At 40.9% G+C, this 62,452-nt stretch overlaps 8 protein-coding genes and 1 long non-coding RNA gene across 16 annotated transcripts in view; 4 read left to right on the forward strand and 5 right to left on the reverse strand.

Annotated features, from left to right (window-relative positions):
* Window positions 1-355: 355 nt before the first annotated feature.
* On the forward strand, window positions 356-2,258 carry LOC107267700 (dynein regulatory complex protein 9). 3 transcript variants are annotated; one of them, XM_015739693.1, is made up of 5 exons: window positions 356-551; window positions 749-1,125; window positions 1,187-1,470; window positions 1,528-1,775; window positions 1,849-2,222. In XM_015739693.1, the coding sequence occupies exons 2-5, from the start codon at window positions 824-826 to the stop codon at window positions 2,179-2,181; spliced, it is 1,167 nt and encodes a 388-aa protein (XP_015595179.1). In that variant the 5' UTR covers window positions 356-551; window positions 749-823; the 3' UTR covers window positions 2,182-2,222. The 3 variants fall into 3 exon arrangements, with proteins under 3 accessions (XP_015595179.1, XP_015595180.1, XP_024940792.1); XM_015739694.2 differs by having other exon boundaries at window positions 412-551; window positions 773-1,125; window positions 1,849-2,258; XM_025085024.1 differs by lacking the exon at window positions 356-551 and adding an exon at window positions 591-719 and having other exon boundaries at window positions 773-1,125.
* Window positions 2,228-5,391, reverse strand: LOC107267699 (dnaJ homolog subfamily C member 3). Of its 2 annotated transcripts, none has more exons than XM_015739692.2 (6): window positions 4,951-5,391; window positions 4,744-4,851; window positions 4,456-4,655; window positions 4,062-4,387; window positions 3,623-3,966; window positions 2,228-3,540 (listed from the first exon to the last, which is right to left on the reverse strand). In XM_015739692.2, the coding sequence occupies exons 1-6, from the start codon at window positions 4,997-4,999 to the stop codon at window positions 3,122-3,124; spliced, it is 1,446 nt and encodes a 481-aa protein (XP_015595178.1). In that variant the 5' UTR covers window positions 5,000-5,391; the 3' UTR covers window positions 2,228-3,121. The 2 variants fall into 2 exon arrangements, with proteins under 2 accessions (XP_015595178.1, XP_015595176.1); XM_015739690.2 differs by having other exon boundaries at window positions 4,744-4,854.
* Window positions 5,392-10,269: 4,878 nt separating this feature from the next.
* LOC107267697 (ATP-dependent RNA helicase bel) lies at window positions 10,270-17,003 on the reverse strand. The gene is made up of 7 exons (XM_015739687.2): window positions 16,250-17,003; window positions 15,238-15,319; window positions 13,871-14,951; window positions 13,486-13,790; window positions 12,986-13,303; window positions 12,628-12,891; window positions 10,270-12,482 (listed from the first exon to the last, which is right to left on the reverse strand). Exons 1-7 carry the CDS (start codon window positions 16,292-16,294, stop codon window positions 12,373-12,375), a joined length of 2,205 nt encoding a protein of 734 aa, XP_015595173.1. The 5' UTR covers window positions 16,295-17,003; the 3' UTR covers window positions 10,270-12,372.
* Window positions 17,004-17,129: 126 nt separating this feature from the next.
* Window positions 17,130-19,073, reverse strand: LOC107267701 (60S ribosomal protein L8). Of its 2 annotated transcripts, none has more exons than XM_015739695.2 (5): window positions 18,986-19,073; window positions 18,570-18,717; window positions 18,092-18,233; window positions 17,583-17,896; window positions 17,130-17,395 (listed from the first exon to the last, which is right to left on the reverse strand). In XM_015739695.2, the coding sequence occupies exons 2-5, from the start codon at window positions 18,705-18,707 to the stop codon at window positions 17,216-17,218; spliced, it is 774 nt and encodes a 257-aa protein (XP_015595181.1). In that variant the 5' UTR covers window positions 18,708-18,717; window positions 18,986-19,073; the 3' UTR covers window positions 17,130-17,215. The 2 variants fall into 2 exon arrangements, with proteins under 2 accessions (XP_015595181.1, XP_024940793.1); XM_025085025.1 differs by lacking the exon at window positions 18,986-19,073 and adding an exon at window positions 18,938-18,959.
* A 204-nt stretch (window positions 19,074-19,277) lies between these two features.
* LOC107267698 (carboxylesterase 1D) lies at window positions 19,278-23,489 on the forward strand. Of its 2 annotated transcripts, XM_015739689.2 has the most exons (7): window positions 19,278-19,712; window positions 19,970-20,255; window positions 20,319-20,504; window positions 20,578-20,857; window positions 20,922-21,671; window positions 21,732-22,029; window positions 23,361-23,489. In XM_015739689.2, exons 1-6 carry the CDS (start codon window positions 19,341-19,343, stop codon window positions 21,994-21,996), a joined length of 2,139 nt encoding a protein of 712 aa, XP_015595175.2. In that variant the 5' UTR covers window positions 19,278-19,340; the 3' UTR covers window positions 21,997-22,029; window positions 23,361-23,489. The 2 variants fall into 2 exon arrangements, with proteins under 2 accessions (XP_015595175.2, XP_015595174.2); XM_015739688.2 differs by lacking the exon at window positions 23,361-23,489 and having other exon boundaries at window positions 19,279-19,712; window positions 21,732-22,123.
* Window positions 22,040-25,525, reverse strand: LOC107267696 (proline-, glutamic acid- and leucine-rich protein 1). 2 transcript variants are annotated; one of them, XM_015739685.2, is made up of 8 exons: window positions 25,388-25,525; window positions 25,133-25,281; window positions 24,424-24,822; window positions 23,991-24,337; window positions 23,731-23,910; window positions 23,391-23,655; window positions 23,118-23,318; window positions 22,040-23,036 (listed from the first exon to the last, which is right to left on the reverse strand). In XM_015739685.2, exons 2-8 carry the CDS (start codon window positions 25,244-25,246, stop codon window positions 22,080-22,082), a joined length of 2,463 nt encoding a protein of 820 aa, XP_015595171.1. In that variant the 5' UTR covers window positions 25,247-25,281; window positions 25,388-25,525; the 3' UTR covers window positions 22,040-22,079. The 2 variants fall into 2 exon arrangements, with proteins under 2 accessions (XP_015595171.1, XP_015595172.1); XM_015739686.2 differs by lacking the exon at window positions 25,388-25,525 and having other exon boundaries at window positions 24,424-24,718; window positions 25,133-25,268.
* A 1,754-nt stretch (window positions 25,526-27,279) lies between these two features.
* On the forward strand, window positions 27,280-50,479 carry LOC107267706. 2 transcript variants are annotated; one of them, XM_015739706.2, is made up of 4 exons: window positions 27,280-27,683; window positions 41,889-42,690; window positions 47,472-47,835; window positions 47,933-50,479. In XM_015739706.2, exons 2-4 carry the CDS (start codon window positions 42,468-42,470, stop codon window positions 49,245-49,247), a joined length of 1,902 nt encoding a protein of 633 aa, XP_015595192.1. In that variant the 5' UTR covers window positions 27,280-27,683; window positions 41,889-42,467; the 3' UTR covers window positions 49,248-50,479. The 2 variants fall into 2 exon arrangements, with proteins under 2 accessions (XP_015595192.1, XP_015595191.1); XM_015739705.2 differs by lacking the exon at window positions 27,280-27,683 and adding an exon at window positions 33,668-34,026.
* A 778-nt stretch (window positions 50,480-51,257) lies between these two features.
* LOC112494355 lies at window positions 51,258-54,016 on the forward strand. Its single transcript, XR_003059679.1, has 5 exons — window positions 51,258-51,286; window positions 51,737-52,123; window positions 52,252-52,477; window positions 52,620-52,841; window positions 52,927-54,016. It is a non-coding gene; the product is annotated as an uncharacterized LOC112494355 (long non-coding RNA).
* A 3,982-nt stretch (window positions 54,017-57,998) lies between these two features.
* Window positions 57,999-62,452, reverse strand: part of LOC107267673 (uncharacterized protein PB18E9.04c) — a 13,154-nt gene continuing 8,700 nt past the window's right edge. Inside the window, exon 3 of the mRNA XM_015739652.2 lies at window positions 57,999-61,362. Coding sequence (XP_015595138.1) covers window positions 59,063-61,362 — 2,300 coding nt within the window. The 3' untranslated portion in view covers window positions 57,999-59,062. The remainder of the gene's footprint in view (window positions 61,363-62,452) is intronic.

Genomic DNA, 62,452 nt, shown 5'->3' on the forward strand with positions numbered 1-62,452 from the left:
CTCGCCGCTACGATTTAGCGCCATGATTTTGGTATCGCCTAAAACCGTAACGTTGTGCATCTCCCTACTCATCGCTGTTGTGCATCTCTATACTCATCTCTGTCAAAACTTCCTTTATTTGTCTCCACTGTCATTCTATTAGCATTTGACACTTCGAAAGAAAACATATTTAAGATTATTGATTATGGACGATGAAATTCCTAATAGTTTACTCTCTCAGGAAGCTACGCAGGAACAGAATTTAAACTATGAACAACAATATCGAATATCAGGTGTAGCCTTAGGTGAAATATCCGTAGTCACCGAACAACAGGTAAAAGCGAACGCGGTGGATGTCCCGGAAACAATACAAGATGAAGACACGATAAAAGAGACGTTAAGAAAGAGTGCAGAGATGTTGGTAAAAAATCTGGAAAAAATGTCCCTGATGGAACTTAGAAAAAAAACGGTAACTCGTCACAGGATAAAAAAAGACAACATTTTTATAAAGCATACCTAATGAAATATCGCAGCAAGAAGACATCAATGTAGCAATAAAATCTACGAAAAAGGTTAGTTTAGCCGTAGAAGAACCGATTCAGATAGAAGCACCGTTGAAGGGTGAAGATTTGATAAGAGGAAAGCAACGTGGTAGTATAGTGACAGGTCGCAGTAGTATTTTTACCTTTTCACATATAACCGATACAACTCATAATTCAGGAATAGAATCTCCAGAAAAAGTAATTAGTTGAATGAACACATTTTTCAGATGGCTAATTAATTCTTTATGTAGGTACGAGGTTCGGGAGTTGGTATAAATTCGTACCGTAAAATAGTCTCAAAGATGTTAAGCACTGGTCAGTCTGGCAACATCGGTGTTCAAAGTATGTCCTTTTGTACTCCGAGTTCAAATCCTCTTCCTAGATTTGAAGCCAACGCAGTAGTCTGCGTCCTACAGGAATGCCTGGACTATTTATCTTTATTGAAATACGTCATCCCGGCGGAAGTGGATCCACGCTGGAATGAAAATTACAAAACTATTAAGGAATTGTATGGAGGTCCTGGTGAACTTAAGATTATCTTCAGGGCAGACTTAGGTCTGTTACCGTTGATACCTTCTGTAGCAGAGAAACTGCAACGTGATAGGTTTGTATATTAAAAATTTGAAATATGCATATTATGATATTATTGTATAATTATTAATTAGGTATTACGCTTATTGTGTTGTTTCTGATACCACTGAAGAATTAATGAAAAATGGAACGTATAACTCTCTGCAGAATACTGTGGACGAATGTGTTAGAACTGAGGAAGGTGAACATATACTTCAAGTCAATTGTCAGATATGGGCTGAGCAGGTAAAACAGCTGTACGACTTGATTTGCTTGAAGAATATTGAAAATCAAGAAAATTTTGCAAAATGTGCTGAAGCTGCTGTAAAATTGAATGCGGAGGTGGACAATACAATATTTTTAAATGGCTCTAAGTTAGGTGAGAATCGCTGAACTGGATAGAAATTCAATATAAATTTTTTATATTTTGCTTCAGCCTACCTGGAACGATGGGAAGCTGCAAGGTTAGAACTGCATTACTGTCGCATGAAAATGAAAGAGCAGGAATTGGATAACAAGTTGACTGAATGTGCACTTATGGAAAGGATGGACGCAATTGTTGCTGGTGAAGTCTGTACGTACCTGCAAGCCAGTATGAAAGATATGGAGGATGAAATAATGGTCTGGACTAGCCAATACAATGAGGAAATCGAGCGTCGCGAGCAGGAAATCAATGAATTTAAAGTATAAAATTATTTTCTTAATCATTCGACTCGAGTAAAATAAAAAATAGCTCAATATTGTTCTATGTTTTTAGGAACAGATATCAGAACAAAAAATGATTCTTGAGCAACTCTACTTCGTCAGGGATGAACGACAACAATTGATTGACGAATGTGAAGCAGAGACATTACGTGCGAAAGAGAAGGCAGAATACTGGAAAATCGTTCACAGATCAGCAACAATCATTCAGTCATTATGGAGAGGATACATAGTGAGGAATCAATTAGGTGCATTTAAAGGACTTTGGAATGTTCTTAGCAAAAGGAAAAAGCAGGCAGCTAGGGCACGTAAGAAACGCGCGGCTCAGCAAAGAAAGATTGCTGAAAATAAGGCAAAGACGAATTCAAAGAATCCGAAGAATCGCTGACGAAAGTGACGAGTGATTTTTTGAAATAAGTTATCTTGGCGGCCTGTATAAATTATTCAAATATATTTTTAAACAAACATCAGTGATACAATATGTACAAGAAATTCTGACTCACACTCATGCGAACACAACACGCGCACATCCTCTGCCTTAATTTCTATAAGGGTGGCATCGAGCTACCTTCACAGCGCCTTGAACGCCGAGTGTCGTCCCCATGGCCCCCGTGTATTTCGTCTAAGTCGCGCAACCACGAGCTAACAAATCATATACGACCGTAAGGGTCGATAATTACGAGCCAACTGTCAAACCATCGGCTTTCAACGTGTCTCCAAAATTTGGATGACGCGATATAATGGTGGGAGATGGTTTTTTTCCCGTGGTTGAGAGAAACGAAATGGAACGAGCGAATGACTTTGAAGCAAGTCGCGCGATTCATGCAGTCCAGTGCTACGATAATAGCGTCGCTAATAAAGACTTCGAAAAGGCGAGTTTTTAAAGCTCGTCCATCATTTTTGAAATTATTGGTGCTTTTAATCCGGAATTCTTTAAACAAAAAATGTTTATGAGGTTAATGATATACGAGGTCTGCGCTAAAGCGCCACTCGAATGGCATTCCGTAAAAGCGTGTTTCAATTAAAGAAATTCGATCTGTTCCCTTAATTTTTTGTTTTCTTCCACACATTGGCTAAATCACGGTCGACGCGTCGAAGTTCTCCAGGAACTTACGTGTAGCGTTTCGATATCCATTTCTATTTTTTTGTTATTTTTAATTGCCAATGGTGAAGAGTGACTACCGTGGAAGTAGAATCGAGGAACAAATTCGATTAGTAGATGATTGAAGTCAAAAATCGTAGACGCGTCACAGTGGGCGTCTCGACCACGGCGACGAGGGAAAATATTCGACTTCGCGCTAATGCGCTAGGAAATTATGTGAAAATAGCTAGTTGAAGTGAAATTTAAATTGGAAGGGTGAACCGTGGAAGTGATTGAACTCCTGGAAGGGATTAAAACCGTGTTGATGTTTCCCGGATTCAGGATCCAGAGGATCCTCACCCCGGTCGAATTTTGCTCTTTTCTCATCGTCCGTTAGTACTTCCTTTGCGGCGGCAATGTCAATAAACTTTTTCTGGGCATGTTTCTTCTCTTCCCCTTCTTGGAAGTTATCCGGGTGCCACTTCTGAGCAGCCTTCCTGTACGCTTTGGTAATGTCTTTCTTGGTAGCTGTTCTTGGGACTCCCAAGATCTTGTAATAATCTCTCGTTTCTGAAACTTTCTGTCGCTGTTGAGCCTTTTGTAGACCCTCCTTAGCTCGTTGTAACCCAGGATCTTGTTCCAAGGCTTCTTTGTAGTCCCGAATTGCTGTAGAAAATACAATAAGACGATGCAACAAATTCTCCAAATGTTTGTATTTCAGCTGAACATAACACTGATCAATTCTTACCATCGTCATACATTTCAGCTGCTAAATACGCTTCAGCACTATCACAAAGTATTCCTGGTTCCCGTCGTATTTTCATCGCATCCTGACAGCTCTTGATAGCTTCCTCCAATTTCGCTGTGCCTGCGTAGCACTTACAGAGTAACTGGAATGCTAAGAAACGCACGTTCAATACTGCAGGCTCGTTGTTCAGAGCTTTCCGTGCCGCATCTATGCATCCCTTGTTATCCCCAGTCTGATCAGAGGTTTCCGCATCACTCAAAAACTTTGCCACCTTCTTAACCTTTTTATAGAAAGGGAAACACTCCTTATGCTCCGGATCGAGCTTCAGACATTCACGGATCTCCCTTAAGGATTCAGAATATTCTGTTAGCTACCATCTTGGTAGACCGCGTCTTATAGTATAATGCACTTTCATGCATATTCAAAATGCAAAACTTACTTCAATGACTCGTCAACTTGTCCCAGTCGATACAATAATGAAGAAAGTTTGAAATATCCTCGAGTATTATCAGAAACTAACTTTGTTGTGGAACGTATGTCAGAAACAGCACTCACGTAATCACCAAGAGCTACATGACATTCTGCCCTGAGTTCCCTAAGCTCAGGAGCCCATGGACAGACTTCGATTATCCTAGTAATTAGTGATACAGCTTCTGCATGGTCACCTTTTCTGACAAGAAATTCTGCTTTGTGCATGTCCTCCTGCACTGGCGCTATTTTATACAAAGAATTCAACGCATCCTCGTTGTGTGGATCTATGGCCAACTGTGTGGAGTTCATAATTAGTACCAATAAAATCTTATTGCCTAATAATCTAAATAATATTAACGTACCACGTCTCTAAAATCAGTCTCAGCTTCTTCAAACTTTGCTTGCTTGAGCAACACGTTACCTCGCTGCAAACGCGCAGAGGTAAAGTCTGGCTTTAACTCAAGGACTTTATCCAAGTCGAGCAAAGCAAACTTAGCCTTCCCCAAGGCTAGATACACCGTACCCCTTTTATAATATGTCAAATAATTATTTGGATCACCCTCTAAAAATAATAATACATTAAGTATTACACGTTGCAGAATGGAGCAACCACTACATCACTACTGGATGATCCTGTCGCGGTTCCTTACCAACTGCAGCATGGTAATGTGACAATGCATCCTGGAATTGTCCCTTCGCAAGGAAGTCTCTACCCAAATCTAAGTGTCTTTCGATTTCTGTCTGTGAAACACTTGCGGCTACTAAAAGAAGGAAAAATAAGTGATCGTTAACCTTTCCTCACAGTAGTATTACTTCAACTTAGATATTTAGTTATCAAAGGTTAGGAATTTACATACCCTCCAAAGACAGATCCAACAATACCAGTAACAGACAGGAATGGTACATGACTGAAGATTAAATCGCCCGAGGATCTTCCAATTGACGTTACAATACGAAAAAACTGGGAGCACTGTTAAAACTAGCACCTATCTCACGTATATCATAAACTGGGAAGCCAACCCGCCATTGCGATCGTGGTTTCACGCTATTGGTCCAACACACTGTCCATGCTCGTACATTCCCCCCACTGACAATAATATTAGATACCAGTCTCACTTCATTCTCAATTGTCTAACAAGAAAGTGTACTAAAGTCATAGCAACAAAAATTAGTATCGGAAAAACTGCTCTCGCCAAACGAATTCAACTTGGCAAATTTACCTAGACGCTAGAGGAATCCGTTAGAATTACAGATAAAAAGTCATCGGAAAACTTTAGCTCCCGTTATCAAAAAATAAATAAAAAGCATATGGCTCATGATAAGACCACCTCATTGAGTCATATTGATTAGTGGATGATTATTAACTAGCTTGAAAGGATAATAAGGAAATGGTACAATGCAATTCTTTCTAGAATAAATCATCGGTATACATTGATATAAGATTGCGTAATCCTTTGTTTTTTGTCCACCTTTATTATACGATTTCATTTTGTAGAATTCTCCTGTCACTCTTTCACGCCAGATGTTGTGTCTCGCGTAATACTAAAAAATAAAAGGAAACTAAATCGTCTTATGAATAAGAAAAGAATCGATGCTCCTGATCGGGGACGCCTCGTCTCTTCTGATATTCAGTATATCCAGTGCAAACAGCTGAGTGATCACTGTGCCTACGTCACTCCTGAGAGACGATGATAACCGGAGAGATAAGAAGAAAATGAAAGAAACAGTATTCATATACATGTCAAGAAAAAAAAATGTAATTGAACTCTCTACCTATCCGATACTCATACTTTGTACCCTATTAGTATGCTACCGTACACACGAATCTCTAGATACGTTTTTTTTTGTTTTTACTTAATAATGGTAAATGCAATTACTCTTTTTCTCGCATGCTCCGTACCAGCAGGTCAAGTATTTTCTTCTTGTTCTCCCTCTCCCCCTCTATTTAATAAACTCACAAGTTTTCTGTCTACTTCTTCCCCTTCCTCTTTATTACACACGAATTACTTCTTCGTCCTCCATCGTTAATCATTAATATTAATATTATTATTTCATCCGATACCCGTACGACGTACAGTGATTTGTTGTAGACGTATTTTTTTTCTTTTTTTTTTCAGTACTAAATTTTCGTCACGGTTCTCGACTAATGTAGCATGTAAATGTCTGACTACTAGAGTAAAAGAGATTGACAGAATGATCAATTATTATGTTCCCCCTTCCGTCAAGTATTTCGTCTTTTCCGATTTCTCACGAGGAAATCCTTGCGCCATCCATAACTTCAATTAGGTATTTAGTGTTATTACGTTACAAATAGGGTAATGCGACCCGCGCGCCGCTCGGCGGTCAAATCGTTAAACGCGAACTTCCTTTTCCTCTCTAAATACTTCGAGAAAGATTAGAGTGAAACACAAAACATTGACAGCAAGTGAAATGCTAGTGGTACAAAATTTTACAATTTTTTCTTCCGTTAATCCATTGAACGCCGAGCAACGTCTACGGTTAATTGAAACATTCTTAATAGTAAGAAGACATTTTTTTTGCCATCCCGTCTTATACAAAATTTTTCGCCCGCTTCCAATCGTTCGTTACTTTCTTTTCCGTTCTTCCTTATTCCACGCATCCGGCGACCAGTTTTCCTTTCCTTCTTTCATTCGCACTCGCGTGTGCCAGCTTGCGTGACTCTCCCTGTATCGTGTCCAACGCGTACGCAACAAATATCAATTACATCGAAATTCATACCCTCGTTCCTGAAAGCATTCGTTACTTCAGTGGCAGAGGCGACAATCGGTGATTACAATTTTCATTCGACGAGGAACGAGAGTACGTTCCCAAATGGCACGCACGCAGTGAAATCCGAAAAAAAGCAAGTTTTTCTTTTCAAAATCGAAAAGCACAGTGCGTCTATAAAATAACGAGAGACAGTATGCGCACAGATGATGCACTCTATGATTCGGTATTACCATTACTCGCTTATTTATCGTTCACTAATCTGCTTCATTTTTGTTCATGCGACATGTGTGAATGCACGTGTAGGTATTAATGTATATCGTATCCATGCAATTTTGTATTCTCTTAGTAATGATTGCAGTCACAGTCAACATCGTCCTTCTCCATATATATATATTTATAACGTGATAATATTCATAGCCCACCCCCTACCCACCCACGTTCGTCCCCCCCTCCCTCCATTAAATTCCCAGCCAAATTCAAGACACAAATTGTATCAGTCCCATCCCCAATTATTTGTTCACCTCTCTCATCGATTTCTTCCCATCCCCATTAATTACCAAACTCTAAGTTTTATTTAATTCTTACATTTCGTTTCGTCAGTGATTTTTATATTCATTGTCGTTCATTTATTTATTTCTTTGTTTCATTTTGTCCAAGGCTGCTCGTCCGATAAACCTCAGAGGACCAAACATCCACGTAAATAGGTACTCTCTCTCAAGAGGGGTAGTACAACGAAAAAGTTTACGGAAGGAAAAATGAGACAAACAAATTATTACAAGTTTCGAGTATCGCTATCGTCGTCATTCGGACAAGAAGAACAAAAACGACGTCTCCCAATAGAGAGAGAGAGAGAGCGCGCGAGAGAGAGAGAGAAAAGAGAAAAAAAATTAATAAATAACTAAATAGAGGTTTGTCAATAAATATAATCGTTTTAATTAGATTACCATTCGTTTCCTATTCTCACCACGCATAAGACATATTCCCAGGAATCCTAAATCATAATACAAAACGCGTACATAATTCAGTCGCAGGTTTTTTCTAGTGGGGGGAAAAGAAAAGAAAAAAAAAACTCCTTTGTCTAATTGCGATTCGGTGGACAGCTGGCAGTTTTTGACAATTTCCACCCCCTCACTACTTGAGCCACTAAAAACTTCACTCACTCGAACCACCATTACAGCCAAATTGAACTAAGCCCTTTAAGTGACACTCCCCCCTCTCGCCCCGCCAAGGAGGAGGTAGAGGAAAAATCTAATAGATGATTGATGATCATTGCATTGCCAAATCGAATTGGATGATTAGAATATATATATATATTGTAGAATGAAATTCTTTTTTTTAACCTTTACAAGAGACCAAATGAAATTGAGTAGACTAAATTATCGTAAGAAATATATCGATGCGCTCGCCTCTTATATCTTTGAACAATTAATAACGCACAATTAACCGTCTCCTCGACGTGAGATTAATTTAATCGCTCGATGATCGGACATCGCGAAACTTAAATCTATCGCTGCTACGTCACGGCAGACGAATGAGAATACAGAGTACGATATATGAACGGTTAGTCGTTTTCGATAGTATTTAATTCGAGGATAGTACGAATAAGACTTGTTCACGTACCGACGGAGTCGATTCGTATCAGGAGCAAACTGTCCACCTAATTTTCATTACGTACCCGAAATGGCTTTAAGGTGAATCCAAATGAAAAAGCCGTTTACAATGTATATGGGTATCGCGTCGAAAGATTGCTTTTCCTTCTTCTCGTCGTTTTGTACACTCGCGTCCAAAATAGATGGCTCGACAGGCGGATCGAAATTATTGAAAAGATTAAATGTCAGACTCGACGGCAAAAGTGCCGAAGCGATATATCGCTGCCGGAAAATTTTTCAAATACTTTTTAATCAATCTATGACGCAGACAAGAAAAATTGGTGCTACGGGAAAATTTTCGAAAATTTTCCAATCGTTCACAATAGTTCTGAGAAATAGATCGGCGAGGATAAAACGAGTGACGCAGTTGTGAACGCGGCATAAATTCGAAATTGTATGCTCTCGATGTACGAAAGTAAAGAAGGTAGTCGGATCGTAAAGGCAATTACGAAAGAGAATGATCGATAGCGCGATTTCGCGTACATTTAAATAATGCTGGAAAGTCTATGAACCGCGCATAAGCTTGGCGCTTCCTCTCGTCGTTGAACGGCCGAGAAGAAATGTGATGAAAAAAAGAAAAAAAAAAAAAAAAAAATATCAATTTTCAATAATCGTCGCGTTAAAATTTTTAAAGCCGCAAAACTTACGAGACGGCCAAGGAAGTCAACAATATTAATCGTTATTAATGCTACCTGAAAGTTACTAGTTTCAAATAATTATTCGTTCCTCTGTCCTAAAGAGGCATTCACACACCTTGGTCCACGGTCACACGGCATACGACGCACCACGCACGCGATTGCACTATTAATCTATTAATATAACAGGTATTAGGTTTTATGACATGTCTAAAGAGTCCTGTCAATGTCGTCACGCAAATCGAATTTGTACTTTATCTCGCAATTAGATTAGGTAAGAATCCTGACGCCTCCGCACAAAAAGGATACCCATCAATATTTTCCTAGTCCCATTTATTTTCCTTTTCCTCGAGTCCACGACGCATTGAACGACGCCAATGAAATAATCTTCAAAAGCTACGGACGAACCAATGAAACGGCCATAACACGAGAGCCCCGGGGATTCCCCGGATTTCATCAACCGTCGTTAAATACGAGCGCAGCCACGTTCTCGTACCCGCGTTTTTTTTTCACTTCCTTTAATTTTTTCCACATCGTTTTCATTTCATTCCCCTCTTTAAGTAGAAACAATGCTCCCAAAAAAGAAAAAAAACCGTCTTTTCAGGAGCGCAAGAGCTTTAGCGTTCAGCCCTCCCCGATCGGACAACAGCCAACTTTGTTCTTGTTCTCTGTTATATTGTAACGACTTAATATCCCCCATCGTTTTAGCTCGGTGTCGAGCGAGCTAAAAAAATCTTACCCGACATTCAATATCGATAAATTAATTAATTAATTTAATATTTTGTATCTTGTTAATCGTTCATTTATCAATTCGCGTGGAAATTGAATGTCCCAAGATCGTTCGATATCACAGTCGTTTTTCATTTTTTTTTTTCTTCATCATCTTTAATTACTTTAAATGTTATGTATTTATGAATATTACTTAATATGTTTATTTATAATATATATATATATATGTCTATATATATATATAGCGTAGCGTACTGATAAATACAGTTATAAAATATTATATGAATGCACCCCTTCATCCTCTCTATGCCTCCCCAGCCAAGGGCTCGCATCTTTAACAACTTGAGCCGCTATTAATCGGCGAGTACTTCCTGCCTGACGGAGCAACGGTGACGGCGGCGGTGACGGTGAGGCGTCATTCTGTTTGCTTGTTACCTATTTCCCTCTGCTTCCCACCTCCCCGCCACAATTCACCCTCAGCACGTACTACCTTTAACCCTCTTATCTCCCCTGTAACTGCAACCGTATCTTCATTTAATTTCTTGCTTCGGCTAACCTTCATTTATTTCATTTATCTCGTTATTTTGGTATTACACTCTCTTCAGTCGCGTGTCTCGTCGTTCACGGTTAGTATTTTCTTTTTTTTTTTTTTTTTTAACGTCGCCTATAATTTTCTTGTTCGATTCGTGTCGGTTTTCTCTTTTTTTTCCCTCTTTATCAATATCTTCCCACTTCGCTATGCGGAATCAACGTCTTCGAGTTACTATTTAGAACCGTTACTCGTCGATGTACAACGTAAACGACTCTCGCCACCGGATGCGCATCGCGCAAGCTTTCAGAGTTTATCGTGTACTCGAGATTTGAAAAAAAAAACCGACGTCCTTAAATCCCAATTTTCGTTCATAGTTTACACAGTCTCCCCTCCATTCCGTCTGTCGAACGCGTTGGCGTGTCCTCGTTTACGGCGGCACGAGAAATTTCTAAAGGTACCTAAAAGACGCATTCCTTAAGAAAAAATTAACCCCCCCTCCCTACCCACCCCATACATTATCTAAATTAGAGCAGCTATAGCGGCCGTAGCCGGTCACGCTGCGTAAAAGTGTCTCTTAGCTAATTTCAGGTAGACCGTGACGTTACCTGCGCAACGACAATTTGTTCTCTTCGGGACGGCAAAGCAACAGAATACCATTCGTCGTTGGGTAATGCGATTATACAAAAAAAAAAGTATATATATATATATATGTATAGAAAGGAGAAAAACGAAAGGGAAAGAAAACAAAAAAAAATATTACAAGACAGACAAATGGAGAAAGCAACAACGAATGAGACGATTGAAGGAGAGAAGAAGAATAATCGAAAAACTAGTTATGCGATGTACATCGCGCGGATTCTCAATTATCAATCCGATACCATCGATCGTTATGACGGCCCCTTCAGCCTCTTAAGGGATCTTATATCGTGCCTTCATTTACTTTCTTTTTTCTTCTTCCTTACGTTTCTCTAAATTATACACTCCTTTCTCTGTCTTCGTTTGTTTTTCATTCTCTTGTTTTCTTTTATTACTATTTCGATTTTCTCTCCCACTACGCGTATCTGTCGCGCGACTGTCGAAAGAGGACGGCGCCCCCCCAACGGAGACGTCGCACCGACTGCGCATGCGCCACACTCGACGGCGACAAAGGACACTCGCAGAATTTTCACGCCAGTAAATTGAATCACAATAAATCCACAACGTGGCCGCGTAATCCCGACAGATCTTTAAAAAAGAAATTGTTTCGCCACACTCCTTCCACCTACAATTGAGTGTGTTGCGGTGTCTGTATACAGTGTTAGAGTGGCGCTAGTGTTCCCACGTGTGTAAAGTTATCTCGCATACCTAGCTGTTATTTCGCGTTAATGGCAATAACGATTGTTCAATTTCATTTGCGCGTTATTTAGTCTACAACGTGTTCGCGCACGTCCACCTCAACGTAAACGCCACGAGAAATCTACCAAACCGACAGACGGGTAGCACGAATTAAAAGAAAGAAAAAAAAAAATCAGCCAACACACGGCCAATCGCTCGCCAAATAATTTCGTTTGACTTAACGCACCGACACACCTCGCGTAAATCGCCAAACAATTTAAATCACCCGTCGTAAGCGTCGTCGCGCGTACGAATTAACGTATTGACATGGGAATCATGAGTCTAACGTCTCTTCGTCTTTAATTGAAAAGAAACTGGAGTGCAGAGTTGATGGGCGGCGCGTCATCTGTAAGTTTGCAGTACTGTCCCGTCCCGTGGCGTAAACGTGGTTATACTCCGTGTGTCTTTGGCATTCGAGCATGCACGTGTCAAGTAAAAACACGTCAGTGTGACAATGTGACGTCAGACGCAAGTAGAGTATACCGTATTTCGTGTTCTGTATGTGCGCGCGCGTTTTTCTGTGGATGTGGATGTGTGGAATCGTACGTGTCTCTTACATATAATTGAATTTGCGTGTAGAGTAGTAGTAATAATGGTAGTAATAGTGGCGATGGAGTTCATGTTAATGATCTACTTGTCCCATCCTCCCCACCAGTCGGGGCCGTTGCTGCTGCCGTTGTTGGAGGAATTGTTGTACGACGAATTGTTATAGTTGCCTCCGTAACCACCCCCGTAGCCACCTGAAGCAAAACACAGCCAGATATACGATCTGTACCCAGTGGTGAGCAACCTCGAGTAATCGAGGCAGTGCACGACGCGTGTAAACAGGCCGGAGGAGGATCTGTAAGAAACGAAGGGGAAAAGAGAGCTGCGACGAAGACTCACCACCGTAGCTACCGGGTCTTCCGGATGAGCCGTTGTTACGTGCTGAGCCAGCGCTGGCCTGCTGACGATAATCTCTCGCACCGAAGCCGCCGCTGAAGCGACCACCCTTGGTGGTTCCGGAACGTCTACCGCCTCCGTTGTGTCTTGCATCTGCGAACATATTGTCGAGCCAAGTTGGCAGCTCCTGGTTAGCCTCGACCAGCAAGGAGACCAAATCACGTACTAGACCGTGATTCTTGTTATTGAAGAACGACGTTGCCAGACCTGGAGAATGTCAGAAAACGAATTTTTAGGTGAGTCACGAAGAGGTAATGGCTATTTATGTCTGTATATGTATTTATTTTAAATCGGTACTAACCTAGATTTCCCATACGACCGGTACGACCTATACGATGAACGTATTCCTCGACATCGCCGGGTAAATCGAAATTGATAACGTGCTTCACGTGGGGAATATCGAGACCACGAGCGGCGACAGCTGTTGCGACGAGAATCGGCGCCTTTCCGGCACGGAAACGACGCAACGCGTCCTCGCGCTCGCGCTGGCTTCTGTCGCCGTGGATACTTGTCACCGGATAATTCATCTGATGGAGGAACTCCTCGAGCATGTCAGCGCCCTTTTTCGTCTCCACGAATACGAGCGTCAATGACTCTGCCGATACGCCATCTTCTCCCACTTTATTGTGAACAAATAAAAGTATTTTTCTCACGTGACGATCGAGTGAAATTGAAGAAACGAGCAGGTGGCTACCACGAGGGAGATAATATGCGAGCTCGGCAAATGATCGAATGAGTTCGAAGAGGTTACGTGAACTTAGCGTTTGCCAATGGGAAGAAGATATAAAAGCTAATACTTACAGGATTCCCTGAAATCGCTTGCTTGCAGTAGATCGAGCAGGTAGGAACGCTTATCGTGTTCCTCGACCCACACGATCTTCTGTGTAATATTCTCAGACGTGGAGCCGACGCGACCAACAGCAAGGAATATGTAATTGCTCAGGAAGTCGCGTGCCAGAATCTGGATCTCCTTCGGGAAGGTAGCTGAGAACATGAGAGTTTGACGTTCTCCTGTTGGGGGCATCGTATCCTCTTCGACGATGCGTCTGATTTGTGGTTCGAAACCCATGTCCAACATCCGGTCGGCCTCATCAAGCACAAGATACCTAAAGGAAGTGAGGTCACGTTAGTTTATTGCCCGTAGCTTTAAACGAATAAATGTCAGATATTACAATCGATAACTTACCGGCAATTATGTAAACCGATCTTGCCGCGGCTGAGCATGTCTACCAGACGACCTGGAGTGGCGACCAGCAAATGGCAGCCACGATCCAATTCGCGCATCTGATCGACGATATTAGCACCGCCGTAGACGACGGCTGGTCGCATACGGGATCTGTAGGCGAACTTGCGCGCCTCGTCGTAGATTTGAGTGGCCAATTCTCTAGTGGGAGCCAGGACGAGTCCCAGGGGATACTGCTTGCGCCTCCCTGAGGCGCCAGCCTGGGGCGGTGGGGCACGAGGTCCACACTCGTAAATCTGATTCAAAATTGGCACTAGGAAGGCCGCAGTTTTACCGGAGCCCGTCTGAGCGCAGGCCATCACGTCACGGTGTCCCATGATGATCGGAATCGCGTACTTCTGGACCGGAGTAGGCTTGTCATAACCTGCCAAGGTGATACTGTTCTGTACTATCTCGGTCAGCTTAACCTCGTCGAAGGATGTGATATGGGGTGGTATATTGTCTCCGGTAGCCTCAACTGGGATGTCCTCGTATTTGCTAAAGTTGATTCCGGTATTCCCAGTACCAAATAATTCCAACTCGAGTCTCTCGTCGCGAGAGGTGAGATTTGTCCAATCGACATCGCCTCTTCCACGTCCGCCGCCTCCTCCTCCGCCGCCACCTCCACCGCCGCCCTCCCTCTCATCCTTCCACCTGCCGCCGGAACTTCCCATTCTCTGGTCATTCCTGTTCTCGTTCCAGCGGTCGTTTCTAGGCTGTTCCTGCCAACGATCGTTACCGGAAGTAACCGGGCGATCGCGTTCCCCAGCATTGGCATACCGGTAGTCTCTACCATTTTCCTGATTACCACCGCGTCGGTTGCGGCTTCCGAAGTTGCCGAAGTCAATGTCACGGCCTCCACGAGAATCCCTGTAACCGCCGCCGCCGCCACCACCACCTCCTCCTCCTCCGCCGCCTCCTGCACCTCCACCACCACCTCCACGACCACGGTCCCTTTCCCTGTCGCGATCTCCGCCCCTATCCCTCTCCGAGAATGGTCTCGGATTGTTTGAGGAATGTTGATCACCGCCGGAAGATCCGTTACCTAAACACAAACTCTGGCCTTATTACAAGATCCAAAACGAGCGGAGACGTCATTCCTTAGGAAGAACGACGACTGTCATCCAAGACTCGTGAATTACATGTTCCGAGATGGATCATTATAATTACTTTTACAGAAATCATAAGGTGACCTACTTCTTTCTTTTTTTTTTATAATACTAATTACGCAACGACGTCTCTAAGTTACTCGATAAGACAACAAAGAAAAGCACTCGGCGAGCGTAATGAAGAACTGCATAAAAATTTATAACATCACCGAAGATACTTACTTCCAGATTTATTACGTAGATGCGGTGGTACGTAACGACCCCCACTCGGTTGGCGGGAGTCCTGCAAGTCCAGACCAGCTAACTGTAACAAGGGAAATAAAGGGTGAATTTCGTGAAAACAAAAAATCTAATAAGTACAGTGGCGCCAATATATTATTGAAAACACTGCAGGGTTCAAACGTCATGAAAGAATCCCCAGGAGAACAGCCTAAACGAAATGGCTGTCTTTAAGAAATTGCGATAATGCCATTTCTTGCAATAGCCCCCCCCCCTCCCCACTGAAGAGAAAAAAAATTGCACCATCAACAGAGACGAATAAGACTATTGCATAAAGCGGACCGTGCCATTTTGCCTAGCGTGGAATCGCAAACTCCTAATTGCACGAGTATCGAGAGACGCTACAAATTAAATCCCTGATCGAAACGCCAACATATTTCTTTCATACAATTTTATGAGAGGCCGAGAGAAGATTGCGTAAATCCCGTTTCGCGTCCGCATTTTGAAAGAGTACCCATGGTTCAGTCCCATTTTCATTTGACTATGCTCTAAAGAAAACGTGGCTACGCCAGAGACCAGTAGCCGAGGTCTGAGTACATTTCTACGATAAGTACTGCAAATGCCTCTGCAATAACATCCGCCACGACTACGATACGTGAAACGTGCTTCACGTGTCGCGAGAAGGCAGCTATGTATGACGAATAGAGAATGGCAATGCGCGAGGCGTGCTGTTCCCGGAATTAGCAGCCGCCATTACGAGAAACGTACGTACGTCACGAAATTTTCGAGCTAGGTATCGCACTAGTTGAGACGAGAATCAAGGGCACATGAATATTGGGGTCGATCCGAGGAGACATAAAAGTGATAGAGGGAATTAGACTAGAGTTCGATGTACGTAAAAGGAGAAGCGGTTGTAGATGAAAATAATAAAGGAAGTCGAAAAGGGTAAAGGAACTATGGCGGCCTGGCGGTTGTCAGAGAAATCGAATTCAGGATGTATTAAAATGGTAGTTACCTGCTGCTCTAGACCTGATCCATTCTGGTTGGCTGCATTACTCATATTACTCCGCCTCGGTGCGTAGTTTTCGTAGCTCTTTCGCAGAAACTCGCTTTTCTCGTTGTATCAGCGATAATACAATAATCCCTCGTACTTCCGTTAAAAGAATACTCGCTTCAATTGAGAAGGTTGATCGCACGCCTCGGCCGTCCGCCGCTGTTCTGACACAAAGGAAACTCGAGGACTGGCTTCGATGAGGAAGAGAGAGAAAGAGAGGCCCCTGGCCGCACTTGACGTCGTCGACGCAACAAAAATGGCCGAGAGCCGAAATATCGCCCGCAAGATGGCCTCACTATTACTTCCGGTTCGTTCCGAAATCCACTGGAGATACCCTAGTTGAGGAATAATTGTTCTACGTCTATGCCAAAGAACTTTCCTCGACTTTTCTTATTGTTTCCACCTCGATTAACGAGACCTGACTTCGACGTTACTTTAATGCGACTGAATAACGCTTTAACGCGTACGTTAACGCACTCACGCACGCCGGGAATGATTGGAAAAAACGCGCGAGAGTCACTCACTAGTCCTTTCACTGTGATTCACCAATGTATCCCTCCCACGGTCGTTTCGCCACTCGCAACGCGACACTAACGCGAGAATCGTTTGCTTCTTTTCTACAGACAACGTACGCCCTCTGGAGAATGATTTAAGAAAACGTAGCTAACGTTATTCTCCACCAGTGTTTAATGGCGCTGATATACACATTGAGTGCCGATAGTGGCGTTGATACCACTTCCGGTTTATAATCATAAACTATACAACTTCTTGAAAGAAAATTCCCTAGCACGTATAAGGTTTGGCGAACAAGAGCCAAAGACATGAAATTGTAACAGATATCTTGTCATTTGGATGAAACATTTGTTGGGCATTGGGTTTTTTTGTGTTTTTATTGTAGAATATGTACCAAGACAATTAACGTGTGGCCTAATCGTCCTTCTTGGTATCGGTCTTTCCTCCTCTGATTCTTCCGGTACGACGGGCAGCAATAAGACCAATCTTACGACCAGCGCTGGTTCCTCGCTTGACGGTAGATGCCTTACCGATATGTTGGTGGTTACCACCTCCGTGAGGATGCTCCACAGGATTCATAGCAACACCACGAACCTGAAATATAGAAGGATATATTAAAAATAGTAATTGCAGTCTCTTAAGTAAATCAATATGTTCTAAGATATATCTCAGTAAAAATCTATCCACACAACGATTCAGGTTTCAAATGTCATACCATCATTGAAATAAACAAAAGAATTTTGTTGATGATTTGTAAAAATGATATAAAAAGATATTTTACCTTAGGCCAGCAGTTCCTCTTAGCCTTATATTTGTGGTAGGCACGACCTGCCTTCAGGATGGGTTTGTCGATACGTCCACCACCAGCAACAATGCCAACCATGGCTCTGTTGTTGGATGGAATGACTTTCTTGGCACCTGAAGGAAGCTTGACTCTGGTCTTCTTACTGTCAGGGTTGTGAGCAATAACTGTAGCATAGTTTCCAGATGCACGAGCTAACCGACCCCTGTCACCAGTCTTCTCTTCCAGATTGCACACGATGGTACCCTCAGGCATTTGACCAACAGGCATAACATTGCCAATTTGAAGGTTCGCTGCAAAAAGTAAAATAGAAACATGGTTCACTATCTACTCAGAAGTGTCAATCACCAAAGTCATATGCAACAAGCAAAATTCAGAAAGAGCCTCTAGATATTTGATCTTCATAACCTCTCAGTATGTAGGTATTCTAGAAATCATCATATCAATTTTCAAACAAAAGTGACTATAATAACAGAAGACACGCTTACCCTTCTTTCCACAGTATAAGAATTGTCCAGTGTACATGCCTTCTGGAGCAATGAACAATTCCTTACGAGTCTTGAACTTGTATGGATCACGGAAGTGAACCATGGCCAGAGGTGCACCACGACCAGGGTCATGGATTATATCCTATTATAAAAAATTCAAAATGTATTAAGATCTTGTATAATTACTGTCATTCCATAGTATACACAAGGTAATTTTTCAGAAAGAGCCTCTAGTTCTTAATCTTCATATACTCTCAGAAGTAGGTATACTAGAAATCATCATTTGATACTAAACACTTTTCAATACTTCACTATTATACTTGAAAAGGTAAGTAAAACACTAAACCATGACGTAAATATGGGAATAACCTCAATCCAGATGTGTCCAACATGCTTCTTCTATACAAAGCCGTATTTGTAAAATAGGCAACAGTGAAATACAATTAAAAAATTGAAATTTAAAATAAATTAATCATACCTTCACAACACCCTTGATGTATCCATGCCTCTCTGAGAAATCCAAAGAGCGAAGCTTTGGTGCTCCCTTCCTCCTTTTAGTATGGGAGCGGAAAACTGATCCAGCTCCCTTACGCTGAGCGCGAATTACACGACCCATGGCTCAAAAACTGTAAAATAAATAACAATATCAATAAATACACAAACTTTGTATAACACTGTGACATGTCAAGATTCTCGAACTACTCCTGGAGGAACGTAACCTCGAGAGACACAGGCATGAAATTTCGATAATTCTTACAAATCATAAGAAATATGTGATTTTTTAAGAACCATAATACTCCTATAAGACCGTGAAATAATTTTGAGTATTGGATGTCTCATATTTACGATTGTTTTTCATGGATTTTACACGCAAGTAAAATAGAAGACACGTACCGAACGAGCCGATAGCAAACAGAGGAAGTTACAGGCGGAAGCAGACCGATGAAGCTTCAGTTATGTTGGCAGTACCAAAATAACTGAAAAAAATAACTAGATACGTATCTATAACAGATTCAAATTCAAAATTCAAATAATGAGAACATCGAAACCAAGCAATCGAATAGAGAATAATTAATATATGGAACAGTGTTTAAAATTTTTATTTTATTCATCCGTAAAGCCCTTTTATTCCAAAACGGACTTACAGTGAGTTAATAGTATTGTTATCTTCGCCAATTAATTGTTCGCAGAATTCATGATTAAAATATGATATTTCATACTAATTTAAAGAGATTCTTATAGAATAAAAATGTCACGGGCTTCCTGTATTATTATCTGTACCACTGCTATCTCATTCCTACTTCATATCAAATTATTTGAATTATCTGTAACACCATTTAGTCCACTATCGGCCCTCGCAATGCTACGACCGGCTTTCACATTTTTATTAGTCTTCCTCACACTAATTGTAAATTCGAAATGTTTAACTTTGCTCAAAAGGCAAAAGAGAATAGTAGGAGGAATAACAGCCGCACAGCCTCCCGAGGATGATCCTGTGGTTTTTGTGAATAAAAATAATCACGATGCTCGAGTCTACGGGATGCGCGATCCTAAGAAAGGATTTTATGTGTTTCGGGGAATTAGATTTGGCGAGCCACCAGTTGGACGTTCACGATTTCAAGTAAGTCTCTTAAATTTTTAATGAACATATTATAGACATATTAATTTGCCAATAGTAAAAACTACCACCAACCATCCTCCAAGAAGTCTTATCATGTCACATCCTGCAAGTATTATCAAATTACTCAACCTGATACAAAATTATCTTATGACACTGATGTAGCATGAATACCAAAATTTTTGGTCTATTGTATTTAAACGTAAATCTATCAGAAAGGAAGATATATTTGATTTTTATTTTATTGCATATACTATCAGAGACCAAAAGCTGCTAACTTAGAGGGAGAGTTCAATGCTACAAGATGGGCTGCTCCATGTCCTCAGCCAAATAAGGACAAAAATGGAAAAATCATTGGATCAGAAGATTGTTTGTTTTTAAATGTATTCACCCCAATGTTACCAGATTCTGGCGACGGATATCCTGTCTTAATTTGGATACATGGGGGTGGCTTCAGAAGGGGTGCTGCATGCCAATATGAAATGAGAAATCTTATTAAGAAGAAAATGGTTGTTGTATCCATTCAGTTCAGATTAGGATCATTAGGTATGTAGTAAGTGTTATCAGGAATTAATTAATCTTTTATACCCAATAAACCTTTTCTTTTAGGATTCTTGAGTACAGGCACCAAAGAATTACCAGGCAATAACGCAATGTTTGATATGACATTGGCAATAAATTGGGTCAGAAATTATATAGAGTACTTTGGTGGAAATCCAAAAAAAATTATTGCCTTTGGTCATGGTACCGGTGCCAGTTCAGCTATCATGCTTTCCTTATCTAAACTTACTAAAAGTAAGAATTTGTTATTGTTTTATATCATAACAACTGTTTATTTAAGTTACTCACTAGTATTATATATTTTCAGATTTTTTCACCGGACTGATTGCTATGTCTGGTTCGATTCTTTCCAATTTTGCAATTGACAAGGATCCAATGCGTACTGCAAAATACATAGCATCTCAACATGACTGTCCTACTGATTATATTCCAGATATGGTACAGTGTCTTCGAGAATTATCAGTAGAGCAATTGTTGCAAGTTGATTCAAAACTCGAAACTGCACGAATGGTGGCCCAAGGATTTCTTTCAGGATTGTCTACGTTATTGGGACCTGGTCCAGTTATAGAAGGCAGTGACGATGAGAGGTATAATATTGAAAATCTATTTAGTAATACCAGAATTAATAGTTTTTATTTACATTATGTGTAGGTCATTACCAAATTTTATGACAGAAACACCGGAAGTCGCTTTGAAAATGGGAAATTTCCCAGAGATTCCATTACTGACTGGAGTAATGAAGGATGAAACGGGTGGTGCTATTTTTGGCAGTTACAAGAGTGAAATTGAGAAAAAATTAAAAATTCCAAACTTCTTGAACAAAGATTTAGTTCAAAATCTTCAGAGTACTATACCGATTTTTGGAAATGTATCAAATCCCTTTTCCTTCGAAGCTTTCAGAAATTATTTTAATGTCTTTAATGGGAATCAAGGATATAATGAAATTGCAAAAGTGTCAGAGGCAGTAGGGGACGCTCTCTATAATGTTCCTGCATTTTTAACAAGTGAACATTGGAGCAAGAAAGCTAAAACATTTCTCTACAGTTTTGATCACAAAGGACAAAATAATTATGCTAAAGATTTTCTTGCTGGTCTACCTATAGTGGATGCTAAGACTTCAAAAGAGAGTACTGCTCATGGTGATGAGCTAGGATACATTTTTGGACGAAATTCCATTACCGGTCAGGAAATACCTGATGAAAATAATCTATCGGAAGACGATAAGCACGTTACAGATGTATTCACAGATATGATAGCTACTTTTGCATGGAATGGAAAACCAGTACTTTCTCACAAATCAAATAATGGTACCCAAATGTTTAGTACCATTCCACAATTTTCAGATGATAAAAATCGATTCATTAGTATCAGTTCAAAGTCTGAACTTAAAGAAAACTTCAGGTAACTCAGCAAACCTCAAACAAGTCTTAGTGATATTAAAACAGTTTCTCTTTCATGTAGATATTGCCAAATGGCTTTATGGGCCGGAATTACTAATAGACTGGGATCAGTCTATTGCAATTTATTCAATGGCACAGTAGAGTTCGCACGTAATATTGGTAATATAAAAAATATAGTTCCTAATGTTATATTAGGAACAAAGATACTTAATACCAAATCAGAGAAACAAATTGAACCAGAAGCGAGTAAAGTCATAAAAGAGACTACAAGTCAAAAAAACATACAGAACGCTGTACGAAATCTTAACTTGAGATACTTTGGTTAAGGAATTACGGAAAAGTATCGATATGAAAGTTGAGTAAGACAAATTTTAATTAATGTAAAGATTATTATTGTCATATCTATATATTAATCCATTGTCGTATCACAAAATAAACTGAGCATGTCTTCGACATTTTCTCCGTCTTTCACTTCTTCGTGTTTCTCTTTTGTTTCCTTAACTGTTTTATTTTCGGTAGACTCTATATCCACTTCTTGAGGTGAAGGTCTCCTATTTGAATCTTCTTTTTCTGTAGCAAACAACATCTCATCCATCTGTATTTCTTTTAACGTAAGATAGGAGGACACATCCGCTTTGCTAGATCTATAGTTCTGATCCTTCTCAATCTCTTCAGAGACTTTAGTTTTATCATTGGATTCTACGGAAGCAGTAGAATCGAAAGAGCCATCGTCAATTTTATCTTCTTGCTGTGCACTGGACTCATCATTGTTCATTAACAAAGCTACAGGATCACTTTTGCTAGTTACCACTGTTACATGCGACACAGTATTGTTGGATTTTTTCTGTTTAGTAGGTGTAGGGCCGCCGTTTGTTATTGAACCTTGTTTAGTTGAAAGTCCGGAATCCTTCCATGAATTATCAGTAGTCTGATTCGTGCTATTTTCATTTTGGGACTCCTTAAATTGAGTCCAAATATTTTTACGCGTACTTTTGGAAGTATTTGTTACCGACTCATTTAGTTTTTCAAGCACTGAGCTGATCTCTTCTGAATCTTTATTTTCAATATTCCCATTCCTAATAGGAAATTCCAATGCTGGTGCAATGGGATGTGCTACTTTTTCAAGTTCAGCCAATGCCAGTTTAGACTCTTGAATGATACTTAAATTAGAATCATTAAGAGCCATTTCAAAAATTTCAATGGAATATTGCGTAGGTGCTGGCGTGAAAGGATTCTGATTGATTTGAAGTGACTTCAAACTTCTAATAAGATTTAAACGACATTCAGAATTTTCTTTATAGAAATTCTGTTCCGTACTTCCCAAATAAAAATCGTACAATAATGGTACGATTACATTTTGGACGCTCTGTGAAAAGAATTGTAAAATTATAAAGGAATAATTTATTTCATATGCATATGTTTGAAATATGTGCAACTTCATTCTCACCTTGTAGAAGGACGGCTTTAGCCAACATCCTCCACTGGAAAACAGGTTTTGTAAAACAAGAAGAGCTACATTGCATAATTCGGCATTCAAGCACGGTTCTTTTGTAGTCTCCATTGCACTACCTAAATTTGTGCTATTCTCATATTGAGATTCTCGAAGCCGTTTCAAAGCTCTTTTCGACAAATTATGTGTTTTCTGAACCTGCAAATTAATCATAAGATCAATAAGGTTCTTTTTTTTCAGCAATATCTTGTGAATACACCAAGAACTCACCGTGAGCACAACACGATCTTTTTCTGGTGTAATGTCCTTCAAAATATGAGGTAGAAGTTCATCTCCCACCATCTCAATGCCTGACAAAGTCCCCAGATACATTAGCCAATTCTGTAAACTTTTGTAAACTGCGATTCTCACATTTTTGAAAGGTTTGCCTTCACTGAAAGTAGTCAAATTTTCTGGAACGCTTGCACTCCACTTTAAAGTCTGCTGATACAGCTGTAATATCGTTAGAGCAAACGGAACGAGATCTTGTCGAAATCTGTTTTTAAATAAATGAAAGAGTTATATATGATTATTATATATCAGAGTTACTATTAAACAAACAAATACCTACCCATCGATAAATGAATCGAGAACACTAAAAAGACTTATATGCAACTTTGGTAAAATAAAATGCAATATTTGCTTTCTGAAAGAGTCATCGATTCCCAAATTACAAGGTGTGACAGCTAAACCCCTGCACAGAACTTGCAAAATATCATTTGGTGATACGGAATTTTTTCCCCTGTATCCCCTAAAATAATTTGAAAAAAATTGTTATAACCATTAGGATTTCAGAATCGTACAAAAGAATGTTCTACCTATGAGGTTTACCTGAGCATTGTTGATAAATAGATGCACAGATTGAAAAATCTATGCTCTAATCCATAGTAATACTCAATTATATTGTCTTGTGATATTTCAGGAAGAACTAATTTGTCCCAAATATCTATACTTTCTAATTCAATTAAACCAGTAAATAGTCTATCCATTATTTCATGCAAGCTGTTACAGATCAGAGCCTGACTGTAGATCCAGCCAGTGTACGTAGATCTCTCCTGTGGCGGTTTAAATGTTTTCTCCGTAGCTTTAGAGAGTAACGTGTAACAATTTGCACCAGCCTTGACCAAACCATTGTTTTTTAAGTCTAATATAGGTAGTATAATCCTACGAATGGCTGTCTAAAATAACAATAAATATTTCTTTAATTATTATTACAAAACATAATGTAGGAACATTTAAGGTATACATTATCATTTATTTTTACCTGCAATTTTTCACAAGCTTCTGGATAATTATGTAGCAAAATGGCTATCAGATATAAAGTTGCCCCACACCTTCTGTCTTGTTCTAAGTTTGTAACAACTGTTATTAGTTGCTTCACATTTTGCGTAGATATTTGTTTCTGTAGTTCTGGGATTTCTTTACATTGTGTAATTAGAGATCCTAGTACTTTACAAGCTAAATTCAATTCAGCTATACTACTCTGAATGCTTTCTATGGTTTGAGTACTTTTTGTGATCCATAAAATACCATATTTCAATAATATCTGCTTAGAACATCTGGGTAGAAAACGAAACAAGATGTCTAATCCAGAATTTCTTGTACTTGCCTGATTTATCCTTGTATTAACAGTCGTTATAATGATATTCTGAATTGTGTTTACCTAGAAAGAATTGCTGTACAGTTGTTTTATTTCTAAATTTTACAACATCGTTAGAAAATAATCTTAACACACTCACAACAGGCAATTTTTCCTAAAACGTTCCTATAAAACAGGAGAATTTTAATGACAGAAACATTACTTCTGTAGATAATATATTTCATTAAAATTTTCAGGAGTTGTGCGCAAGGAGTATTAAAATTGTTTTTTAGTAAGATAATTGATGAAACTGCTTATTTTTAAAAAACGAGAATTCTCGTTTCTCGTTGGGAATGTGTTAAGATTATACCGCTAAACATGAATTTTGTCTTACCTCATCTTTATCGAAGGGGATGTCTGAGTTCGAGGACAATAATTCGCGAATAAAGTCATCGTGATCCCTTTCATTTTGATCAAGAGATCTTAATAATTCCAACGCTGTAGCCATTCTTTCTAACCTTCAGTATAACACTCCACGTGGATCTAAGTGTATAATTCAAACGCACATAAAAAAACAGATCAAAGAAACAGTAATACAAAACTTATCAACGTCATCAAAATGAATTAAATAAAAGATATTATAACTTACATTTTCATAAATGATATGAATTATTACAAAGATTCGGAAAAAAAACACGAAATAACCGGTAATCACTGAAAATTACCACGGATTCCACGCGACGACCATCGATCGGTAAAATGAAAAAGATACACAAACAATATATTTTTTACCGACAGAGAAACGTCAAAGTATTAAACTACTAAGCAGTTTCCAGGCTCACATACTAGATGGCAACACTGAAGAATGTAATAAATCGTGAAAGCGGGAATTATTTCAAGTATTCGAACCAGCATAAATAACGAGTTCTATACGCAACACGATCGCGACCTCAATCGCAAAAGGAATTATGTAATTCACACTGCATCTATCATCGACTCAGCCCATCGAGTTTCCTCCCAGTGTTGGGTTCTCAGTATAGCAACGACGTAACGAGAGGCCATTGAAATTCTTCGCGTTCGATCGACGAAGAGTGTGCACACATCCTCCTACATCAGACTTCTCTTTTAAATGCGCGCTGCCAAGCAGCGAGAAGCGCAATCAGTATTTCCGTGGGTGACACAAGCACACTTTAAAGTACATACATTAAAAAAGTATCCATTCAATATTCGACTACACATTAATATTATTACTGAAAGTCATGAAATCGATAGTCAAATTAGAGGTTTGCGTGCTGCGGCATAATGCTACTCGATTTAGTCGTATGTATATATACACGCTACAGCTACGGGTATGATTAGCATACATTGTATAATAATTATTTCTGAAACGTTCATTTGGAAAATCCCTTCAGTGATCACGCCATAAGAGTACAGTAAATTCCTCGATCATCCAAGAGAAATGCAAATCAGTTATGAATTTCCAAATCCTTGAGACAAAGAAAAAAGAGGAAGAAGCAAAATAAATGGAAGGTAGAAGTTTAAAAAGGAAAAGAGTAACAATAATCAAGTACGAAAAGACAGACAAAAACATCTTAAATTATTACACGTTTCTTGTTCATTAAATCCTATGTATCTTTCTCAGAAGACTCCAACTATATATCATTGACATCCAACAAATCGGTCTGTCTAGAAAATTCCGAAAGACTCGTCTGCCGCGATATAAAAACTGCACGAGTCGCCGAAGTGACCCACGTAGGTCGCGACTACCCTTCTTTTTTTGCTTTTTCATATTTTTCCATACCAAGTGACCGGGCGCACAGCAGTTACCGATAATTAACGACAATTATTCAACGTGCGATTATGATTACCGCTTTGGATCTTATACAGTAACGCAAGGAGAATTATAAAAAAAAAAATAATACAATACAATTCACCGCCGTTAAATATCCATTGACTCAGCGATGCAGAATGACAGTTACTTGAACGTTCCTATTTCACAGAAATAATTATTCGTACTATTCATAACGACTGCGATCTTCCCTGCAACAACGTTAAATTCATAATTAAGAGTCACCTAAATCCAAGAGAACAAAGTATTCGTCGTGTGTCAATTGAAAAGAAAGAAAAAATAAATAAAGAATCCTAAGCGCGAAGGTACTGTTGTAAAAGACGGTAGAACTAAATTCTAAAGTCTCCCTGTTGGGTCTGAACGGTACTCAGTGAAGTATCGAGAGTCCGTAGGGCCCCGTAGCAAATATTCTGAACCTAAAAGTGGGTGGTGCATCCCACATATTTTAATCGAGAAAGGTAAAGGACGTTACGAAAAATCTTCCAAGGATAAAGGGGAGCCATAAGAAGAAAGAGACAGAGGGGTCCCAGTGTCAGGTATAAGTCGAGGTATGCCCATCGAGGGGCAACAGTGGGGCCCATGGGGATCCACCTACGCCTACTTTTCGTTCTCCTCTCGGGGCATGAAGCCCTCTCCTGCACCTCCTCCCTTCTCGCACTCGTTCGGTTCAGTTCCCCTTCCAACCGGTGTCCAGTTATGTTGCTGTGGCGAATGCTGTTGGCTACGCCGCCGTCCGTGCCGAGTCCGACGCACGATTTCAGTCAGTTGCACGCATCTCCAGGTCGTTCCCGAGAGCCCTGGAGAGTTCTAGTGACATCCTGACTAGTGTCCAAGTGGGTAGTGTTAGCAGTGAACGTGAGAATATTGGGTATCTTCACGTGCAGAGACAGAACGTAGCCTCCTTACGAATTCGGTGTGCTTCCACCAGGTGATCGTGAAAACACGCCGTTTGAACAGTGAGCCGGACTTACGAATGATTTTTAATCGAGAAGGAAAATCTTGAGAGAACGACAAGTTCTTCACTTTCAAAATCAAAGATGTCTGCTATATCTGGCTAGAAAACTTTATGGGAGAGTACCAGAGAATGAGGATCACGGTGAGTCTACTTGTTGCGATGTTCTGCCACCGGGATGGCCGCACCTGCCATATTGAATCGGTATTTTCGTTTCACCTCGCGTACGGACACTCCTACTGCGCGACGAGTTCACGAAGTTCTGCGGTCCACTGAAAATGCAGCGGAAGAGAAAAAGCATGGCGTGTCTTAAAGTGACAATGTTGTATGTTAGTTTCGTGGGAATAAAACGTAACCCTAACCTTTTTTCGAAATTGATACTCTAGTGACTTTTTCGAACCTGGGGAAAAATACTCGGCTTCTTTCGCCTCGTTTATTGGTTTATTTATTATCTCTCGCAACTGACTCTCCGTTGTCAATCCACCCCTCAAGCCATTTTCTCACGTTTTCATCAATTTCATCAGAGCAGTACTTTGTAATATCGTATTTTTAGATTTCATTCCGATTATCGTTCCACATCGAGCCCAGTTGGCTCCAGGTAGCACTGTACTCGATAACGACCCACGCCCCAAGGTATAAGGCGCTATCTCTTTTCTCTCTCTCTATCTCTTCCCTTCCCTTCTCTTTCTCTGTCCCTCTCTCTCTTACTCTAGTGTATTCTTCCCGCAATAAAGTACTGTACTCTATCTGCCAGAACGATCACTGTTACTTTAAATCAAGACACCGCAATATCGAGATAGGACCATCGCGGCTCTTTAAATGGACATTATCTCAATATATACATATATATACACATACATAAAGTGCATAACACTTGTTAAAAAAAAAAAGAAAGGAAGAGCATTAAAGTCAAGGACAAAGTTTGCCGACAATCTAAAAAGGGACATTTTAGATCGTCCTCTTGGACAGATGGACATGAAAAAACGAAAATGACACCGGCAATTTCCAAGTCTGCACGTTTAACGAGACTCGCTTCTTAAAATATGTACATGGACAACGAGGTTGGACTTTCAGGTAAACAGATGAGAATTGCAGCAGATATATATCCAAACTGCAAAAACGCTAGCCATAAGTTACGAAACATAACCTAAAAAAATTTTATTCAAACCCGTTCGACGACTAACGCCGCGGTGTTTCGATCCGTCAAAAATGCCTTGTACGATACCGGAGACGCAATTTCGGAGGAAAATAAATGTTTAACAAAACGATACTGGGTTCACGGAGATTTCAATGCCGGCAACATACTCTCTGAAGATTGTGCCGGTACCGAATGACGTATCGACATTGAACAACCGTAATTTCACCCACCAGTGTAGCAACCTCCAAAGACCTCGATTCAATTCGACATCATTAGGAATCCGTCATCCTTGAAGGCATCCATACGGAAATAAATAATTTTCTTCCGCATTAAGTAATACTCGGGGCAATTTATTATGCGGATGACTTGTTTGCCTCATACTATGCCGGGGAATCATCGAATCTCGGGGTCAATTATTTCCGTTGTTACGACCTTTTATAATTAAGCGAAATATTCAGTAACTATTTTTTTTTTAATTCAAATAATTTATACCCGCACTACAGGCTACTCAGTCTGAACGATCTGAACGTAGTTTTACTGTAAGAATCGAATAGGCTAACTTCAGGGCTGAATACAGTTATCTAAGAATATATATATCTTTATCCCATAAGAAAGTACATATTAAATGCCTTCAGGCAGTGAACTGCCACTTTCATTTTCTCATTACTCGAAAACGAGGGCGAAAAATAGGAAAAATCTGAAAAATCATTACAATATGGAATAGATGTTTGCTCGAGGAAATTTCCGTGTTTATTCGGACTGACTACGGAATTTTAATATTATTTACGGTATCTGCTTTGAAAAAATTACGGAATTCATTGCTATTTGAAAACATGTATTTTAAGTGGAAAAACTTATGCACTTTATACGAAGACTTTACCTTCGATTATATTATCGTGTGTCGTAACGTAATTGCTCGATCTAACAGGTCGAGGAAAATTTTTTCCAATATTTCGAAAATCTCGTAATTTCAAATGCCTCCCGGCATCCATCTGGTCAAGCTCAAAATAGAATTACCGTCTGATCACGTAAAATCGTATACGCAGATGATTCGCTACAATGATAAATGGCAAAATTCCAGTTAAAGGCATTTCATTGATCATTTCAACGATTAATTAACATCGTTCGTATAAAGCATCGATAATGGCTGCCGTAAACAATCTTTTTATCATCATTTATAAACTTTCAATTTTTTACTCACATGTCAGTCCGTCTGCTGCTGGAGGCATTAGTAAGATAGGATTATTGATTTTGAGGTTAGGTGAGGGGTAGAATCAATGCTTTCCACCCTTCTTTAATATTTTCCATCTTTTTTTACCAACCCACCCTCTTTTACCCCTTGGATACCTTTCGACAGTTCCATTTCAAGAAAATTGTCAGAGTTGACTTTTTCCCCCCTTTTTTCCCAAAAATTCGTTAAGTCACGCAAATTTTTGTCTAAAGAGGACAAAAAGCACGTCTGGAATCAACAGTAAAAACTGGTTTTCTTAATTACAATTAAATTCATTTGATATCCGTTCGACGCGTAAACAACACTCGAATTCGTCCCAGTCGTCCCAGTCGTCCTAGGAGTTAAATATCCACGGAACAACATATATCAATTTTCCACTTCACGATTACTTTTTTTTTTCCCCTGATAAATATTTAACACTCAATTTCGACGTGACAATCTGTAAACAAATTTTTAATCAAGGACCATGCACAGATTCGATGATAAATTATTTTACCCAGCGATTCGCTCGTGGTTGAAATTATCCAAAAAGACGGAAAAATACCGAGGATATACATGACACGGAAAATCGTAGCAGGATTGCGTAAGAGCACCGACGATTGCCCGACGATAACCATCACGTGCAATTTATCATTGTTAATGGGAGGTTGCATTGTAACTCATAGGATAACGATTCCCAGGATGAAATAACACATAAACAACGAATCGTTATGTCATTTCGGTATTGGATATAATTTTCTGGTAATAAGAGTGAAACAAAAGAAAATGGAAAAATATTGACGCGATATTCGAGTTACGTTAAAAATTTTTCACTCCAAAACTCGTTTCACTCCAATAAGCTCCACCTTGACCGATGAACGATTAATATTCCATTGCCTGAAATTCCAACGAGAAATCAATTAGCCTTTCTATGCAGAAAGTTGATATCTCGTCAGGACAACGACGTTATCCTTGAAGTCAACCTTACGTAAGACTCGAAGATTCTCTCTTTCTTTTTTTTTAAATGAAATATATTGCCTGTCGTTCTGTTACCTGAGTGCAGTGAATTTTTACAGTGAGTTTGTGACGTATTAAGGAAATATTTAAAGAGCCTGGCCCATCATTAAGGTTAATCCGCCTTGGAGATAAACCTTAAAGGTATGTCTATATACATTAATGAGATTAAAGAGCCACAGAAGTATATTCGATTGAAAGAATTATGAAAAAAAAAAATAATTTTTTTTATGGGGAAATAAAAAAACGATTTTTCGAAATGTCAACAACAAAAATTATCACAACTACGAAATCCGGCATATAATTATTTCTTTGAACTTTATCGAATTCTCGAGATATGTCAATTTTTTTTTTTTTTACAAATAAAAAAACCTCATACGAAGCTCCTAAAGACTTGCGCAATTCGACCGTTTCTAATAGGATTGACGTTGCCAAAATTTTCTTGTCTCGCTTGTGTCTTTATTTATTTTTTTTTTCCTCTTTCTCTTTATCCACCTCGGCTCAATTCGATACCCGATTAGAACTTGCAAACACGAAATTCCAATGGTCGTTACGTAACATCGCCAAACGTCCAGCATTCGCAAACAGTCGAAAGGAGAAACCTGCGTTTCTCTCTGTTTGTCCTTAGTTTCCATAATTTTCGTCCCAGAAAAACCAAAGGAAAACAACAAAAAAATCCATCTCGTCGTTCACCACCGCAAGACTATTGTTACCTTTAACGGCAGTAAAGAATGACATGTTTTTCAAAGCGTTTGATATATTACCTCGTTAACCAAAAAAAAAAATTCTAAAACTGTTTTTTAAACTGGAATTTTGCATACGGCAATTTACATATCTCAATTTATTCCCGTAAATATTCAAAGGCTGGCGATCTTATGATGGCCTAAAAGCATGTAGAGGCGACAAAAATATTTAAAAAAAAAAAAAAAATTACACAATATTCATTTTCATGACAAGTGCATATATTTTCACTGATAAGTCCTCTGATCGCTCAGTATCCGGCTATGAACTTCCTTGCACATTCTTATAGCTCCTAGAAGATCTATTAACCCACTCCCCCCCCCGCCCCTCCACTCCCCCCTCCTCACATGAGGGGGATTCACCAATTTGCCTGATTGTCAGCTCGGGTCAATTTCATCAGGAAAGGTTAGCAGAGTCAGAGCTCACTTGGTTTTCTCACATATGTGACATACGTGTATCCTCCGTTACGTGTTCCACATATGTGAACTAAATATATATACAGTATATTAAAACACATACCAATGCTTGATTGTTAAATTTAAAAAAAGTCAATCGCACGTTCTTCAAAGATTTATGGATCAGATCGAACGTCACGTATGTATATTTTAGCGAAGTTAGTCTAATCGATAGGTGGATTTAAAAAAATTAATATCGGATCATCATACGACACAGATATGTCTAACGGTGACATTGATAACTCGTATAGGTTTACATATCAGCGGAAATATATAGACTTTCCACCTAAAGCCGATCCCTGAAATAGCTAATTACGTAAATCGGATCGATATATCCCATTGTCATTGGATTCCATCGCTAAAGAATAATTAATAATGGATTTCCCAGAATAGCTTGCCAGCGCGTTGAGAAACTGGTACTGATGGCTCCAGGTACCCTAGTGGATTCGATTTGCAAGCTTACTCGAACCTCTCAAGGAAATCGTAGTCTACTTCGTTGTCAGTATATGGTATACGTATAGCACGAAATTACGGTACACGAAGAGTTATAGTGCATGGGATATATTATTATCCATTATTACGAGGAGGTATCGGCTATAGAGTGTAAAGTTTTCTGCACTGCCGTAAAATAATTTTTCTCGATTATTGCGCATAATTTAATCTGCATTTCCCGGTCGGTTATCCAAGGAGCTACTGATGAACCAAACCTAACCTCACGTGACTACATCCTCAGCACGTTTCAGAGCTTTCGCAACGTTTTCACGCAATCCTGAGATATGTGTATATACGCCGGCATGCGTGGTTACGCATGGCCGAGTATATATATATAATGTCAAATATAGGATGGTGCAAAAATATAGTGTTGACCGTGTGACCGAATCGTGAAATAATTTTTTTTTTCTATTTTTCTAAATATACTTTTTGAGGTATTAAAAAAAAAATGATTAATGTACTTTTACTTGTTATTGGACCATAAGGTATTTGTATGCTGTATGTGTGATTTGTACGGTAGACTGAACTGACCCAAAAGTATCTATTTCGTGGCAAATTAAAGAGGCCCCTTTCGAAAATGAGAGATAGGGAGTGGAAAGTGAGTTGAAAATTTTAAGAAAAATATCGAATTTACGAACGATGATTAGCGGTCCGTATCTAATAAAAGTATTACGGTGAATTAATTCAAAAATTTTTTTTCTCAACGAGCGCGACCACGCGAAGGCTCTTCTGCCGTAAGTCAGAGTCGTTTAGTATGTGGAGTATTGATAAAAAAGTGCATCGGATGCAATTTTTGTTATCGACATAGATAACAAACGGGGAAAAAGGATGATTGAAGAATGTGAAATATTAAAATAATTTTGATAAAAATTAATTCTTCCCGGTATTTTATGATTTTATTTATCTCCGTGCCGCAGTGCTGTTCGTTTGAAAAACCCTGTAGGCCTTCAGTTACTTTCGAATCACCGTGTAGAAAGTATCTGCGTAGGTACAGGTGTCGACGGCCATGCGTCCCAGGCCGTCTCCACTCTCCTGAGTCCAGTAGTTAATGCCCGACGGTAGCCAGACGGCACTAGCACTGGTAACTCAGTAGTCAGTAGTCAGTTGCTGCACAGACACGGCGTGCGCAGGATCGTTCGTTTAGACTACAGACTGTTTCATACAGAGTTGTGTTTCTTATGCAGAGCATTTACAAAAAATAAAATGTTTAAACAATCTACTCGATTTGAAATCGTTTCGAGTGTCTGGTGATGGTGAAGAATTGTTGCAATTTTTTTTCTATGAAAACGAAAATACATTTTCTGCGCTGACTTCGTCCCGTTTGTGTACCTTAGCTTGTGCCTCGAATAGTTTCACAAGAATTTTGAGTTTTTTTTTTGATCGAAAATAGATTTTTTTATGTCCCGAATGAAACTCGGACCTTATCTCAAAGACAAGGTAGGTAATATGGATTTTTCAACGTAAATAATTCCAATGTCATATCGGTAAGAAAAAAATTAATAGCATTTTTTATATGAAATGATAATAAATTTTTTTTTTTTTTTTTCAAAAAAACATCATGTAAACAAACTTTTTTTGAGTACGTGACTTTGCTCGCGTTCATTCTTTAATTCCTATTTAATGCGTGTCTACTGATAACAGCTAGTATTTCCCCGCAAGAAAAAAAAAAAAAGAACAAGACTGACATCTACATTCCAATGATTAGACACTCGTAAATGATGCCGGAAGCCGACGTGAGCATATGCATAGGTCGGCATAAGATCGCGGAATTCCCATTTGGCCTTGTCGCAAGTTGCAAAATAATGGCGTGAAAAAAAAAACCGTAAAAAATGACAACTGGTAGATAAAAATTTTGAAAAATGCAAAAAAAATTTTAAAATTCTCACAATCAAAAAAGACGCGCCCAGACGCCGTACTAGGTTTTGAATACGAGTTTTACAAGTCTCGGGTCCCTTGATACTCAGCATAAAGAAATCCACGCGTTAGAATAGTCCAGGATACATGAATATGTAATAGAACCAAAAATAATGTTTACATTCTCCCGGACCAATCACAAATCTCCAGTCTGCCGTGTCAGCCGTAATGCTCGTCTGTCAGAGAATCTTAGCACCGTGTATAAATCAACCCGACTTCACACGATTCTCATTGTGATTTGCCATATATACAAAGCTTTCAATTCCCGCTGTACAATATTTCGACGTTTCAGGATCTCTTTAAATTTCCATCGCACGTTAAAGCGTTACGGGTTGTCGTGGACAACAGCAAGATAAAAAAAAAAATCACCATAGCTCGAGATCGTGATAAGTTCCGACAATCCGAGGATAAGAAATATTTTGAAAACTTAATAAAAAAAAAAAAAAAAAGAAAAAAAAATTCACGTCCATACACCATTTTCCTAATCGGACTCGTGGTTAACGGTTCTCTACTAATTTTATATGTAAACCACGTGACGTCAAATTTTTTATTTGACGAACTTATTCGACCTGTTATTATGATTATTTGCAATTTTAAACATACGTAACGTCCCGCACGTACGTAAAAAGCTTCTTATTGATTTTTAAATTAATAACTGTGTCGGACTCTTTTACAAATTCACATTTTTTCTGTTTTCTTTTTTCAATTACTTCGTAACCAGTCCTAAGCGGGCATATGTTGGTTTCGATTATTTAACCAACTCCCACCTTGTTATTATTTTGGCCAAGTGTCTTACGTCAATTCTCCTACGTCGGTCCAGACGCACTCTTACTCCTATCAGTCTTAACGTTAAGTAACAGGCAGTGGATTTCACAGTGGGGATGTATGATCCCCATGTAAAACGTACAGAATAGTTGGGAATGTCTCGTACAGAATATCTGACTGAAGTAATTGTGGCGATTGGTCGATATAGATTTTAATTTTTTTTTACCGGCTTTGGACACCGGTTGGACGAGATGTAAAAGTGAGGTAAAAAAAGGTTATATATGATATTTTTAGAGTTTCGAAGAAATCTGATAAATTTCCATACCGGACGACTTTATCCGCCGGTATAATCTCGATGAATTATACCAGCTCTCTGTATCTCGCTACTCGGCCAAAGTTCGGTATACCTATACTGGAGTGAAATAAGACAGCTGGAATATGCAAATATATATTGGGTTGTAACATAATGAACCTCAGTTATAACCATAATAGCTTTTTACATAGAACCCAAATTATTTATCTCACGACCCACTATCCTCGTCCAAAATCATTCGTTTACCCTAATTAATTTCTTTTTGGAATTTCACTCGAATGCAAATTTTTTGTCGATTCTCTTGGGCGCTAAAATTGTATAGCTATACAGGAATGTAACGTGTGTTCTTGTATTAAATTTTTTTTTTTTTTTTACAATGGCAAAATACCGAGGCGGTCGAGTATCGTGTCGTATATGAATCAGCGATGACTAAGTCGCAGAAACGCTCGAGAGGCTTTGAGTTGGTTTCGACCTCCCGTGCACCGGATAAGATTTATGGAGTTGAAACTTCAGCGAAGATACACCGAGTCGGGTTGATACAGTTTTTGAGGAAAATTTTGAAAAAAAAAAATTATATATTGGGAAACGGAGGGGTAGAAAAATTTGTGGAGTGTCCGACAATAATGTTTGGATATTTGCATATCGTAAAATCGGTGAAAGCAGCCACCCGTAATTGTTTCCCTGAATGCCTGTGCAGTTGTGGAAATAAAGTGGCAAAAAGGTAGCAGCGATATCCTGCGATAACTATCCATTCGTTTTCCGGTGTGAAAGAGCCTTTACGGATATACAAGTATGATGTTGGTTGCGAATAAGAAAAGAAAAGAAAAAAATTAAACTTCCCCAGGAAGTCGTTGCTTCCATCCACAGTCGGTTCTGCACTTTCTAACTTACTCGAAGTCTCCTTCCGTGCCAAGTAGGTAGTCCGGATAGTCAGACATTTCGCAAAGGGTGCAGGCGTCACGACGCGTGACGTCGCCTTTGGCTAAGTACACTGAATAACGATTTACTCTGCGAAAGAAATACGGAGGACGCGAGGAACATCCCTAATGACAAGACGTTCCTGTCAGGTGTACATGGCCTGGTATAACCGAGTCCACTAACGTGCTAGAAGGGACAGGATAAAGGAAGAAGAAAAAAGAAGAGAAGAAAAAAGAAATTTACTTTTCCTGTCAGGTGTCGAGTAGAGAAAAAAAAAATAAAAAAAAATAGACGTCGACCGTAATCTTAAGATCCTTGGAAAAAAAAAAAAAAAAATTACAAATTACAAATCAGTTCGCTAAGTTCTGTGAATGTACTTATTTGCATATATATATAAAAAAAAAAAAAAAAAAAATTCCCGGGTCGAGTCCGATTTAACGAGAATATCCACAGAGTGCGATTGGATTGATAAAAGGAAGAAAAAAGAAAAAATATTTTCTAATCTACGGAGTCCGTATTAGAAAGTGATCGAGCCGATGTGTCTAAGCGACCGTGAAATTAGACTTTTGAATGCGAAGAAATGCGACGGTGCATTAGAGCGCTTGAAGTCTCAACGGGCTACCGAGACCCATGACCGCAGAGACTAGAGTCCCGTCCGTGAAGCTTAATGACACGAATTCAACGAGAGTTAGCGTGAATGCGGTATGGCAATTATAATGGGGCACAAGATCCCAGATAGACGTATTCGTGAGAACGTCTTCTCGTCTACGGTTTCCGTACTTCCTTCCTTGAGAAAGACGCGACACCCCATTCGAGTTGGACTTGACGCGAACCTCTGGTTGATGCGCCGGGACGAAGTAACGGCCGTTGTTATCTCCATAGCTACGCGCCAGGTATAGGAGACCTCGTACGAGCGAAGTATAAAACGACCAGGAACGAAAAGTAATCTTGACACGCGCTTAAATTGGCGAATTATTCAATGAACGGCGGATTAAAATAGATCGGTCGACGGGTAGGCCTTGCAAAGTCCGTCGTATGGTTACCCGTGCATAAAGTGGTTTAAAAATAGTCCTCGAAAACAGCAACGGCCAGCTGTCACGGCTAAGGGAAATATATCTATAAACATTCATCCTTCTAATAAAATCATCTTGTTTATACGGACTCCGACGTTCTCGAGCTTCGTATACGTATATGTATGGCTGATACGAAGTCAGTGATAAAAAAACTTATACCGGTAAATAAAGGAACCACATCCTGAGATCTTGACGACTTTCTACCAGTACGTGTAACTGGGCCGTAACCGCCAAACTTTTTTTCGCGTTGAGCCGCAACTTGTTGCTTCTGGGTATTGGCGCGAAATTTGAAAAAAAAAAAAAAAAGAAAAAAAATCTAAATAGTCCAATTCACAGAAATTTGACAATATACCTTTGTCCGGGGTATTGGGGGTAACTTTGGGATATATAGCAATTTGATAATGGGGCTGAGATAAATGCCGAGAAAAATGGCGGCATTAACGAGCCACGGACACAGTTGGTGTAGCAGGCCATTGACTTCTGGAAACTTTCGCCGCTTTCATATGGAGCAGCCGTGTTATGCCGTGCTAGCCTATATAGACGTGAAGGCTGCCCGCAACGAGCGAAATTGTCTCGGAGGAAAATTCTTACAATAAAGGCAGGACGTGTCAAGAGTGGCTCGACGCCATTTTTCTCAGGCAGCACGTCATCAGGAATGGCTGCCGACAACGGAACGTTTTAGCATACAATCCTGAGAGAAAACACATGCACGTTGCAATATATGTATATATATATAGACCTCAAATTTTTTCATATTATTTAAGACATCTTCTTTTTTATATTCCATATATTGTATATATTAATTTGCAACAAGAAAATTTTTATTTCTCGAACTTAATTTCGCTGTCAAAAAAAAGCCACTGTTACTCGATATACACAGACAGACTGACAGACATCCAGAAAGACATATACTAGACTTTCAGTAACGGGAGCAGCTGACATGGACTACCTCTACGGTACTTGTTCTGCATTTCAATATGCAACACGCCCATTACTTATACGTAGTTGCAATATACCTATAGATAGCTAGATATGTGGTATTTACCTATACGAACCTGACCGTCCGTATTTACGTGACGCGCGTGTACGACTGTCCTCACGTATCTCGTACCGTTTGCACGAATACCTATCGGAAAATATGGGTCGTTCGCAATGCTATAAAATCGTTCGTTGCGCGCTCCGTTATTGCAGAGCAGCAAAGAGTTCGAAAGGCTCCGTAGAATAACGAATGATAAACATAGAAATTTGACAGTTCCTAAACGCGCAGATCTCAAGTGGTAGATTTAAACGGTTGTCATGCGAACATGCGATGATAATCGTACGTAAATAAAGGCAATAACGAAAAGTGTTAATACATATGATATACGCTATATCTATAATACCCCGTAAATTCAAATTCACTAGACGGCACTGCGTGTCGGTATTAAAGGTGGGAAGAATTAAAAAAAAAAAAAAAAAGAGACTAACCTACCCAGACGCTTGAACCTCTTTCCCATATCTATATATACGGATATTCGATAAAAAAAATTGTATCAAATTTTTGTCGCGAAATTTTGCAAAACGAAATTTTTTTATATGGTCCGCGTACGGTAATTTTGAAACACCCTGTATGTTCCGTGTCCTCTCTTCGCGCAATAGCGAGCTCCTTATGCACGCTTGTAATTATAAATGTGCGTCTATAAGCAGTGGAATTAAATCGCAAAGGTGAGGAATGTAGTTCGCTCTTATGCGATAGAGCCTTGAACCTGCCTACATAAAAGAGGAGGACGAAGACAAATAAACATACGAGTCGCTATCGGAATAGAGATATAAGAGTCATGCGGTGGCCTTGTTTATAAAAATGGTGGTTTATCGGGGGGGAAAAAAAATATACTGGGACCCTTGGGTCCTGTTGTATTCTTAGGAAAAAAAAAGAAGTATAGAAATCCCTTGTCCCCCTGTATCCCTATCTACATACCTCTTATTGCGTATACAGAGATATCGAAATACACAACAGTCGGCTGCCGCATCTTTTCTCTATACTTTATCTGGGATAAGCAGGTCCCTCAGGGTAAAGCGCACGACGACACGGAGTGCCGCTAATTAAACAACCGGTACTTGTTTACGAGTCTTTAATTAATACCTATATGTATAATCGAGGGGTCAAATCGTTAAGGTCTGAAACATTAAGGCGCTTTCCAACTAACGATTTCGTATGGAACGAAGAGGATGGTATTGGTATAAAATATAATATATAGGTTGTGACGTGTTATCTCACGATACGAAAATCCGAGAACTAACCTACGTCACCTTTGGCCGTCCACCCTTTCGGTCCATGCATGCCAGGCGGTCGCCAGCCAATTCTTTTTTCATCGGGAACTGACGAGTCTGTACGGCCCTGGGAGTTGAGGTGGAAGAGTCTGAACCTCGCAGAAACGAGAGGTCTGACTGAGCCTATCAGAAAAGACGGTAGCTTAAGGGAGCCTTTTGAATTTTGAGGTCGTCCGATATCAGCAAATGCAACTGGACGCGCGGACGGGAGCGAACGGTTACGGAAATGCGCGACCGGTCAGGCCGCCAGGTTGAAGTATAGAGGGTCGGACTAAGCGCCAGGCAAATAGTGCCGGAAACAGAGAGCAACTGGTCGAGAACGTAGCAGACCGAACAGGAGCTATAAAATCGAAATCCCTTCACCAATTATTATATTGGGAGAGTACTCACCGGAGCTGGTTCGGCTGATCCCCGAAGCCCGAGAACTGCATCCAGGGGACACTCAGTTGCACAACACTGCACCTCAACACTGCACCTCCGAAACACACGCAGAAAATCGATAGGATTTCCTGGATATAGCGAGAGCAACGCGAGAACTACGCAAGCGAGAACTTCCTGTACCGTATAGGAAACGCGGCTAGAAAAACTGTCAACAAACAGCCCGAGAGCGCGAGGCAGATCGAGGCACCCCGATCGGTGTCCCAAGACGAACTGCTTTGACAATAGGCAAATTCGAGAACTAATAATTCTTATTGGTCGGGATCCTTATAGCCGATAACTCTCATCCTTTTCCTTGACTCGTCCCTTTAAACCGAGATCGTTCCTCAGTTAATCGGCACGTAACAACTGGAGATCCTCCACGGCCACTTCCCCAGGTCATCGCACCCTTAACTCGGGTCAGGGGGTTCCTCCCCTGCCCTTAATCATATACAAACTATATGTATAAACTACATATAACTTGGATTAATTTTTTTTAATATGAAAAAAATCTTATGTACCGGGTGATCATTTAATACCAACGAATTCGTAGTACCAACGATCTACTTCCACCGATGTGGATTATCGCGTTTACCGAGAATCCACCAGGCAGTCGCAGAATTCCCATAGAGCCACGAAGGTTATGCCGGACTTCTATGTTACCCACGGACCACAAGGCTTCCGGTAGAAACCGAGATTTCCGCTCGGCGTGAACCGGCGATAAAGACTTGTGCCTTTGTAGGTATATACACCAGTCCGTGGTTTTCCTTGTACTCGAAATCTATGGTTGCGTGCGATTTTAAATGTATTCACTGCGTATGTCTTTGTTTTAATTCTTGATATGCCTATCGCGAGCGGACCATCTTGCTTTGCGCAAGAGGACGGGACGAGTAGTCGGTGAATTTATGACGAAGATGATGTACGTAAAATTTATTTATTAAGATGCGAGATTGTTGTTTAACGGCGGCGGATTGCGTGGAGAGAATGAAAAATTTTGCAAAAGTTCTCGAGGTTACGGATGCATTGGAATAAAGAAAATTTGTGTATCCAACGTCTTTACGTCCGTCCTTGTCTCGCGCAGGCGAACGCCCATAAGGCCCTCTCTCTCGCTCTAACGGCGGGTATAGGGAAAAGGACAATTTGAGGCATTTGTTTCTCGCAAGCCACTTCGCTAACGCGATACTCTCACTCGTTTGACAGCTGTCAGATTTGACATATGCTCTCTCGGTTTTTCCGACGGTGATGACATTTACGTTTTTTCCGTCGCTGCTACGTGCGAATCAGCTGTATCGTTTATCGCCCGATTTTTATGTGCGTCCTTCGTTGGCGTAGGAATTGATAAAAAATTAAAATGTTCGGAAAAACGTATTTTCGACCGAATGGCTTTCACCGAACAGGTGCCTCTTTATCAATGTCTGTCGATACGAACACGATTAGGCTATTAGGTGCGAAATAAATTTACGGGGACTCGGGGAGGAAGTATATAGAGTGACGAGAGAGACGATGAAAAAAGAATTAAAGTGGAATTATGAAATTTAAAATTTTTCGATATATCGGATTGAGTATTAAAAGAGAATTTTTTTTTTCAGAATCTTCGATCGGAGGAGTAGCGGCAAACAAGAGGATATAATATATTGAAGCAAACAGGCTGATGCATTTATTGGAGATGCTCACACTGTTGTGTACTCTGACGAATTAGTAAAACCGTTTACCAGAGTGCCGAGTTACTAAGAGTAAACAAAGTACTGATAAGTGTCATCGTCACGTGATAACGTTTCTCCTTCTCTATCTCCGCCCTCACGTTGGGAGTAAATGATACTGGAAGGTGTGCAGAGTCAACGGCCAGTAGGCGAGTCGTTTACGCAGTTGTCAGTGTGAACGGAGCTTAACTTGGCGTGACCACCAGTTCGGCCATTCAGTTTCCCGCGACTGACGATGTAGAACGTTCGCGGATCTCGCGATGGCAAGATAGCCCAAGAGGACATGGAGGATTAGCCTGAGGAAAGGAGAAGGAAAGAAAAGCGGCTGATAGAGGAAGATATAAGATAGTGAAAAAAAGTTGGGAAAAAGAATTTTGAAAATTGACTGTCTATCAAAAAAAAAATATTTTGAATTTCGCGGCATAGTCGAGCTTCGAGTATATAAGTAATACAGCAGGGCAGTGAATTATGAAAATGATGGGAGACGTGGTAGCAGCCCCGGTCGATGATGGGACTACTTCCGGTCAGCCTGGTTCTACCAGTAAAGAATTTGGACACAAGACCCTCAGGTCCTTGAAGAGGGGATTGGGGAGACTCTGGAGGAGACACAGGGGAAACGCATCCATTACCGAATACGATCCTTGCTACAAGGTTGCCTATCTTGGAAACGTGCTCACTGGTTGGGCCAAAGGTAAGGAGACTGTCAACTCTCTTTTTTTTTTCATCCCATATCAATTGATACCAACTATCAGATGGTCGTGCGAAGTTGGGATCTCTTTGATTAAATTTAAAAAAACAGAGTTCCAGTTTTTCGAAATAGTTCTTTGAGTTATAGCTGATGGCCATTTCAGTGCTAACTGAGTACCCTGATGAAAATTTTAGAGCTCTGCCCCACTTAGTCCAAACCTATGGCAGCGCTAGGTTAAAAAATAGGTGGAACCGCCACAGTGTTACTTTCCGATGAGTTCCGAACAGGTTCCAGGATTGTTCTCTCTGGTGCTCAATGTTGGAACCATAGTTCCGGTCGGAACTATTTTTTAGACAATGCTGGAAGCTGGAACCGCAGCGCTGCACACCTCAGTGCAGACAGGCAGGGGGTGCTGGATTCCAGTATTGTTCTGCCTCGAGTTCCGAACAGGTCCGAGACAGTTCTAGAACCGATAATTCTGACCAAGTCTGTGATGTATTTTTCTCCATGAAAAAATTGGTTCGTGCTAATGGGGAACACAAAAAAAATGTAGATACCAGTCACCAGTTGGTTCTTCCCGAGACGAGTGATTGGATCATGGTATTTTTTGGTTTTGGGCCCAAAAAAATAAAGGCGCAAGCAGAGTATAATGGCGCAGGGACGCTCCTAGTCGATAATTCAGCCTGGGGACAAACCGGTAATTAAAGCCATTAATCAAACGCTTACGTCGTATGGAGCCAATCTAGAGTCGAGGCACACGAGCAGCGAATCCCGTCCCGGGGGGACCGGAAGTGCGCAGGAATATTTAGCGGGACGATTGAAAAATTCCAACGCGTAACGCAGCACGCTCGTACGGCCGTTCAACCGTATTTTGAATTTCGAATGAAAAACGTGCCGAGTTACGTACTGAGAACAACGAGAAGTTCAGGTCGCCCGTAAGCTTCACCTGGACTTCTTCTGGTACCCAGGATGTAAAATTTATTCGGTGCATTGACCGGACATAGGCGTATCCAGGGTCTACCGGACCTCCTACTTTCTCTGCATACCATAGCCATCGAGACTGGGTCGAGAGCATGTAATCCTCGGACACGACATTACCGACTGAACTTCTTTTTCCTGGCGAACCGATACCGTAACCCTGGGACCAAGAGTATCATGACCCTGATGCACCTAGACACTGGAAATTCGAGAAGGGGGTTACTCCTTGGGTCAGCTGTCCATATCGGTGCTTCTTTTAATTCTGTGTAAACAAGTGCAAGATTTTTTTTGAAAAAAAAAAAAATTGAAATTTTTATATTACCTGGATCTTTTTTTTCAAATTAAACTAATCATTAGTTTTCATTTTTTTTTTGAGGGGGGGGGTCTGAAATCTCCTCTTCCGTGTCGACCCTCTATCAGACCTTAATACTCGGAGGCTTAGCTTTCTCGTGGAGATCAAGTAGAAAGTACTTGCCAGTGTGAACCAGCGACAACTGTAACAAACCGTTTTACATTATTTCCCAGATCCAAAGTACTCGGAAACTTCGTGACGTATGTTCCTTTATCACTGATAATTTATAAAGGGATATTAAAAGTATGAAAATACGAATGGGTCACTTCACGATAAGATTCAGTTTACGGAACTTCTATTATTAGATCGAACATATTTTTAATTACGATTTCTTTTTTATTTTGAGATCGTTCAAGTGTTTTCATAGTAATCGAATTGTTTTCTTGATCGTGATTCTTGTTTATGTCGGGACGTTATCGGGACTGCCCCTTCTTCCTTCTCCATCAGGCAATCAGATATTACTAATGTGAACATTTTAATCGAAAATTTTTTCAAACGTATTCGAGCTCACGTAGTTATTGATTGTATCGATAATTATTTTACGCAGAAATAAAACCGGATGGGACAATGTAAAAATTATCACGTCTTTATCACCGATAACGATCGCTTTGTGGAAAATGAACGTATTGATATTGATAAAGAAATTTAATTAATTCATAACCGGACTGTACCGACTAGACTAAAATCCGGGGATTAGACAAACTTATATATGAATTTACGTAATATGTGATAAAAGTAGAATCGTCTTTGCGAGAGGTAACCGTAAGTCGGATGTTCGCAAAATAAGCCTCTTATCGGCTTACGCCGATTCTAATCAATCCATACGTTATTTCTAGCGATCAATAACGTAGCCAGAAGAGGATTCAATTAGTTGAAGCCGTTTATTACGTAATAGTTACTTTCGACGAATGCAAAAATACTCATATTAAATAATATGAGCTTGTAGTTTTGCAAAAAAAATTTCTTTGATATTTGTATTTCGCGAGAACGTGAATCGTGAAGAAAGAGCAATGCCAAAATTAGCAAGAGGATCGGAGCTCGTAAATAAAATTGACTGAAAAAGGAAAAAGCAAAGAAAAATTTGTAATACGTACAAACATATACAATAATGTTAGCTAACCTGAAAACATCTTCGTGACTCGCCAACTTGTGCAAATATACCGGGTGACCGGTTGACAAAGCACAATTTTTTTGTATAAATTAAAAAAAAATAATTTCCGCATGCGTTCCGCCGACAAAGATAATTAACGGGTCGCTCGAAGATCAGATATACCGTAGAAATACACTGGGTAATTATCAGTGGGATTTTCTTGGTAAAAAAGAAAAAAGAGAGGAAAAATAAAAGAGAAGGATTAAAATAGAATTTCTCAGTAGATTCTCACAAGCAAACACGTGGCTGGATCTTTGCCAATAAAAATACGAATACTGGTCTTTGATGATATATTGAAAAATTTCGCAATTTTTTTTTTTTTCTAATCTGCATTTACCATACTCATGCGCAGGTCTAATCCACGTGAATAAATCCGATATTAATTTAATTCTATTGGCACCTGGGATGTGACACCCTTTAGATAGGCAGGTGCCAATTATTTGAATGACCTAAAATAGACACTTACGTGAAAACTCCGTCGAGGTGATATGACAAATTTTTCCGATGGATACAGAATTCAAGAAGCTTGTCATACTTTGGTAATACGCGGACGGTATGATTCTAGGGGACTTTGTGAAAAGGAGCAAAGTTCTTTATCACTAGAAAAAATTTCAATGGAAACGTACGAGAAGTAAGATTCGTGGAAAAAAAATTATCTTTAACTCTAACTTAAAGTATCGTTACGACGTGACAGACGATATATTTTTCTATTATCCAGTTGCCGACATCACAGTCTGTTATTTTCTTTATTACCGACTGTCGATACTTCCAGTAACTTTCCAGATGGGAAAAAAAAAAACAAGTTTTCTTCCGCGTCCATAACCTGACTTCTTCCTGGTTTCGAATTGCCTTCGGTAAGGGCGGCGAAGTTCTTGCTTTTTCACAATAAATTCATCTCGTCATATGGACACCATTTATCGTGAGATTGCCGTCACGAGTGCTCCAGTTAATTTTTATCTCCAATAAAAATAATCTTTGTGGCTTCTGACAAACGCAGATGTAACTCTACATTATTTATTCACCTGTAATTATTCACCTGTAAATCAGTGACGGCTGATAGATATGAATTTTGATTTAAAAAATCGCAAAATCTTAAGATTCGTATCGTCCGTCAATGTCGCGAGTGACTTTAAAAAATTACAAGTGCCCGGATTAATATGATTTCCGGTACAGGAATCCCGTACGTCCATATATAGTGTAGCTTGGAAAAATAAATTTGACGATATCAACAAAAACACTTGATATCAGCTAATCTCTCAATACATCAGGAACCGCAGTACGAATAACAGGTGCAATATCGAGCATTTTTAAATATATAAATATGTATAGTATTTCCCTGCCAATCCATCAGCCAAACGACGCAGTGGTGAAATAACAAATTGCTGATAGTAATTCAAGCGTAGGCGGCATTTTTAGATACGCAGACCTTCAGCCATTGTTTTTACGAGTCGCCAGAAGATTTCTATAGTTTCAACAAAGTTGCTAGATCCATAACTAAGCCTAGAAGGTACAGTCCGAGAAAGAATTCCTCAAGGATAAAATCTATCGCCAAACGTGTCATAGGTTACAAAGTAAACGTTTGTTTTCGAGTAAAACATTTTTCCACGGCGCTTATACGTATATACATTCTCGCTCGAGAATGTTCAGGAAACTTTTTTGTACGCGAGAATCGCGTTCTCTTGTCGCGCACTTGCGTGTTAGAATTCAAAGCAGTCCTCCCGCTGACGTCAGAGCATCGACATTCGTTTATCAAATCTGAACTCTTGCTGTACCTCATAAACTTTTGTCCCATTGCTATTCCGTTTTGAAATTGCGTCTCGCACGTTGCAATATGGTCGTCGAGGAGCGCCGGCAGCCTTAAGGCGTCGCCTTCGCCTTAAGGGTGGTCGACGTCGACCGACCAACACTGTCTGTAGCTACTTCTGTACCTGCGCCTTCTTCGTGTCTCTAACTAACTGTACTATCACTTCCTGTATCTCTAAATTGGTAAGGCGATCCCTGCCTGACGGAATGGGACTTGCGGAATCGAATTCCAGAACGGAGCGTTATGCGGCACCGAAGAGTCGTGACGCCGATAGTTTTGGACGCTTAATATATAAATGACGTAGTGAGGTTATATAAAGTCAAACGAGAGAAGGAGAAGCTTGATGATGCTCCTTTGGGTAAAACACTTTGGTCGGCGCTATGAACGAAGTTATTGCGCATTTTAATTAATGATTAACGTTTATGAAAGCGTTAAAAATTAATTAATTAATTTAATTGACAAGACGGAATATTGATGTTGGATGATTGTTGTCGTTCCAGGAGATGGATGCGTGGAGAAGCCTGTGTCCACTTTATGGAGGAATTATGTGAGCAGCAGTCGACCTGACGTCACTATGAGACTCACTATCACAAATGGCGGACTCACTGCCACCACCAAGGATCATGGCCTGACTGAATATTGGGCACACAGAGTGACGTATTGCACGGCTCCTGCTTCACATCCTAGACTATTCGTCTGGGTTTACAGACACGAGGGACGTAGGTTGAGACCGGAACTGAGGTGCCACGCTGCGCTTTGCTTCAAGGAGTCGACTGCCAGGAGACTGGCGTCCATCTTGAACACCAGGTTACAGCAGGCGTTGTTGGAATTCAGACGTGACAAAGTCTCTAGACAGAATGCCAGGTATTAATATATTTGTTTGGTAGATGATTTTTCATATAATTTTTCATGATCTTTTTTATTACCTTTTCTTTTCTCTTCTTTGATTGGCTTCCGTTAGACTCTCGCTGGCCAATGCCGTGTATGAGAATCCGTCGCTGCCAAGGAGAAAGATCCTGTTGAGTACCGGAGGGCAGAATTACAGACCACCCTTGGAAAGGTCGAAGAGTGCACCAAAACTGTCGGCCATCGAGGAGGACTCTGTGGCTGAAGAGATAGAGCAGCAACGTCTTCTGGAGGAACTGCGTACCCTGGAGAACGTCGCTCGCAGCTGGCAGGAGCAGGAAGACTGGAGGATAGCTCGTCTAGTGGATGCGTTGAATCGTACCTCTGGAGAGTCTTCTGATGAGAATGGTAGCATATCGAGCGGTTGTGAAACGGCCAGTACAGCCAATAGCGAGGAGAGGGCGCCAGGAGCTGAGGATGCTCATCCTGTCAGGGAGTCAGAGGTCAGGAGTCCTAGGAGAGTCTTCTTCTCGGACGAGGTACTGCGTCCTGGTGCTACGGGACTTAGGAGGAATTCTGAAGGTTCGCCGAACTTTATGACCTGCACCGGAAGTCCGAAGTTTCTGAGTAGCTCGACAAACCGTAAAAGGTTCTTGATCAGGACCGACGAGGAGGAAGAGGAAGAAGAATTGGAAGAGGAGGAAGAGGAGGTCAGGTCGAATGTCTTCGACTTCGAAGAGGGAGAAGACTTCGGCGTTGACGAGGTCGTTGATTATAGACCGAGGGGTGAGAGTCCTAGAAGATTAGAGAACAGTCAGGAAAGAAGATTAGAAGGCGCCAGGTGTGAAAAATATATTTCGAAGAAGGCCGAGGCAGAGATCCTAGAGGAGGATGAGTTCTTCCGGTTGGATTCCCTTGATGAGGAAGCCGACAGCGACGAGAGCGGCTACGTCGAGGCACCACCCAAGTCCTTACTCAGTCAAGAGGAACCTAAGGATCCTTTGGAGAAGGTTGAGAGTATTGAGACAAAAAGTTTAAGGACGAGAGAGAAAGTGGAGAACATGCTGGGCAATTCGAAGACTCCGGACCGGAAGGCCCTGGACCAGAAAGAGTTACAGGACATACAGGAAGCTTTGTGTGAACTCGATTCTGCTGTTGCCTCCGAAGACAATCGCAGGAGACGCGATAAGGATAAGGATTTCATAATGTGCCCAATTTCGGAAACTATTAGGAAACTTGCTAACGCTTCTCTAAAGAGTTCCAAGTCCTTGGAGATATCCACGAGCACCTGTCTCAAGGCACTGAACAATCTTAAGACATCAAAGTCCTTTGACTCATCCATAACCAAGTCCACCTTAGAAGTTCACGAGGAGTCGCCAAGTCTTCATCAGAGAAAGCAGCTATTAGCCCAACAAGGTGTCACCGTGTAACCCTCTAAAGCGTCTAAAACGGGAAAAGAAGCAAATGGAATTGTATACAAAAGAAATAGATCAATCGATCGATAAATCAATAGGTCAATACGAATGGAGGATGAGACAATATACTATGTAGGTACTAGCATAGGAAAAACTCACCTCTCTAGAATCACGCAGGTGCGTAGATCGTTCAAAACGTGAAAAATAAAGAAAAAAAGAAAAGGTGCCGAACTCTGGGAGTTCACATCGCGTGTTATCCACACTGTAAATATGGCGGCCCTTTGTCAGGCGGATGTCGAATAGAAACACGGGGCCTTTAAGCATAAAATTAATATCAGACAAACACTGTATAGAATCTTCTTGAAGTGAACTTTTAAGACTTCTGTATAGTCTATAAAAATAAAACTGTGGAGCGTGAAAAGAGACTTTATACGCAGTCTATAAAGTTGAGGATACTCTGAAAGCGTCGAGTATATTTGAAACGTCCATTATTAGTCGATACATACAAATCTATATATATATATATATATATATATATTTACACACACACAAGGTTATCCATTTCAAACGTACCAGTCAAATATAACAAGTGCCATCATTTATATGGCACCATCTGGCTGTTACGTTTGAATTTAATCACTCTGTATATAAGTGTAGTATAGTACGGTGCACAAGGTATAGTCTATCCACAAGTAAAATCTGTTTCTAGAGGCCATCTATCTGTGCCTTTTAATGCGAAGGCAGTCCCCTAGACCTCAGAATTTACTTACGGGTCGATTTTATCTGCACGCACGCATGCACAAACTACGGGCAAATTGTGTATTCGCCTTAATTTATAATTCAGCTGAGCGTACCTTGATCCCCCTTTAAGTAACGCCCACGCCACGCTATTAAGCACAGAGCGACTGAAGGTTAGACAGTTGCTGGGCCTTATGCCCAAGAGATTATACATAGAATTGCCATTGAGTAGGGTCCCAAATGGAATCGTACTCGAATCCTCAAAGGTGTAATCGCGATCCTGGCGTCCATTGGCAAGACGCATAGCGAAGGAATCGCAATTCGCAAATTCGCGCTAATAAAATCGTGGTCAACGAATAAAGATGATGAAGTACGTAACGGACAATTTTATTTCAAAGACGTTTCTGTAGCACAATCAAAAATAAAAAAAGCGTACACGCTCGCGCTTTCGAGTAAACGCGAGGATTGTAAAAACAAAATGAAACAAAATATATTGAATACTCTGTAAATTCTATTGTGTTTTTATTAATATATAAGACTGTTAATTGTTTTTTTCTGTGTTCCTATCATTGATCAAAGAATAACAATGATCACCACTTATCTCTCTATGTTTCCTGGGTCGTTATCCTTCCTCAAGGTTTTTCTTTTTAATTCCTTACGTGCAGTGTAGGTGGATCGCTGGATGCACGGGATAACGGGACATCGCGTGCACTTGGGGAAATAGTCGAAGTTTGCGAGTTCAAAGTTCATTCCTAAGATTTAGGTCAATCGATACTACCCTCGACATCACGCAAACAACCCTTGCCCCTTTTCCTTCTCTTTCATGTTTTAAAACACTCTTAGGAGGGACTATTGCTTTCTTTGTGATATTAACCTTTGGTATTATTGTCATTACGTATCCGTGCTGGTACAGTTTATTTTTTTTCCTTTTGATTCGCCAAAACAGACAATTGAACTAATATCAGACATTCTTTGAATTTTCAATTGACAATCCACGATTTATTACTTTTTATTACGCGTTATCACTGACTATCGGCGAATTCCTGTTAATCATTAACGTTTCCCGCAAATTTATGCAATACACTAGACAGATTTATATATCGCGGTTCCGTCTGTGTATTCAGTTAGCAATTGCTACAAAAAACGTGTAAATTCTTTCCGTGAAATTGAAAATAACGACACTTGCCATGCTCCAAATATTTGTATAAGCCGTCAACGGGAATCGCTATGGTGGCGCCATCACTAGTTTCAATTCAAACTACTTTTCCACTACAAGATGGCGCTGGCACCGCCTCTCAAACTCAGCACGAAGCTCCGTGAGTAACTGAATTCAATAGCATACACTAAATCATATGATAATATTACCAAATAGTCTCATAATTTCTAGACTGTTTTTACCGCTTTCATTGCAACCGATACTACATTATCTTTACACTACAATTAAATCTCCCTCCCGGCATAACAGTAATCCTCGTAAGTTTCTCTCAATTAATTAAAATTGCTCAATAAAAAGAAATCCAGGAATCATCCTCGTTAACGAACTAGCTAGTTGATCAGGAAATCCTATAAAACATGACAAATATTAAAATCTATATGCAAAAAGACAGCGACGCGAGAGAGTCTAAGTACCCGGAGTTTGTACCGATGTTGGGTTGGATTACGCGAGAGTGGAGAGCGGTGAATAGGCGGTTATAAAGAACAAGAGAATAGCAATTCTATGTATATATATATATGCAGCGTGTCCGCAGTGTAGTATATCTATATAGCCGTAGGCCGTGCACCGAGTCAAGATCAAGGCATCGCCAGGGAACAAGGATGCCCGACTGGAAGTTGACTCGGTACTCGCAGCATGGCGGAGCGTGGATATGATAATGTTTCCTGCGTGTGTCTTTGTGATCGAGGACAAGGGAGGAATGAAGAGAGAGAAGAGAGTATATGCGTGTCTCTGTTGTGTTAGAGCAGCTCTGTGTGGCCTACTAAGGCTCTCACATACGTAAGGTACGTAAGTACGCAAGTCCCAGCGAAGAGTAGGGCCCAGGGCCGCCAACTCTGACATTCTTCCTCGAGGGCGTACACCAGAGTTCATTGTCATTGTCATTGTCAGTATGAATGACAGCATCACGAAACCAAGTTCATCGATCCAGTTCTAAAAGGTAATGACTTTTAGATTTTCTATATACACTGAATATCAATGACAAAGTATGTTAAATAATCATATAAATCAAAAGTCAAAATGCACTATGACTTTTTGTTTTGGTTTAACGCGGAGACATTTTTAAAGGTATATGAAATAAAGAAGATTCGGAGATCAATGAGAAGATTACAGGGAATTTTTATCATGAGAGTCTACATGGGATTCAGGAAGGAAGAACTGGACCCCCATGAAGACTGCCGGCCCTGTTGATTATTTAAATGTAAAACACAGCTATGGGGGTATACATATACCTTGTCCAGTCCGAGGATCCCATACGTGGTACTGCTACACGGAGAGCCTCGCGTGTTGCATGGTATCTATATAGTTCCAACTATTTAATTCTCTATGGTGATATCCATGGCTACGCAGGACCCCATACTCGGTAGTATAGACCCAGCCCATACGAGTGTATCGTGAGTGTTAACGGCCTTGCTTTATGTGGGTCACGAAACAAGGTCCCACCGCAGTACGTGGATGTCGGTCCCAGTCGGGCCCCTCGTAGGCAGAGCTCGAACTCGGTACCCCAGGCATACATACTGCAAGTACGATCAGCTTGGGACTCACGACTTACAGTCCCATACAGGGAGACACCAGGATACTTATACCATGGATTCTTTTTATTCTTCATAAAACTTACCCGTGAGTCCCATAACAGATTAAATGAACAAAAATGTCAGGTGGGACTTTATTATTTTATATTCGCAATTTTATGCATGAGTATGTCATATATATATATGTGTGGATATAATGCATTTTTTTCAGTGCTTCTACTACTCTTTGAATTTGATTCGACTGCGTCATCGGCCGGAGACACTCCTGGCAAATTTTTGGATAGATTCCCATAAAGTTTTCACCGTGTGCGAGTTATGATGCCAAGAGAAATCGAACTTGATCATTAAGCCGGCCGCGACGGCCATTCGGCCCATTAGCCGCGTTCACGGCTGTCGAGCGGCCGTAAGGAGTTTACGGCTCACTTACGGATTCACATTGCTCGATAGAGACAAAGATAAATGATAAGGACTTTTATTATTGTTCGATCAATCTAAAGCAAACAGTAACTGTTGTATACCTAAACTTTATACAATTGTTGGATGTAATTTTTCTAGTGAAATTGGGCCCGATGGTTACCTTGATCCTTGAAACGATTTCTCACACGGTTTGAAATGTCACTGTAAGACCCACTATTGAATGTCACTAGTCCAACGTATATCTTACTCGTCCAAATCCTGAGTTTAATGTCATCTCTCAAGCGCAATTGATTAATTCTTAATATCTACCGTTACTAATTATTCCTCTATACTTACTATATAAGAATCCTACAATTGGTAACACTGGAGAAATCTATGCTGGAACCTGATAGGAGTTTCATGCACGACATACATCGCTCACAGCTAGATATACCGCTAGTAACTATTCGCTAGGACAGTTTTCCATATGTATAAAATCATTTATAGAGATTCACCTTTACACGCATGACACGTGTTATAGATTAATGAAGTTACCAAAAATATTCTATATTAATATTACTGTCTGTCAATGTAAATGAACGGAATGTCAATTGCAGAGGTTTTTTGTCAAATTTTCTTTTCTAAGATTTGTGCTTTCGGACTCTCTTGAATTATTTACACCGACCAATCTCTTTCTCGTTATCCAATGTTTTATGTATGTTTCCATAGCATCTATCTCGCGTCGCAAATTTTCCTCGACTTTGCGAATCCAGTCGTTCGCAAGAAGATGGAATCTTTTGACACGATCTACTTGCTGGAAGATTGCGTTAAAGACGAGCGATATTCGGAGAGCGATGGGAACTTTACCACGGGAATGAAAAATCTTCTGTATCAGTATATATATATATATATATATATATATATATATATATCTGTTCTTGTTTGTTATAGGTGTATATATATGTATGTACCTTTTGCGTCCCGACGCCCACGCCCGGCGTCCATTCACAAGAAGAACCCTCTTATGCTCTGTGTGAACTGTACCACTCACATCCTTTGCATTGGTTTTAATTATAATCATTCACTTTATTTACAAAATTGCGAAAGTATTTCTGGCTAAAAGACAAAATTGATGAAATTACTGCCTTGTTGCGTATCGTGAGACGGCTGAATTATTGAACTCAAAGTTCTTAATGAATTTGTCAGACTAATTATAAACAGTGATTGATTGATTGAGCCGCATCAAGAAAATCCGTGTAATCACGATTGGATCGTTTAAACAGCGCAGAGCCCGTTCCTGGTACGATTATTAGAAAAAATTATTTTCAAATTTCGTAATTAAAAATATTTTCAATTTCCAGCCAAGAATTTGAAACGCAAAATTTCCCCTAAATTACTAACGGGTTCTCGCGAAAGCACATAGCTCGGTGCACGTGTCACTGATACCAAAAATAAAATTCTTATTATTGAAAATTTCCAAAATTCCGTTATAACGGGCAAGCATCGAATTGCCCAAGTAATCTAAATATACATTCCACTCGATATAACCAACCCCTCGCACGTGAAAAAGAAATAAAAAATCCGATAAGCCTAAAATTCAAAATAGCCAAATCTCTGTATAATTTTCTTGAAAAAGTCCAGAAATGAATAATAAAAAAAAATATTATTCTTTCCAGCAAAACGAAGCCGACGAATAAGGCCCAAAGCAGAGTGCGGACGATCGGTGAGCCAAAAAAGTGTGTCAGAAATTTCAAGCTGGCCTGGTTCCTGCACAATCTTTGACAACCAGAAGCCATGTGTGTACCAGCAGGTAGAGACGTCCAAGTATACCGTGCTCCATGTCGAGGACGTCGACGTAGACCCGGCCAGGAGTCTCGTATAAACGGCAAGCAGCACTAACAGTAAGCAGGCGTAGGATAGACCCACTCTTGCAGGATCCTGAAGCGAAGCGGTTGCTAAGTGTGCCGTTGTAAGTGGAACATCGCTGCCTGGTACCAACGAAGTATACCAACTTCCTCCATGGCTTCTCTTTACTCTCCTAACCATCTCTCTCTCTCACTCAGTCACTCTCCTACTCTCCGCCACGGCACTGGCCTACACGGTGAAAGACTTTCTTTAAGAAGCTACAGTGCGAACGCTGCTAGTCGCCACGGCTATGAGCTTCCTTAATGGCGGCCTTTATCGACTCCATTTTCTATTATTACAGGCAGCCGTATTAACACTTGCTGGATCCTTGGAAAGGACACGTGGATTTAGAAGAAAAATTCAAATAACGAAGGATACCGATGTACAAGGACGTCGGAAGAATTGATCGAAGAGATTCCAAAGCCTTCCGAGTCACACGTGTTCCTGGAGATTTCATGTATGAATTGTGTACCAGAAAAATGGAGAATTCACACAAGACTCTTGGACGGCATACGTGGCTTTTTCGTGACTTGTACTTTTATTGCTCGTTACGTAAGGATTTATCGATTCTAACGATATTCAACGTGCTGACTTCCAATCCACTGGGACCGACTGGCCCAGAGATTTAGGTCACCACGCGATGCTGCTGCTCCGACGCTCCTTTGGATCTCCAGTGTCTTGCCAACGCGAGATCAGATACGTTTTAATGTAAAGAAGAGTTTCGAGGATTTTTTTTCTCTCTTTTTTTTACTATCTTTTTTTGCACACGCTATTCTCTGATAAACGTATTCCTTTCACTTACAGAATAAAGAAGCGGGGTCGAGGAAATGAGGAGAGAACGAAAATATAAGAATGACGTATTTATTGCATATCCTCGGCACAACGTAGGTTGGCAGGATTGTCGAGAGAGAGAGAGAGAAAGAAGAAGAAGAAAAAAAAACTTAACAGGCATTACAAATAAAGTGATAGTACATTAGGTAAAACAGTGAAAAAAATATCAACAACAGGTCTAATATCCTTAAACGGCTAGGGTCCCTAGACATTACGATAGGTACGCTATAGTAATTATTATATAGGGTAGATACACAATACTGCCGAAAGATTTAGTGTTTTTATTTTTTTAAATCTTTTTTAAGGGAAACAAGCATTGTGGAGCTGGTTGCCTCGAGTTATCCGTAACTGTATCATTATTATTGTTACTCATCATTTCTCTTGGATCGTACGCGAAACGCGCTTATTGGCGAATCGGATGCGGAAATGGAAATCGAAGAGGAAGGAATGTTCGAATAATGAAGAAAATAAAGATCGTGAGGTGGTAGGGGACTGGGTATTTCGCGAACTGGAGAATGTGGACGCGCATCGTTTACACCTTATCATAGGGATTCTCCTTATCAATTAAATATTAAATAATTGTCATTAACAAATCTATAAACAGTTTTTGCGTAGCCAGCTACGCTAGGTACCGAGTGACAGTCGCTATGCTGCGCTGAACACAACAACTCCGTGGTTCATCGAAATCCCATTTTCATTATTTTTTCTTTTTTTTTTTTTTTTTTTTACTATATATATAAATGTACATTCTGACAACCGTAGAAATTTTTCCTTCGAAGCGACTTTAAACGCGTGGGATTTCAGGAATGTGGATTTAGTGGACGGACAAATGTAAAGGGTATAAGCGGAGGGGGTATGGGGAGTTGGGAGGGGATTTTTCGAATTTTTAAAATTATTTTCAAAATAAATAAGAATAGGATATTGAAGAATTTTGGCTAAGTTAGCCAATCTTCACAGCGATTCTCACGAGAAATGCGGTTAATTTTGGAATTGAGATCTGCGGGTCGTCGTTTCCCGTGGAAACAACAATGCGAGGATTTTCACGAAAAATACTTATTTTCCAAATCAATTTTCTCACTCGTGTATCTTTTCTCTTCTTTTTGAAAATCCTACGAAGAACCGCCGGGCAATAGAAAATACTTTCTATCATCTCCATTATAACCTCTTCGTATAAGCGTTACGGAAAGGGGAGGAAGTGGATTCGAGATAAGAAAAATTCAGACAAAGTGATACAGTATCTACAAATCAAGAAGAGACCAAAAAAATACCTAGACAGTACAGTGATTAAGGCTAGGGGTGAAAATAAATAACTAGAACATACAGTAAGACAATAGACAGTGAGTAGCGGTAGTGAGAACAAAAGAGGTAGAGAAGTGTGAGTGAGTAAAGTGTAGAGATAAAATAAATATATTAAAATACGATAATAGAGATAAAAAATAATATCGGTGTCCTGTAGCGAAGGGATGGGTAAGGAAAAGGGGGAAAAAAAAACGAAAAAAATAAATCCGACGTTAAAAAATAAAACAAGAAAGGAAAGAGAGAAGGGGACGGGTATACGTATAAAAATTAAAATTTCTTTACAATAACAAATGTTTAATCGATCGTTAATTTATAAATATCCACAAAAAAGAGAAAAAAAGAGCTAGCTTTATACATAATCAGAAGACGCATCAATCACCGATCACGCGCACCATAGATGAAAGCGGAAGTAGTGTAGACACAGAAGAGCGAGTAGACTTTACAGAAAAAATTTTCAAAAAAATATATATATATTGACAGAAAAACAAGATCCATATGTCTTATTAAAAACCCGTATGGTTGGTCCTATAGGATGACGACTTTTTTTTTTTCATTTTCATTCTAAGCATAGATAACGTAATATCTATGCTGCGAAGGAATAAAGAATCAGTGAGAAGATTACAAAGACTATTATACAATGAAATAAGAGGATAACAATAAGAATAATAATATTAATAATAATAAAAATTTACAGAAATAAATAAGGAGCATGGAGTAGAGAAAGAGAGAGGTGCGGGGGGGTGGGGGGGGGAGTGAAAAGAAAAGAAAAAAGAGAAATAGTTAACTAAAGCGAAGGAATCAGGAGAAAGAGAGGAAATCGAGACACTAGGCCATGTAAATTCCGAATATGGATACGTGGAAGAATATATAATATAAAAGCATTATAAATAAAACAGAACAACTGATAAGAACTTAACTTAAAGAACCGTAGGTACATCGTTCGATGCGCGACTTTAGTCCTAACCTATAAAGACGCGCACTTCTAGTATACTCTCGTGTATCACCAATATACGCAGCATACGAAATCGGCTGACCAAAAGCAAAAGGTCGTACGCCCGTTGAAAAATCCTATTTTTGTACGTCCTTTTGCTTTGAGTTACCCAAAATATCTTAAAACACTTTTATTGCGAATTATTTCTGTATCTCTAATCAATGCTCGATGTTTCTCGTTCGCTTTTGTACGCAGGCGAGTATGTACATAAGAGATAGACAGAGACAGACAGATAGACAAACGTACACTGGTAGGTGGACGGGGGGCTGGGTGGAAGAGGGGGTAATCGACAGTCGCAAGTTTCTCGCTTTCAACAAACTCCCGTGAGAACGAAAGAGAGAAATGTCTATGTATGCGCGTAAGAAATCAACGATCAAGACCCAGGACGAACGTCGTACGTTTCGTACCCGTTAACGAGGCTAAAAGTGACGTCATCGTCATCCGTATTATCGTCATATTCGTCATCGTCCTACCCATCGGACTCGAGTGAACTTCAGGCTTCATGCCTAGACCCACGTCGAACGGTTAAAGTCAAGTAACGAAAGAGCAGACCGTGGCGCGACGATCGGCCGAACTTAAGTACGATTGCGCATGCGCAGAAACTGCGTTCCCGATACGAATCACAATCCGTCGTTATTTTGGTCTACTTTATACAGAAAGGACGCAATTAAAGAAAAACACCCTGGCGAATAATACTGTGGGCCCTCACGTGTCTGCGAGAGGGTTGGGGGGGCGGGCGGGTAGGGCGCAGAGACCCCGTGTGCTCTTTCTTCTTGTCGTCTTTCGTTTACTTAAATCCGTTTTTCCCTTTTTCTTATACCATCTAAGGGCCGTTCACCCGCCGCAACGACCTCTTCAATCCGGAAACCGTAACTACCGATGGTTAAAGACACTGACCGCTTCCGGTCTCCAATTTGAACACTCGTTAATCGCGACCAATTCTCTTGTGAATCTGTTGATGCTTAATGAGATGCGCCTTCTGCCGGAAGGCCTTGCCGCATACCTCGCAGCGAAATGGCTTCTCGCCCGTGTGAGTCCTTAGATGCACCTTTATGTTACTCTTGTTGAGGAAGCCGCGATTGCAGATTCCACACCTGTGAACGGGTTTCTCTTTGCCGCCAATCAGACTGGACTCCGTGCCGTACGGTAGGCCCGTCGTGGCGCCAGGACTCTTCTTCGAGGGATTCTGGGAACCTGGTGCGGGACGCGGCCGCTTTCTAGGATGAGAGGGCGCGGCGAACGAGGAATGGAGCATGTGATCCGGACTGCACGAGGTGGAGACTCTACCTGGAGGACTCACCGGTGGGTAAGGACTCGTCGAGGATGGCGTCTCGCCGCATGACGTATTTTGCATGGTGTTACCAGCCTGTAATCTGGCCTGGAGTAAAGGCGCGTATCCATGCGTCAATAAATTCTGGAGTGTGGATCCGTGTTGCTGTCCTCCGGGTCCACCTGACTGATTCGTCGTGGCGTATATCTGGGAGTAGGGACTCGGCGACGTCGTCTCCTGGGTCTTCGGTGAGCATGCAGTGTCTATCCACTCCGCTATGTCTATCCAGTCTCGGGAGGCGTCGGGGTCGTTTTCAGATCCTGGACCATTCCCACCACCAGGTACTGTAGTGTCTGCTATCGCTGACCCGATGATCTCGGCGATGTCCTCTATGTCGTACTCAACCTGCTGCGTCGACTGTGGTAACTGCTGCTGTTGTTGCTGTTGTTGCTGCTGTTGCTGCTGTTGCTGTTGCTGCTTCTGACTACCCTGAGGACAGGGTGTACTCGAGGATACCACAGGAGGCTCGTAGTACTCTTGATTGGAAGACGGGGTGGGCGATGACGACTGCAAGGACGGTCTCTGGGCCGATGATGCTATCGTGTGGTAATGATGTCCAGGTATACCGTTGATACTCAGGTGTCCAGTGTAATTGGTGAACGGAGGAAGTGGCTTCAACTCTGCCAAAGACTGCGTGGATGCTACGCCAGATCCCAAGAGGATCGTGTCCCAGGCATCCTGGATACCAGCTGCCGTTTGCTTGACATCCGGTGGCTCCAAGAAGTCTGGTCCACTCGCGCCCCAGGGCGACAAGAGAAGACTGTCCACACCGACGACTTCCGCTGGAGAACCCCCTACCATCCCGCTGCCTTGACTACTGTGAGGTGGCTCAACCCCTGATGAACTGAGATGAGGCGGTGCAGTGGGTGGTCCCGATTGCCTCTCGTACTTCATGTCGATCGCGATGTCTGATCCTGGCGATACCACGTCACAGGAGTCCTTGGAGCGACAGCCTTGCCTGGACAAGTTCCTGGTGGTCCGTGAGGTCGATATAATGTCGTACGGAGACGTCGCGGCGAGGTCGTCCTCGGCTTCCAGAACGTCGCAGGATGAATACTCGACCTTGATGTTGGTAACGGTATCGCGTTCGTTCTGTCCAGTCAGGTTGGCAGGACTGCCGGAGGACTCGTCGTTGCGCGAGCCGGAGATCCGCGAGGTCGACAATAAGGAACTCAATAAGGAAGCGTTGAAGTTGCTGGATTCGTTTCTGTCCCCGGAGGTGTCTTCCGGTTTTATTCTGACGTTCAGCGACGACAGAATACTGTTCAGCGAGTCAGCCGAGGTGGCAGCACCGCCGACCCGTGGATGATGAACCACCGACGACACGGTGGACGAGGTCGAGGACGACGGTACCGAGGAGGAAAACGCTCCGGGTGAGTTCGACGTCGAGGCCAGCAACGACGAGAGCACGTTGCTCTGTCCCGAGGACGGGACTCCCCGGGCGATCTGTACGTTCTCCGTCACTGTCGAGACGCTTCCCGACGTCGCCGTCGCGGTCGAGGCAGCAAGTAACGCCGACAGCACGTTCCCAGACGAAGTCCCCGATATCGAACCGTATCCAGAGGATGCTACGACATCGGCGCCCCGGGCGATCGAGTCCACGAGACCGAGGCTCGCCGATGTAGAGGTCGAGGTAGCCGCGATTCCGTAAGGATTTCTCTGATGATGGCAGGACGGCGTCGACGACAGCCCGACGTACGTGGTAGGAGTCGGCGGCGTCGATGACGAGCTCGATCCTCGCCCGGGGCTGCAGTACTGAAGATTGTTAACCGGTGGCCCCTCTTCGGACCTCTGGGGACCAGGGACCGGGACCGTCGGGAATAGGGGACCAGGATTCCACCAGGGATCCACTCTACTGCCGGGGGTGCTGCAACCGCCAACGGCGCCGCGAGGACCTGGAACATCAGACAGGAAAATTCTTGCTACAGACGATACACGATCTCCTCGATACACAATTCATTCGATAATTATCCCACCTTTCGATACACCCAAGATAACGATCATCTTGGTACCCACCAACAACATTCGGCATTTTCAACATGTGCGTATACAGAACCCCCCGTTATCATGCTACCCCCATAACACCCGGTATCATCGAAAATTCTACCAGGTAATAGCAGAGCTAAATAAAAGGACGAAGAAAAAGATCATTTTTAATTTCAAAAAATTCGAACAGTCAATCCAACCATGTCGAGTCCGTACCATACCGTCGAGTACACCGTGTGGATGGCATACGGTAGGTAGGTAGGTAGGTTGGCAGACTGGTAGGTAAAGGTAGGTAGGTAGGTTGGTAGGTAGGTGGATACCACTTCTCTCTGCGGGAGAAGAAAGACTTGCTCCTGCTGCTAACTAGGTTAGTAGCACACTAGCCAGCTACGGCCGAGTACACTCGAGCGACCAAATTGCCTCTCTTAAAAATATATTTCGTGGTGTGAACCTGGGTACAAGTGAAAAAAAAGACAATGTAAAAGAATAACAAAAAAAATCATCACGCACAATGACAATATCTCTGAAAAAGTCACATCGCTCAAAGTAACCGATCAAGCTCCATTGGCGCCTCAACTTTTGACTTCGACTTGAAATCCCCTATGGCGCCGTATTCTTCCCCGATACGTATTTCCCTATCCCTAGAACGGTACCAATTGGATAACAAAGAAGTCCCAAATCATATTTGACAAAACCCCGCAGTCCCGTTAATCATGTACCAATTCGCAAAATTGGGTCCCCGTGACCAGCTGCAGGCCTGCATACATCCGCTTGTCACGTCACGACGAAGATCATGCAAATCAGCAGCGTCATCTCTCGCGGATCCATTCTGAAGATCCGTGAAGGATTCGGGTGGGATATCGGCAGCTTGTCGGAAGGAAGGATGGACCAGCGATATTAAGAGGGAAAGAGAAAGAGGGATAAAGGAGGAGAAGAAAAAGAATAAAGAGAATCCAAGACAAATAGTGGGGAACTCGCGTAGTCTTGGTCGGGGGGGGG

Source organism: Cephus cinctus, unplaced genomic scaffold (assembly GCF_000341935.2).
Source record: "Cephus cinctus unplaced genomic scaffold, Ccin1 Ccin1_scaffold0448, whole genome shotgun sequence".
Taxonomy (NCBI): Eukaryota; Metazoa; Arthropoda; class Insecta; order Hymenoptera; family Cephidae; genus Cephus; species Cephus cinctus.

Bases quoted from the DNA above. Each gene is read 5' to 3' on its own strand.
- LOC107267700 (XM_015739693.1), top strand. From the start codon at position 824: ATGTTAAGCACTGGTCAGTCTGGCAACATCGGTGTTCAAAGTATGTCC. The intron at 1,126-1,186 runs GTTTGTATATTA...ATTATTAATTAG, and splicing joins GAGAAACTGCAACGTGATAG to GTATTACGCTTATTGTGTTG. The intron at 1,776-1,848 runs GTATAAAATTAT...CTATGTTTTTAG, and splicing joins AGGAAATCAATGAATTTAAA to GAACAGATATCAGAACAAAA.
- LOC107267701 (XM_015739695.2), bottom strand. From the start codon at position 18,707: ATGGGTCGTGTAATTCGCGCTCAGCGTAAGGGAGCTGGATCAGTTTTC. The intron at 17,897-18,091 runs GTAAGCGTGTCT...TACTTTTTGCAG, and splicing joins CTTATACTGTGGAAAGAAGG to CGAACCTTCAAATTGGCAAT. The intron at 17,396-17,582 runs GTAAAATATCTT...TCTATATTTCAG, and splicing joins AGAGGAACTGCTGGCCTAAG to GTTCGTGGTGTTGCTATGAA.
- LOC107267698 (XM_015739689.2), top strand. From the start codon at position 19,341: ATGTCACGGGCTTCCTGTATTATTATCTGTACCACTGCTATCTCATTC. The intron at 20,858-20,921 runs GTATAATATTGA...CATTATGTGTAG, and splicing joins GAAGGCAGTGACGATGAGAG to GTCATTACCAAATTTTATGA. The intron at 21,672-21,731 runs GTAACTCAGCAA...TCTTTCATGTAG, and splicing joins GAACTTAAAGAAAACTTCAG to ATATTGCCAAATGGCTTTAT.
- LOC107267699 (XM_015739690.2), bottom strand. From the start codon at position 4,999: ATGTACCATTCCTGTCTGTTACTGGTATTGTTGGATCTGTCTTTGGAG. The intron at 4,855-4,950 runs GTATGTAAATTC...TCCTTCTTTTAG, and splicing joins GTTGGATCTGTCTTTGGAGG to TAGCCGCAAGTGTTTCACAG. The intron at 4,388-4,455 runs GTACGTTAATAT...AACTCCACACAG, and splicing joins AGACTGATTTTAGAGACGTG to TTGGCCATAGATCCACACAA.
- LOC107267697 (XM_015739687.2), bottom strand. From the start codon at position 16,294: ATGAGTAATGCAGCCAACCAGAATGGATCAGGTCTAGAGCAGCAG. The intron at 15,320-16,249 runs GTAACTACCATT...CCCTTGTTACAG, and splicing joins GATCAGGTCTAGAGCAGCAG to TTAGCTGGTCTGGACTTGCA. The intron at 14,952-15,237 runs GTAAGTATCTTC...GTTTGTGTTTAG, and splicing joins TCTACGTAATAAATCTGGAA to GTAACGGATCTTCCGGCGGT.
- LOC107267696 (XM_015739685.2), bottom strand. From the start codon at position 25,246: ATGGCTACAGCGTTGGAATTATTAAGATCTCTTGATCAAAATGAAAGG. The intron at 23,911-23,990 runs GTAAACCTCATA...AAATTATTTTAG, and splicing joins TATTTATCAACAATGCTCAG to GGGATACAGGGGAAAAAATT. The intron at 23,037-23,117 runs GTGAGAATGAAG...TTCTTTTCACAG, and splicing joins TAAAGCCGTCCTTCTACAAG to AGCGTCCAAAATGTAATCGT.
- LOC107267706 (XM_015739706.2), top strand. From the start codon at position 42,468: ATGAAAATGATGGGAGACGTGGTAGCAGCCCCGGTCGATGATGGGACT. The intron at 42,691-47,471 runs GTAAGGAGACTG...TTGTCGTTCCAG, and splicing joins GCTCACTGGTTGGGCCAAAG to GAGATGGATGCGTGGAGAAG. The intron at 47,836-47,932 runs GTATTAATATAT...GGCTTCCGTTAG, and splicing joins GTCTCTAGACAGAATGCCAG to ACTCTCGCTGGCCAATGCCG.